At 40.7% G+C, this 72,089-nt stretch overlaps 2 protein-coding genes across 2 annotated transcripts; one reads left to right on the forward strand and one right to left on the reverse strand.

Moving 5' to 3' along the window:
- Window positions 1–16,365: 16,365 nt before the first annotated feature.
- On the forward strand, window positions 16,366–33,401 carry vwc2l (von Willebrand factor C domain containing 2 like; the record flags this gene model as incomplete). The annotated part of the gene is made up of 4 exons (XM_083996192.1): window positions 16,366–16,779; window positions 21,860–21,958; window positions 28,341–28,470; window positions 33,250–33,401. The coding sequence occupies 4 exons, from the start codon at window positions 16,366–16,368 to the stop codon at window positions 33,399–33,401; spliced, it is 795 nt and encodes a 264-aa protein (XP_083852318.1).
- A 5,592-nt stretch (window positions 33,402–38,993) lies between these two features.
- Window positions 38,994–60,540, reverse strand: bard1 (BRCA1 associated RING domain 1; the record flags this gene model as incomplete). Its single annotated transcript, XM_083996266.1, has 11 exons — window positions 38,994–39,341; window positions 41,156–41,253; window positions 45,491–45,583; window positions 47,383–47,515; window positions 47,615–47,741; window positions 53,662–53,834; window positions 55,915–55,995; window positions 56,583–57,637; window positions 58,233–58,381; window positions 59,080–59,136; window positions 60,449–60,540. 11 exons carry the CDS (start codon window positions 60,538–60,540, stop codon window positions 38,994–38,996), a joined length of 2,406 nt encoding a protein of 801 aa, XP_083852392.1.
- Window positions 60,541–72,089: the final 11,549 nt, after the last annotated feature.

Consider the following 72,089-nt stretch of genomic DNA (forward strand, 5'->3'; position numbering starts at 1 on the left):
CAGGGGATGCAGGCATCTGCACTAACAAACCAAGTCACTTTCATAGAGCAACACACCAGCCTCTCTTCTCTTTTCACAGACACAGACTAAACTACTGTAGGCAACAAAGCTGATTCTGAGGAATACTGCAAGGAAGTCATCTTAATGGACCTGTTATGGCACCAGTTTGGAAGATTTACAACAATGTAATTGATGAGTATCTTCATGAAGACAAAGCATTGTGTAAAATATAACACAGCTACACTACACACAAGTTTGCAGAGATTTCTATGAACAAATGATCTTGCCAATTGAAGAACATTCACACCAGCTGTATGTCACCCCCTCTTTGCTGTCATTGCACTTGTTCCCTCATCTACCACTCCACTGACACCAGTGGTAAAGCCATAACTACCTCCCAGGACTGTCTTAATTTCCTGCAGTTGATACAAGGAAATTGATTTCATGGATGAGATCATTGCCAAAGAGCTATTACAAGTTACTATAAAACATCTGCATTTTTCTATGCATTTGCCTTGGTCGGCTTCCATCAATACTCAGTTTCTGAAATCCTTCCAGCTGGGCACCTTTGCAACATGTGAAGTGGAAAGTCTCCATTCAGCAAGTTTCTCCTCAAATGAATTAAAGGAGCTTCTCCTCGCAGCCAGTCCACTATACTGTGACTGTTCTGCCTATATGAGGACATCAAATTTATATAACGAACAGCCCTTCAGCTGAACTGCAGAATGGGCTACGTTCCAAAGAAGGTTGTTGAGAATAAAAGCAGCAATAAACCAGCCGGTCTGTCATTAAGGGATTGTTCAGAAAAAGAGCCAATCTTCTCTCTGTGTTTGATGAGCCTGTTGCTGTTGCTTGTGTTATCAGCTCACTCTGTTCTGTGACTGCATCTTCTGTCAAACTGAGTTTTTATTTTCGACACCCCTATGTGTTTGATCTGTACATTTGTTCTTTGTGTTAATAAAAAACAGTGCCAAGCAATACCACTGGGATAGACGAAAAGAAATAAATCTGAAATAACAAGTCAGTATATGAAGAAGGTATATCATCTTTCTTTCCTTTTTTCACATTAATCACAAAAGTGACTGCCATGACACCTCACTCTACCCTATGCTTTCAAATGCCATATAAGGAATTATTAAACACAAAGAAGAAAATTGTTTATTATCAGCTAGGCTATTTGAATGCATTTTTACAAGAGGTTGTCCATCACTGGATGTTATGAAAGTATTCAACAATTATGGTAAAAGAGAAGTATTCTGACACCTTTCTATCAGAACCAGCATTGACTTCTGGCCAAACTGGATCAAACCCTTGTGCATTTCCTGCATCTAACACATCAACTTTGAGAACTTTGTTCACTTGCTGCCAAATATATCCCACCCACTAACAGGCGCCATGATGAAGTGTTAGTCATTCACTCCACTTGTCAGTGGTCGTAATATTATGCCTGATCAGTGTATAGGTTGTGCAGGTTTTTATTTCTAATATTTATGAATATATGTGGGCTCTTGTTATTGTTTCGGTAGAAAAATCCATTTAATTTCATTACTACTCTAGAGAAGGGGCACCAAGCACTTTATTTCATTAAGGTGATAAAGTTGTGAATAATTAAGAAGCCAGGCTGGCTTTTATAACATACAGGCTCATTTCAACCAACTTCAAAACATTAGACAAGCCCTATTCACAGGCAGACCTCATATTAGAACCCAGTTAATGGTTCAGCATCAGATTATTCAGAGCAAACACAAGAGCTGGGGAATGCCAAAATAGGAATTAAGAATTAATTTGTCGGGTAATTGTGATGCAAATTAAGGCAGATGTCTACCCCAAAACAAAATTCACATTTGCTATTCTTGTGATCTTGGGGCAGCATCCCAATTGCCCTGAGTGATAAAGTTTATGCCTGACAGAAACATAACACACTCTCTGACTCTCTGACAGTGCCAGGGGTGATTATTTTGGGGATATTTGTACATGTTTTGGGGGAGGAAATGCAGCTTTGACTGAGAGCTCAGAAAGTAAGATCAAATGTATTTTGAGGTAGACTCTCCAATTATAATATTCTCAATTTCAGGTTCGCTCTTTCTCACATGTAATTATTAGTATTCATGTCATGCATAAAGATACAACACAGGAAACAGCATTAAGAGCACATTGTACAGTCAAGTGATAAATTAAATTCTATGTCCAATCTATTAGCTTTTCTATTGATCGGTGCACATGCATTTATTATTGAAGAAACAACAACAATCAATGGTTTCTGTGTTTCTGAATGGTGTAGTAAGAAGCCTGGAACCTGAATTCTGTAAACTTTACATGGATGATTAAGCTGATGAATGAAAAGAACTGTGAATCTGGATTAACATCTTCTAAATGTGCAAATCAACAAGCAAAGTGTAAACCACTGAAAGCTACAACTCAGAGCCCTGTCTATGTGCCATCCATTAATATTAAGTAGCATAGCAGAAGGTCAGGAAGGTGAAGTGGTACAGTATACTGCAAACTGTAGTCATTTTACTCCAAAATACATACTAAGGGTGGGTAGGTGTATGGGTAGGTGAGGGTGTGTGAGTGTTATTAAAGGAGTTGCTATCATTTCACACAAACTTATATCTTACAAACATAGAGAATGTTGTTATAAGTATCTGCCTTCATCTGGGTTTACCTACACATGCTCTCTCTCTGTCTGTTGATGCCACCTTGAACATTGTATTCACTTGACAACCCTCCATCTAAATGCATAACCAACCACTTAATGCCCTGTATAGATTCAATAATGAATAAAAGATGCATTTATTCACAAACCCAATCAAGTAACAATAGGCCACACAAACTCTGTGTTATGTCCTAGGGACCACTGTAAGTTTGCATACTCATGTATTATTTAACACAAACAAAAACTCCACAGACACACTTACTAATGTTATTGGGTTAGTGGTTATCTCCTGTTCTTTAAATGCCAGTGACGGTTTAAACATGCTATGATTTGGTTGATGCGAGGCCAGAGGGCGGCTGGCTTCCCTTGGCATAGTCCTGAATAATCACAGTTTGGCAGTGGCATGATGGTAGCTTCATCTGATTGGTTAATCATTCATTTTTCATTAATTGGTGTCAACTTCGACCTGGCCTCCTTTGAGACGTGGAATTGATGTACAGAAGGTTTATAGCTCACAGCCACAAATTAGTCAGAGAATGTTGAGAATGTAGAAGAGGCGGGATGGCAGCTACAGCGCAGAATATTTATGGAGTCTGAATGTTTTTATTGTAATGATAACTAGAGTCTGTAAAACAGTAGAAGCCTGGTTTCCCTTGGCCTCCAGGAGAAAACACCACTGAGTATACACAGCCAAATCTTGGTTGATATTGGACAACCATACAAATAACTGAGAGACAGCGTTTTATGTTTGTTGTATTTCAACAATCAAAGTTTCTAGGGTCTTGTTACTGACCACAGCACTGTAGGCTACTAAAAACAGTGTGAGATCTGACTCAGCAGTCTGCTCATTCATCGGTTCCACACTGAGAGGTTGGAATGGTATTATTTTGTATCAGTTTATAGCACTTAAAAAGTGGTAAGTTATAATGTGGAAGCATTGCCTTTAAAAGTGATGAAAGTAATATGAAAATAACTAGAGTGGGCCTCCAATAAGCACAGTGGAATACACTCTTCTTACGTATGCCAACAGGAATAAAGGAATCTGCAGTATATGCTACGATGATGTACACTTTGCTGACACTATGCTTACTATCTATGTGCACTGGCACTGTTCCACAGCAGCAGGTTGTTCCATGTATAGTATGTAATAACATACAGCAGTGACCATTAACTCTACTTGTGTAATAACAGATAAATCAGGATGCCTGTTGACCTTGTTCATTATGTAAATAGCGTATGCTCTGCCTGGGGAAAATCTATTTGTCACAGTTTGCTCTCTAGTTCTTAACATCGCTCTACTCAGTGAACAATTAGTCAACAAGTCAGGAATCAGTGGGTGTGTATGTTTGGGAAGTACTTTCATAAGTGGATAAGGGCATGAATATTAATGGCATCCCAGATGCTGGGCTTGCTACACCCTACATGCACTTAACAGTTAAATGTGTTTGCATTTCATTTCCAGGCCCATTTAAAATGCTGTGTCTCTTGTGGTGGAACACCTGGTCTTATTAGTATAGTGCGCAAATCCACATTCTGCCATCTGCAGCAGTGATGTCAGCACCTCAGTGGGTAACTATTCCCACCTCTACATCTCCCCAGAATCAGTGATGTTAGATGGAAGAAAGAGAGCTGATGAAGAAGGGAATGAGTAGAATGAGAAATAGTGAAGATGAAACTCCCTGTGGTGAGGGGGGTTTGATTCTGCTGGAAGCCAGCGTTCCCATGAGAAACTGTCTCAGAGCAGCAGAGATGGGGAATATGGAAAGGGGCCATGTGCAGTAACTCTTCTGTATGCTGCTGGCTAATTATCAACCCAACGAGGAGCAGCCAGCTGTTCACATCCACCACACATCATTAGACTAATATTACACATTAGCATGAGGAAAATTTGCCTGCTGTCTTTAAAAAGAAGAATTCAAAACAACTGACTGAACTGATTACACACCTTGAAGCAGGGCTAAAGTGAGGTATCTTGTTTTAACAGAATGGATCACGGCTTCCAGTTCCAGTCAGAACGGTCAGAGCATTTCAGTGTCTCTCTAGAATGAATTTTATTTCACAAATGTGAGCCTTAAAGTGCTATTAATGAGATCTTCAACAATAATATAGCTACAGTGGCATGATTTTAAGATATAGTGGTGCATGGTATCCTGACAACAAACAACAAAGTCACACACCCCTGTATGTGCTGTGATCTGAGTTTCTCTGTTTGTATCCCGTCTGGCAGTGTGTACTATACAGTGTACATATGAGTATCAGCGCATGTGAGTCCCCCAGTGTTGGGCCCACCTTTGTGTTCAAAGTTCAGTATGCTGCGTTCAGGTGAAAAGAAAGTTCCAGAGTTTTCCTTCACTGGAGAAGCTGTTTTCATCTCAAAAGGCTTCAGATAATGAAAGAGATGGGAGAGAGCAGAGGGAGTACCTGCTCAAAATCTGGTCAGCCAACGAACCATCAAAACATCCATTACATTTTTAAAGTTTCACCTGTTCCATCAGTGTCATTCGTACTGATGATCCCAGTGGATAAGTCCAAGGCTGAATTTCTCCCTGTCTGACCATTGAGCTAATACTGCTCTAGACTTACAGATGTAGAACTCAACCAGCACGTCTCCACCTCAACTTCAGTTTTTCATCTACTTGCTATGAACTTATATAATGCTACATGTCTGTTTTTAATAGTGACCAGCTGCAGAAGGCATGATATGTTAGCTAACTTGTTGCAACCCATACTATGAATTTGTTCAGTAGCCTATGTTGCTAGTTGGGGGGCAACCACCTTTCCGACATCCCACCAGTCCAACGGTCTCTAATTGTCTAAATGGCAACACTTAATTTTCTATCAAATGTCCCAACATACCAACAATTCTTACCTCCTGGAATGACAGTATTTTTTTTCTTATTTTAAACATCCTGCCTTTCCGACAATTCCTTGAATAGCGTATTTTTTCCCAAAAAGATTTTTGCACTGGTTGGGTTTAGGCAATGATGAAAGGAGTTGGTTGAGTTTAGTAAAAAGACCAAGTAGAGGCTAGATAGGCCAGATAGATAGAGTCCAGAAGTAGAGAGTTCAGATAAGTAGGGAGTCACCTGTTGAGTAACGCACGTATATTGAAAGCCTTGTCGAAATGGTGGGACGATGGCATGTCGGAATAGCGGTATGTCTAAATGGTGCATCGGAATGGTGGGATGTCGGAATGACAGCATGTAACCTGCTAGTTGGCTAACTGTCATCTTTGCCGTGGTGAATATCACAGTAAAGCAGGTGCAACATCTATTGACAGCAACGTTCATTTACAAAACCTTTAACAACGCCCACTGTGGGTGCAAACATGCCGCTTTAATAGGCTAAAACTCTGGAACTGGAATAATTTACTCTGAATTGTGTCTAACCATGTCTGTAACTTTCCAAAACGGAATGATCTGACATTCACACCCACGTCATGTACTGACTGGTGAGCCTTGCAGAGGTGAGAAAGAAGCCAAGAATTGAACGTTTTTCATTTGCTCCACAGATAATTCTGTCACTTTTCATGTGAACAACTGAGAGCGACAAAGATGAATGTCTCCCAGGAGAGACAGGCTGAAAATGTGCACCGTTATCCCCATATTTAAACAATATATTATGACAGGCGGCTTTACACTCTGCCTCCGATTGCAGCTATTCAGGCCAGGTATAAGCATTTCTGATTTACACCGTAGTCACGTCTTAAGAACTATTTCTGATTGATTGTACTCCGACTCTTATAGAACATGGCCCCGAAACCCAAAAATGTTGAAATTGTGTTCACCTGTCTAATAGTATTTGGCTTACAATGAGAAATATACACACTGGATGTCATCAGTTCCCAAACCAACAGGTTATTTGCATGTCATCCCTGTCGGCACCGGTTTATTCCTGGAATTTCCAGATACACAGGGGGGTCTGGACAAGATGACCCGAACTTTAGCTAATGCTTTCCTATAAAAATGGAAAAACCAGTGAAATTTATGTTTCTTTCATAGAGGTCAGCAGACTGTTTTTTTAATGCAACATTCATTGATTAAAACAAGTCCCTGTTTTTCCAATCAATGCAGATGGCTTTTCAACCATAAACTGATGCCTCACAATAGATTGATTTTGTATTTACATTGCTTGGAAATAGTCTATATGTAGCCCCTGTGGCCAACCACTAACTGTTGTTTGTGCAGTATTGGTGCACTAACAGAAACCACATGTCTAATGCTGTCATCGTATTAGGAATTGATCAGATGTCAGTTCACTGGGAGGTTACTAACAGTCACACATGGTATATGTGATTTTTTTTTTTTTTTAAAGATCATTAAAGCATTACGCCTTTTATCTTAATGACATTTTTCTTTATTTATAATTACACAGAAAAAATGCATTTAATGTGGGTTGCTGCATCTTGAGAAAGATACTGTAATAAGACTTTCAAGGTCTTCACTGACATTCAGACTAAATTAAAAGTCAAAACACACGGAACAAATAAATGTCGAGATCACATTTAATATATTACATTTTGCATTCAATATATTCCGTTAATGAGTTTTGGTTTTTCTGCTGCTCTGTTGCCACAGCAGCAGCATGGTGTGCTTCACCTTGCTGAGATTAAAACATGACTATGATTGAAGTTTTCTCTCTTTAAACACAAAATTCCCAGATCACAGCTGCTCCTATATAGGAACATGAACAAAGGGTAGTGTTTCTATTGAATAAGCTCGCTGTTCTGTTGCAGTATATAGACATAACTGCAAAGGTTTAACAGACGTTTCTTCCTTTACTAGACATTAGTGACACATGACACATGCTAAGAAGAATGGACTTTTCTGTGGATCAGCTATTAAGGAAACAAGCTTGTGACAACATAATAATCCACAACTGCTACAGTTGTTCATGCCTTGATGTTGTAACTCATGACTATCCAGTTGTTGTATGACATCATCACATTACTAATCAGTGCTCATGGGTCTGAGCACATCTACAGGATCTTTGATTTCACCTTCATTCTGTCCTCATTCAGATGCCAGCTACAAAAAAGTAAAGTTTGGTAGCAGTTACCACACCGTCACAACAAAACCTTTCATTTTCCTCTTTCCTGCTAGAGTTAATGTATCCCCATTTTGCCATGATGACACACACACTCACAAACACCAACACATTGAATAGGTGAAAACAATACCACTCCTGCTGTCACGGCTGGTAAACATGCCTCAACAATAATAGTACAAGCTGGGTCTGGGATTAGTACTGTGAGATTACCATGACAACTGAATTACTTTTGGTTCTCTGAAGATCATGTTAAATTCTTGTATAATTACGGTCACAGATATTAAACGTACCCCATTCAAAGGAAATGAGTGTTCACCAATTTAATATAAAAACCGCTTCAGAGCATTTCATTCATAGGTTCTCTTCAAAGTTCAGGCACCAGCAATTAATGATTAATAATGCTGGCAGAAAATAAAATGTATTGTTTCTTCATTACAGTCATTACAGGATTTTAGAACAACAGTACGATTTCTGTCTGAGGCAGCCAAGGCTACAATTCAGCAGGTAAAATCCCCAGATAGATTTGTGTAATTGTAGATGATTACTGTTGAGTACATTCCACTCATGACACCCCTTGACAACCTTTCGAGGTTGTGTCAATCAATTTAATTGGCTGCCAAAAGCTGAGAAGCTCTACATCTCCCTCGAGCCTTGTGAGTATTGTGAAATCTAAGGGAGTTCATGCTGAAACACACCAAGTCACTGTGTAAGGGCAACTCTAGTAATTATCGTAACTTCCTGTGACTGGTGCTCCGGCTACACAGTCAGTGGTTATGGATGTCATCTGTAGAAAGCGATTTACAAGACAAATTGAAACGACTGTAAATTGAAATGATTGTCTCAAACGATTAGAATTATGCTACACCCACATGTAACTTAAGTATCATGAAGGTGCATAGAGTGATTATGAGAATTTGTGATATTACAATGAGTCTGCCAAAGGTTTTATCACATCAACTCTATAAAACACAGATACATTTTAGAACAATACAATTCAGTTTGAGTCCTGGAAGTTCGTTTCATAATGACAATGTTGGCTAAAAACATATTATTGATTTATTTTACATTGTGTTGAGCTGTTGAGCATACTCTGTTTTCATTTTTTACAATTTGGATTGCTTTAATATTAAGCAAAGATGAGTTAACACATCTGGACACTGTTCAAAGAAGCAACAATGGTTTTTCAAACAGAACAAGAGCTAAACAAAATCTAGTTGCTTATGTTACCAAGTGTTCTCCGATGACTCAAACAAATACATGTTCTAAAATAGCAACATGTAGGATAGAGCCTTGACACACATGTTTTTTTTTTGTTTTTTTTCACTCTGAATCCTGAATGCCCAAATACATAGTCAGTCATTTATACCCCAAGGAGGCTGATATCAGATGGCTGTCCAATAATTTGTTCCAGATCATCAAAACAATCAAAACAACCACTGCACTGACTGCCAGTATGTTTGGCTGAATAGTGGCCTTCAGTGACTGACTCCTTTTTTTCGCCTGTCTTTCGTGCTGCATCGTGATATGAAATGTGTTATCTTTAGTTGTCAGAGTGAACAAGAATCTATTCAGTATGTTTAGTCCTTCCTGTTTGTATTAAAGTAAGTCATGCAACATTTTAAAAAAGCACAGAGCCACATGTCAGGGTTTGCCTCCCAGATCTGGCATTCATCATTGCCTTCATAAGTCTTTGCTATTTGAACAAAGATGAACAATAATTACTTTATAATTTGGTTTAATCAACGAAAGATTATTTAAAAGATTGTTTTCAGTGATTCTATCTGCTGCTAGAATAACAGCTTTAACAGCATTCAGTCCTCTTTGTCACCCCTTTTGGATTGAGCTGTGACATTCAATCTGAATGGTCCGGAGATTATGATGGTTTTGTGATTTTCAATAATGTTTTCTAAGTAAGGACGCAGAAGTTCAGTTTTTTTTACTCACTTCCTATATCTCATCAACTTCACAACTTTCACAAAAAATGATAAGTGTATGTCCCAAAATGTCAAGGTCAGTTTTAAAAAGATTGGAAATAGAAATTCATAAAATTTGGACAAATTAATTTCATACCATGAAAAAAAAATGTAGATGAGTCAGTGGTGCACACTTTTTATTGGGAGTCAAAAATCTCTCATAATCACATCACTCTTGGTATTTTTCATTATCCAGATCATTCATTCATTCACTCGTTTATTCATACAACTTAATCACATATTACACAGTAATATCCAGTGTATTGCATTCGATTCATATGCCAAATTGTCCCTCCAGGCCCCCTCTCCACTTCAGCTCTATTTGCATGTCTAAAGCAGCAGAGTCATTAAGAGGCAACCAACCACAGCGACACAGTCTCAGAGCTCAGTTCCTCCCCGGAGCTGCTGAAGCATCGTCAGCCTTTGGAGGAAGCGAATCAGAGAGTCTCTACAGGTCCCCTATGGGAGGAGAAGAGAGCTCTTATTCTAACTCAGTGGAAAATGCCAGCACCCACAGGGGCACCGTTACATACAGCTGGGATAATAAGTATCACAGGGAAACCCACGATCCACCAGTAAACTGAGACCAGAGCACGGCTTTCTGCCCCCATTCACCATCGCCACCAAGCTGACTCATCCCGGAGCCAATGAATCTCTCTCCCCTTGCTTTAGAGGGGCTATTTGAATGTCTGAATCAGTGTGCCATGTAATACAGGATGTGGTTTATAGGACCACGGGGGAAAGTGGATGGGGTGAAACAGTGTGGGGGCTATGAGATGCACTCTCTTGAAGGCAGGCTTGAATTGAAACACTTATGCATACAATCCCTACAGCACACAGGCTCCAAAAAGCTGCCAGTTTGAAGTTAATATACTGTTTCATACTTTCCTTAACCATTTAACACACAGTTTGCCATTTTGTTTCCCTGTATGTGGCTCTAAAGTGGTTAAAGTCATCTTATCCTACACTGTGTGTGACAATATAATACTGTATATATATAATTGCACATGAGTAAAATGTTCCTGTAAAATGGGGAATATTCTAAGAGCATCTTTTTAGACACATTTATCTCGAATTCAGATGGACGTCTTAGAAATGTGGGTATCAAGATATCAAATAATATGAAGGCAGTGTTTGTATATTGATGCCATGTGTAGAACAATGTGGGAAGTGTCTATGAAATCAAGGTGATTTAAGTGCTGATACGATGATGAGTTTTAAGTATATTTTTGGGCATTTTTTGTCTTTATTGGATAGTATAGTATAGAGAGAGAGAAAATGGGGAGGCAGAGAGAGGGGGAATGACATGCAGGAGAAGGCCGTCCGATGCGGGATTCGAACCAGGGAAAACTCCAGCAAGGACAGTAGCCTCTGTATATGGGGCACCTGCTCTACCAACTGCGCCACACAACACCCCCATTGAAGCATTCTTGTTGACATAATATCTCATTAACATCTTGAGGAAACTTGGATTCAAAGATGGACTGATTAGCTTTTAGTGGTCAAGTGACAAGGTAATGGTGATCTCATAAAATGCAGTTGTGCCTTTGTGAATACAATAACGCCGACGAGAATTTCTTCAAATATGTTATAAAACAACCTTCACCTGGACTCAAGGACAATCTGATCAGGTGGTGAATGTCAAAGGTCAAGGTCATGCTGACCTTAAAAAAACCTGATTTTGGCCTTGTTCTTGCAATATCATTATATATAAATGAATTAATCATAACTTGTATGATTCTGGATAAACAGGGATGTATCCTGAAATGATAATTTCAGTCTTTTAAAGTTGTGTGTGGATCAGCCTGAGAGACATGAATTCACATTGTTACAGAGTCAAATCAGTAGGGGATTGCAGGAGCTCAAGCCAAGGATTAAATTTGTCACAGTAAAATTGTACTACTAGTGTTAATTTAAAGGCACAACCAGAATACTTAGCAAGTGCTGTGTTATTAAATGTGACATTCCCTCCCGATGACATTACCACAAAACTCTTATTAAGCCTATAGCCCTTATTTTCATGTAAGAGGGCAAAAATGCACGCCTCGCCTACACAAAAATCTTGATTCACCTGAGAGCCACACACTGCTCCTATGAGCTCTTCTCTTACTCCTCTCTCTCCTCTTACCAGTCTCTGCTTTCTCCCTCTCTAGCATTCAGCTTAATAAGTTCGCCTGAATGGCTGTGACCAAACATAATGCCAAAGACCTGCTAGCGGGCTATAAATGCACCCCTAATGGCCAAACCATTATAACAGTTGGTGCAGACTCTGCTGTTGTGAATGTATTGCTGCAGGAAAACGGAGGTGGTAGGCAGGGGTGGGTTGGAGTGGGGGAGTTGAGTGAAGAGCTCCCTTTCCATTAGCTGATTGAATTGGAACCCAGTCCTGTGGGCTGGGAATTGTTTGCCTGCCATTAAATACAACTGAAATGGAAACATCTCTGTTAGCAGGCTCAGGAAAGTGTCATGTGAGAGCACTGTCCCACCGACAAGACCGTTTCACCACCCAGCAGTAACACACAGGTCGCCTGTTAATAGAAGTGGTTGCTCCAGTACATTTCTCAGTACCGGTGTTGTTTTTGTATCATCCACCCCATGTTTTTCATGAGCCAGAGTGAAGGCCTAATGGACCATGGCGTGCTGAAGTAGCTGGCCGCCTGTCTTAGACAACACATCTCACATTAGGATCCAACATTTACTCAAGTGCAATGTCAGATTTAATAAATGATATACTTGTTCTGGCTCCATTGCAGAGGGTGGTGTGAGAAGAGGGAGGAATATGAGAGGCTTTACAAAGCGTAAGTGTTCCTTTTCTTTGTAACCAGGTCAACGGCCAAGATGTTTCCCTACAGAGAGTGGGGGGAAGGGATGTGTAAGGAATTTGTGGTGCATAGTTAAAGATAGAGCATCCTGGAAAATACATGGTTTTATCCTGGATAAGCTGCATGTTTTGGAGAAATACTTATATTTAGAAATGATGAGGGATTGTTTGGTTTTATCCACTTTCTTCTAATCTGACACAAAATACATGTGTTTGTGGAGGAGGGATAATTTGAAGGGAAACCAAAGTCAGAGTCTTGTTACAGTGACGTGGGGAAAAATGCAGCCAACCCATTAAATGAAATGTAAATTTGAAGTCATGCGACAAAGTCAATGTTGGAGGCGATTAAGAGGAAAGCAAACACCATATGAAAATATAATGAGAATGTGCTTCTCCAAGGAGAAAAGTTAACAGCGTGACCTCGGTGTGCCCTCCTGTTTGCCTGCTAAATGTTTAAATTGCAGCTTTGGCAGCATCTGCATTTCAAACACCTGCCATATAGATGACAACACCCCCCCAATCCACCAAACACACAATCCTGTCACACAATTTGAATGACTTGGCAATGCACTCAGATGCCACTTTATTTAGTCTTACATTACAGATCATATGATTCTGATTTGATAGCTGTGAGATTCTCTGAGGTAACTGATGAGGCTTAGCTGGCAGTAGCTGGATAGAGTGTTAGTTAGTTATGGAGGTTGAATGTCAAACCTGAGCTTGATGTTGAATTTACTTGACAAATGTTACCAGAGCTGCTGTTTGCAGCCCGGAATCGTACTCAGAGGAGAAGAGGCCTGACATATCCCCATGCATTAATGAACATAAACACTTGATATATTTAGAACATCTTCTTGATGTTAAGCTGCAGCCCCTTCTTAAACAATTCTCATCTTAGCTGTCTAAAACCTTTAAAGTCCTTGTTTAATGTGACAGTTTCTTAGTACATCTATCTCCTCCTCTATGATTAGCATAAGATAGAGATGGCAAATCCACATGGGATTGCAGGTTTTAAACCCATGCTTTTTAGCATTCTGTATATGTGGTAAGGTTTATTGCAGAGTTCATGCCCGAAACCATTCCAGAGCTGCAAGGATAATCTGAACATTTTTTCTGTGTGACTGTAAACAGCCATATAAATCTTTTTTTTTTTCTTTTTCCTGCAGCTGGTTTTCAGTCAGGTGGAAAGTAGAGGAGTAGATACATGCAAGAACATTTTGGTTGGATTTGACCTTCTGTGAAGGGTCAAGCATGCAGCAGATGCTCATGGGATGTATCATATGTAATACTGTGTGGAGGTGAGTTTTGGACTGAGCCACCCTGGGGGTTGACAGGTGTTTCAAGTGAAAGAACTCCTGCTAAATAGCAGGTTTAATCACTCAGATCGAGGCCATGAGTGCAGAGTTATATTTGAACAAAACAGCCCATAAGGTTGGCGTTGATAAGATGTGCATGATCCCTTGTGGGAATGACTAATTAAGTGAAGGTCTTTTGGGTGCCACTCAGTCAGCTGTGCTCAGACTGAATGTGGTCAGGCAGTGGCCCCTACGGGCTACCATCTGTAAAACAAAGCGGATGCTCTGCAAAGCCTACTGTATTTATTTCCATTATTGTTGTAGGGGCTGAGCAAGTCAGACTTCCCCCTTTTTTGCGTTGCACCACAGAATACAAATGAGTTTCTGTAAACTGTGCTGCAAATAATGAGTGACTCAGGGAAACATGCTGCGGGTCATGTGTGAAGACACTCTGCACACGCATGCATGCACACGCGTACACACACGCACACATAAACACAGACGGATGATGACACCGAACGTGCTCGCAGGGCGCACCCGTTTAAAAACACAAAAAGGCACTCAGACACATCTGACAGATCTAACCCACCTCCTCAATTTACCAGCCCCCCCCCCCTCCTCCTCCGGGTCCTTCTTGACCACTGACCACTTATCTCGTCGCCTGACTTTATTTTAGCCCGAAACTCTTCCAGGGAGCAGATTTCACCAATGCAGTCAGAGTTGTTGTGATGTGAGCATTGTTTTGTCTATGAGTGACAAATATAGAGAGATAGAGGGGGGTTGTGGTGGTGGTGGGGAGGTGTGGGTCTGGGGATAGGGAGGGGGGCGCTCTCCTCTCCTCTGCTCGGTGCAGGACTTGGGAGACAGTCGCTCTCCAAGGTGCTGAAAGTCGGAGCGCTCCCTCCTCCGTCTCGTCTGCTGCCGAATGCGTCCTCTGGCGAAAAGCAAAAAAACCACGCAACGACCTGCTTTGATGCCTGTAATGGGTTATTTCTTAACTTCTACCCATCGGGATCTTGTTTTTGTATTATCCCTTGGATGTACCGGCTACACACACGCACGTATGTGCAACAAGACTGACTGCTGCTTCTAATATCCACCTGCATCACTGGGAAATATTGAATTGACGGGTTCTCAGGAAAGGCTACAGAGGATTTTTTTTCTCCCTTTTATTTTTGCTGTTTCTCTTTTTCCGCACCGCATGCCTCTGGACGTGAACTGTGATATTGTCTCAAAAAGGTGAGTCCGATGAGGATAACCATGAAGCAGACCTACTTTTATGTGGATGTGGTTTTCTTTGCGCTGGAAAAGGGGGAACCGTATCTCCAACAGCTGTTTAATTGGTTTTAAACCTCATCATCACAGACCGAAGGGGGAGGATTATAGTATCTTGTGGAGCCTGGTAAATTCACCCTGTGGATAAAGTGAAGTTTCCAAGGGGCTAAATCGACTACAGCCCCTCTATGTGTCGGGCTCTCTGGCTTCACATTGAGTGGATATCCAGCTAATTCAACGCGGTGAGTTTTGCCATGTCGCCTAATTTGCATCCCTGGCATTTCAATTGATCTGTCAAGACGCACTGCACTTTGCTTTCATGCTAGGAGAAAAAATGTTTATTTCCATCCAGGCCTTAGATAATGCTTAACTGTTTGGGTTTTTCTCCCCTCCTCCGAATGGGGTAGGCAATGCTTTTTCTTTTTTTTTTTTTGGTTTAAATCGTTGCGCATTAAACAATGACTCGGGACATCTGCATGTCACACGGATGATTAAGTAAGAACAGGTTACTGTAAATCCAATGTTGAAGCAGTGATTTACACAAGTGCTGCCTTCAAGGGGAATCTGATAGAAGACTAATAGCTACCTGTTGTCTCCAGTCGCTCCCACAGAGTTTTAAAATGTCCAGAAATGGCTAATAGGCTGGGTTTGTTAATGAATATGGAGAGGAATAATGTGAAAAATAACCTACACTCCACCCTCTTCACATAATGGATGTTTTAACCTTTTCCCTCTGTTGTTGTACGTTAGGCTGTTGCTGAGATTTTTGCAGGAAGAAGATAATTTGTAGGCTGTCTGAGCATCCTTGCGCACCACACATACAGAAACAGCAGCAGCAGCAGCAGCAGCAGCACACATAAGACTAAATGCTTCATATGTTAATAAAGGTTTTTCAATTTTCCTTTCATGAGTGATGGCATTAGCCTGTTGAGTAAGCTGCACTAGGGAATCCCATTTGTCTCTAGAGATAGAAAAACAATGACATAAACTTGAATGATCCCCATAAAGACAACCGGCTGCAGCAGTAGGACACAGCGAATCTAATCTACATAGGCTTAAGCAAAAGGGAAAAGTGCTGGGAAGGTGAGGTTTAATTCTTTTTTTTTTTCTTTTTTTTTTTGAGGATGTGCAAAACAACAGCAGCACAGTCACCATCCATCACATCATCTCTTATTTGTTCCACTGCAGCCCATTTCCTCAAGTGATGGTGATGATGATGGTGATGATAATGAAGCGCAGGACGGATCCGGAGAGGATACCGGGAGCCTAAAGATGACATCCACTCAATCTTGTTGAATGTGGATATCGATGCTGCGGCGAAGGATGGGGCCTCTCCTCTCGCCCGCCGTCGTCCTCCTTCTTGCCCTGGGCACCGTGTCTGCCGCCACGGTGGGTAACCCCGAGGATTACGCCGCAGATGAGGCGGAGCGGACCGCCGGTGAAAACATCGTCTTCGATGACTACCGGGGGAAAGGATGCGTGGACGACAGTGGCTTCGTCTACAAACTCGGGGAGCGCTTCTACCCGGGACACTCGAACTGTCCGTGCGTGTGCACGGAGGACGGGCCTGTGTGCGACCAGCCTGAGTGCCCCAAACTGCATCCCAAGTGCACCAAAGTGGAGCACAATGGATGCTGCCCCGAGTGCAAGGAGGTTAAAAACTTTTGCGAGTATAGGGGGAAAACGTATAAAATCCTGGAAGAATTCAAGGTAAGACCTGACTTGCATCACAAGGTCCAGCATATATCAGGTTATAGGCTACCTTTAATTTCAATTTCCAATGTGCACTTTATCACAGGAGAAATATTTCTTATTTTCTAATGGCACAGTGGTGGTAAAATAGTTTGTAGGAACCTATCTGAACTGCTTTGGGGGTTCATATATGGAGTCCAACCAATGCTCATAACTTGGATTGATTTTGCCAAGTAGATTCAGTCACAATCAAAGCATCAATTTTATGAAAGTCTGGATGCCACTGAGGTAACCATCGTACGTGACAGTTTGTCTCTGCTGTTCATATACAGTCATATAATCACTCCCAACCAGGGCAAGTAGATGAATGGGTTCAAACACAATGCAAAGTCTATGATGTCTCATGGCAACAGAGGCCATGAATAGTGAAGTAGATCAAACAGACACCCTCACACTGCTTGTTGTCTTTGCCATATACCGTTTAGAGAGAACAAAACACAGAACAAGAGCAGTTGACCAGTGGTGGGCAGCTGTTAGGGTTTGAGTCAGCAAAGGCTTATGTGTGGTACATATTCAGGTAGTGTGTTATATCAGTTGTTGGTGTGCTGTAAAAGCTTCATGAAAATGTGTTTATTGGCCAAGGGCACTAAGATGGCAGCCTCCCAGAGTGATGCTATCCCCCTCCACCTTCAACTCCCTGCACCATCAACTGAACATTCACCCGGCATTACGAAACTAATGGATGCTACAGCGGTGTTTTAATGCTTTTGATTTGTGGACACTGAGTCATTGCCGGCAGATCCAGTGTGGCCCTGTGTCTCCTGCAAAGGGAGCGCTGCTTTTTACCCATCAGAGCAGTGTCTCTGCAGCTGTTACAGAGCATGACAACGCTGCCTGATTAGAAATGACACTATGAGCATGACAACTAAGGTCTGTGTTTAAACTGTTGCTGCCCATGAGGAAACCTCCCCATTCACATCCTGCACAAGTGGATTGGGGCTGTAAGTGTAATAATAACACAACACGACACAATGTGGCCTAAACAACAGTGTAGCTCTATGATTAACGGTGCCTTTTGTTCATGATTTAGCAAATATGTTCTGAATATTACACTGATTATAGCTGTGTCATCCAAATGCGGTAAAACACCAATTAAAAACCACATTTTTGGGTGTACTTTTAAAATAGCCATACAAAAGTTAGATTTTAAATGTATCCTGCCCTCGATTTAACAACTGAGGTTCAACATAGGACACTTAGTGTACCCAATATTTGTTGGTACTGTAGATACTTGCCACCAAACAGATTATATCACAACAACAGAGAATAGACAAAGACAATTTTCCATAGACAAACAGCCACCACATTTTTCCAATATGAGGTAAACTGGCAGAAAAAGCCAGTGGCCGCTCTGTGAGTAATGGCTTCTCCAAATCAGAGGTAGAACAGATTTATGCTGATAAGTGAGTATACAAAAGCATATTTGATTGTTGAAGTTGGCTAACTTGAAATGATACATGTTCCAAGCAAATACCTGTTAAGTGTTGCCACTTGCCAGACCACCACAGTGACTGAAGCAGCAATTGTTAGCTACTGTTTTAATGTGGTAATAAGTGCCCCAGCACTAGAACAATGCTGGAAACTAACCTTTCAAAAGCATCTCCAAGACTAATTAGCACGATCAGTAGCAGTGTTCAGCACCATTGTTAAGGGATATATTGACATAAATCAAATAAAAAACAGATTAAACAGATATGCAATGTTCCTATTTATTCAGGACCCCTCTCATACACAGCCTATAGTAAATAATTATTTCAGAGCTTTGACAAAACTTCTCAGAAAAAAAAGTTCTACAAAAGGGTCATCTCAAAACAACAGACAAAATTTGTTAGCAGTTTGTTAACTTTGTTCTCATTGGAGCTATCAATATTTTAAAGCAGAACAAGTCGGAGCATATTACTTCATCTAAGCTTTTTTCTGAACTGTTAACACAAGGACATTTTATGCTTTCAGATAAATAGGACTGAAAAATTCAACTATTCAGCACCAATATGCTCTGTGAAAATCTACTGGATTAACACAAAATCTCACAATATGAGACAAATGAGATGAATGTATAAAAGCACGATACATTCATTTTGTTTTTGGTGAGGCATAAAATCATGACCACCTGCCTCATATATTGTATAGGTCCCTTTTGCTGCCAAATGCCCACATGTATCAATGAGCCCTGGCCGGTTCACTGCTTCTTCCCTGGACCACATTTGATAGATACGTAGAACATCTGCAGACTGGGAACATCCCACAAGAGCTGCAGTTTTTTAGATGCTCTGACCTAGTCGTCTAGCCATCACAGTTTGGCCCATAATCAAACTCACTCAAATCCTTACACTTGACCATTTTTCCTGCTTACAACACATCAGCTTTGCAGACAAAATGTTCACTTGCTGCCTAATATATCCCACCCACTAACAGGTGCTATGTTCACTTGACCTGTCAGTGGTCATAATCTTATTCCTCATTGGTGTATACTGCATATGCACAGTGACTCATTGATTGACGCATTTATCGTTCGGCTACTTTAAGGTATAGCAGAACAAGCTCTTAACTCAAAACCAAGACAATGACTCATTTTATGAAGTCATTAGGGTAAATGACAAATAGTTGTCAATTTACACATCCAGCAGACACACAGCAACTTTAGTATTCATATATTCACTCTTCTTTTAGCTCTGTTTTTGGTCTCCACCAGGTCTTGGGGAAGTACTATATCTGGCTCTTAAATGCACCTCTGTATTCACTGACATTATCAGCCTGCCTTTTGGTGCTGTGAAGGCAGTCTAGGGTTGGTTTTTAAAAGGGGATTTTCACAGTGGCATCTTGAGATGGTGCTTGTGAGAGCATTGCTTTTCTGTATAGTTAGTTAGAATTACCATATTACCCATTTTTGACATAGAAATATTGATTGATGCAGCCTCAAAGATAGGGATAGATAATTATCATTTGATAATTTCAGTATTTAGTTGATTTATAAATATAAAATCTAAGGAGGAAGCTGAGGACTGTTTCTGTTGAAGGCAAATGTTGGTTTACAAATTTCATTAAAAATAATTTGATCTGCAATTTGACTTGAAATCTAATCAGTTACCACTAATTCCTTTTTTAAATTCAAATAATCTCATTGCTGTTTTGACTGCCATGAAAACATTTAATTTTGTGTTTAACTATTCCTCAATAACATCAGGGATCCCAAAGTAAACTGTGCTTCACATAAAAATCACAACCTGATGTAGGCATTCTTCAGTATTAGGAAACACTGTGTTTGTACTGTCTGTCTCCTGCAGAACGTCTTATTATTTGTCCTATGTTTGTTTCACTTTGCATTCACAATGACTTCAAGGTGAGGAAAAGACATCTCTGCAGGGAGATGTTAGAACATGTCACACCTGGGAATATTAGCATGTCATGTCACAGGAGCAAATTGGTGCAGGCAGGGGGCTACACAGTGAGTTACGCCAAATAAGATGTAGGCAAGCATTATTATTCCAGTTTATCTATGGAAAAAAAACAAAGGAACGAGACTAGAAAAAAACAGTGACAAGGAACTGTCCATCACCTTTTTTTAGTTGCTGCTCATTTTCATTGTCATACATTTAGTCAGATGAAGGGGGAGTCATAACATCCTGGTTTTCCAGTGTTAACATGGATTTTTATGCCTCAAGGGGCCATTATGCGTGTGCTGAAATAATTGGTTGATTAACTGATTAGTCAATCAGCATAAATGTGAATCAACAATTTAGAAATGCAATGAATTATTTCAGTCATTACTCAAGCATAAATATCAAATACAACTGGTTACAAAACAGGAAGTTTCTAGATGTTACCTTAGGCTTTTAAAATTTGTGATTAACATTTTGACATTTTTTTGAATCAAAATTATTTGTTCATTACTCAGTCGAATAACAAGCAAATGAGCAAAGATTTCTGATGAATAATAATTGTTTGTTGCTGTTCTGCATTACATCGGTGTGAGAATGAGGTAATGCTACTACTAACAATGGGTGTGTGGGCTGTACCTGTTCAAAACCCATGTACCTAATCTGTACTGACTGGTGTGTTTGCACGTTAGACAGCATCAAATTCAGTCCTGCATTGGGATGCGAGCCCACAGACTGCGTAAGGGCTGCTGTGTGTGCATAAGCCACACAGTTTAATGTGAGATCAAGTACATCAATACTCAACCTCACCATCATGCTAACCTTGACTAGCCGTTGAGAGGAAGGACGCTTCTTCATTTTTGAGGGAGAAAAAAAAGACATTCATTTGTTCCTACTGCTTGTCTTGGTGAAACTGACATGACAGAAATCAGGAGGAAGAAAATGTTTGGCGTAGGATTATCACCCTTCATATCTGAGCACCACACAAGTAACTCCAACGTCTTGGTAGATCCAGTGTGGAGGTAGTGGAGGTAGGGTCTTTTCAGAGAGGACATGAAAGCTTTTGGAACCCTGCAGTGTTCAAGGAAATCAAAGGCCGTCAGGATCTGGGATACAGACCCCTGTTTAGAGATGCCGACAGCTTAACCTTTGGTGCGGGCCTCATTGGCATTTCCATGTGTGCTGCGCTATGCAGACGTGTACATTTATATTCAGTAGCAGATGATAGAGAGGGAGTGCAGAGATGCAGCTTCCCAAAAAGATAACAAAGGAGATATGAGTTTAGAGCGTCTGGTTGTCTAGGTTTGAATGGCGGATTGATGTAGCTATTCATAGTTTGGCATCAGCTGACAGTTTCATTATAGGGAGAATCACATCTTGCAATTGGTCAGTCATTAAGTCTTATGTAAACAGAGTATACTGCCACTGTTATGCTATCTAATGCTGGTAATTTGTGTATCAGCAACCTGACAAATAAGTCTTATATTTCCCACAAGGATTTTGTCAACTCGAGTATTTACTTCTTAGCAGCTTAGTGTTTAATACTGATGTGGACTTTTCAGGTGCAGATTTCCTACCAGTGGGTGTATTTTCTATTAATTTGTTTTGTTGCCCTGTAAGAGAGACATGCCACTCAACCTTAGTAGGTGTTTCACCTACAGGGTTCCCCATCAGATGAGGAAGGGACCAGCCCGCCCAGCATGGCTGCCGGCGTGCCTCTGGCCTCAGCACAGCTACAATCAAGAACCAGGAGATATAGGGTGAGTTCAGATCCCAGATCGTCAGGCCAGGGCTGGGATGTGAACTCAAATGTGAACAATCCCGTCCGTGTTTCCTGCGATCCGCCCCCAGGAAGGGATACAGAGCTGAGAAAGGGGGGAGGGCTTCGGCATTCTCAGTGACAAAGGGACACAGTAAATGTCAACCATCAGACCATCATTTCCCATTTAGAAACAACTAATGCTAATTGATTAACTTGCAAGCACTGTATAACAGCTGAAACACGCAGCCTAGAGTTTATTTTTACTTACCTTCCTTAAATCCCCAAGAGACAGGTACTAATCTATCCAGCACAGTGCAGTTAAGAGGGAGCACTTTAAATGATAAGACAATTTCATTTTCAGAGAAAACCATGTTATGCACGTAATAGATGGAAATAATAGAAAACTACTGTTTTTTAAAATGTTTTTCTCTTGTTATATCTCTTTTTTTTCGTAACTTTAAATTTTTCTCTCAGTACAACAAAGACCCCTGCAGAATTTTGCGTACCATAATTACAACAATGCTCTGTAAAACACATGTGCAGACAATTAAAGTAATGGATTCAAAGCGGCATGTGCACTTAGTCCACACATTCAAACACAATAATTAGTCGCTGCTTTTCAGCACTGACACTTCTGAGAACAAAAATGGCATAAAATCAGAAATAATGATCGTTCAAATTGATTTTCCTGTTCAAATAATTAGGCCACAAAGAATTTTCAGACAAGTTTGAACTTGCACTGAAAGTACTACTTATATAAATATGACCAGTGTTTTTATCATCCAGCTCCCCCCATGCACGAGTCTTGCCTCCTCTCTCTCTCTGTATTCCCTGACCACTGGTAAAATATTGTTTTGACTTGGACAACAGCAGCATGCAGTTTGACTGTCAATCCATTGTCGTCACTCCTATTAACCGCATGGGTGAGTTCCCCATGACCCTGTTGTCCAGCCTCAAAGTATTTTACATTACCATTTGCCCCAGCTGAAGGTTATTTGACTATTCATTGCTTCCCTGCCCCGTCTCCATTTGTCTCAGGGTGGGAATGAAAGGCATGACAGCCAATTGACTCGAAAAGCCAGCCAATAAGATGAGGACAACAGGAGACTTTTCTTCACCAAAACATCTGGCAGCACGTCTAAATTCAGTGCTGGTGCTCCATTTTCTTTTGTGAGCCTGGGCTAAGGCGTGACTGATCCTCTTCACAGTAGACCTCACACAAAAGGATGCACTGAAAGCACCAGGCACCGCTGAGTACATTGACAAAACCTGCAATGTGACATAAGTACATGAAGTAGTTTCATTTTTCAAATCACAGTTTTAATTATCCTTCCCTCTATGAAGCATCTGGAATGATTGGCTTTTACCTGAGCTGCATCTCTGGTCAGTGTGGTAGATTTTATAATAAAATGGCATTTATTTTTGATATTATTCAATTTTAAATGCAAAGTGTGCGATGCCAATGTCTCTCATAGCCGATCCTGTTGTCTGTATACCCATGGTGGTTCCTGTGAGATCAAGAAAGACAGCTGAATGATTTTCAGTATTACATACATTAATGTGAAAGTCTTATTTCATATTACTTCTACAGAAAAAAAAGAAAAAAGAATATTAGTTGGGAAAAACAAAAAGAGACACAGTTCTGATGTTTCTGGCTCTGGCTTCAGTTGGAGCATTGACTACATTGCCTAAAACCAAATGAATAATATATGTTAATTCAGCTTAATTCCAGTTAACTCTTAATATCCACCACCAGCCACTATCTGAGACAATGACTTTGCTACAAAATCCAAATGGCAGGTTTAGCAGATTCAGCCATGCATCACTGATGTGTTCTTTAAGGACTTCTATATGTCTAATTATCTCCCTCTCGATCCACTACAATAGTAATACTGAATGTCTATCTGTACCAGATGCAGTCTCTCGTGAAACTGTGTCTAATTGTCCCCATTTTATGTTTTGGTGGAATTTCCTTGTTGGATGTTTGGCAGCTGACTCAAAATCTGTTATCTGGATCCTTACTTTCCACTTATCTAATTGTGCTGCTTCTACAGTGAATTCATGGTTGTGCTGAGCCTCAACTCATTATTAGACACGTCTAACAGGCATTTGCTCGGCCATCTAAGGCTGAGAAAAGCTTCTGTAAGGGAGAGGGATGTTATGTGTTATGCTGTGAGCCTGTTGCCATCATTACCAGGAGAAGCAGCAGTGAAATTGCATTAGGGTTAATTCTTAGTGCAAGTATGCTCATACACACAAACACAAACACAAACACTACCCCTGTCAGAAACATACTATTAGTGAGTATATAAATTTGGAAATATTTTAGATTTTGCCTTAAAGTCCTTACCTCGTTTTTATTATAATGTTGGTATTATGTATTGACAGAACATAAGACATTGTCATTTCTGTATTGTTTTATATATTATTTCACCAACATGTAGATTTCTGTTTTCTGCGTCAATGCAGGTCTGTCGCCTGACTCCTCCAGCCACTCTCATTTCAGCATAAAATGAGCTTTCAGCATTAAACACTGAGCCCATTTTTTGTTTCTGGCTGCCAGGGCTCTGCTGCATTCTGGTTTCAGTTTCTTCATCTTATCAGCAGTAACAAAGGACAAGAGCAGCAATCCAATTTATCCTGTGTATTCAGATTTTCTTGCAAGACTTTAATTCCCAATTTAGCATATTGTTTTGTTTTTCTGAATAACAAGTAAATACCTGAAGCTGAAGATGTGTTTTTGAAGGACAATATGTTGTCTATGTGTGACCTGTTTGTATTGCAGTACTCAAGCTACTATTTCTCAGACAAAAAAAGGATAAATGCTTCTCATGATTTTAAATTATATAGTTAATATGGCCAAAATTTTATTCAGGATTCATGCATTAACCAAGCTAATTTACATGTAAACACACTGAGCGAGTCTGAACCTTCATTTAAACACTGTGCATTTCATTATTGCAAACCAGTGTTGCTTCAATTCCCTGGTGACATTATTATTATTACCCAACACAACTGAGTGAACCTGGGATTTTGCTGCTGGCAGTGTCAATGTAAAGGGTGTAATTGCTTTTATATATTGTCCCTGGATTGGGTGCCTCATCTTCACTCAACCTGGAAAGCTAAGAGACAGCCGAGCTCAGCTTTACATTTGTAATTTCTGGCCCTACGACCAAACCAAATATCTCTATTGGAGAAACATGCAGAATCATAACCTAAAATGTAGTCATTATCACAAATGCACATCATATGTGGCAGGCAGAGCCCTATATGCTCCTCTACTGACCCTGAATCCCACCTTTTATGCCCCCGCAGGTTATGCCTGTCAGGCTGACAAAATGTAGTCTATCATCCATATGTATGAGACACTGTCTTTCGGTTTAATTGGTACATTTCTGTATGAGCCCTCAAACTGACAGAAGGACGGATACATGTAAGGGTGTTAAACTGTGTGAAAGAGATATATTTCTGCAGTGGTTTGTTTTTATGAGTAGACTTGTGTTGACTCCTTGTGTGGGTAAGATATGAGTGAGATTTCTGACAGGAATTTATAATGAGAGGTAGTTCAAGGTATAAGTTCTGATGTCATCTATATGGGTATTTCTTAAAAACCTTTATCATTTAAGTGCAGCTTCAACTAAAAAGGAAAAAGCCTTGAGACTGGTTCTTACATCAGAGGCTGGTGTATCTAAAATATGCAACAGACACATTGAATAAGAAGAAATCTCCCATCAACATCAGTTGGAGTGTGAATCTTTTAAAGCAGAGACACAGAACACGGCTTTTTATACCAAGACACAAACAAGTCACAGACACGTCCACACTTAAATGCAGTTGCTGCTCTTGCACTTATTAATTCCCTTGTAAGGGACGTGATCTTAAATCTGACTAACTTTTTGTTGTCCTCTATAAATATAATATCACAGAGATGGTTCCGCATCCTCGTTTTTTATCCCACTGGACAGTTGTCTGACATCAATTCAACTGTATCTAATAAACAGTTGAGGCAGGTTTCTACCTCAGGGATGGAAACTGATATATAAGGAAGGGAAGCTGTCTTAGTTTGCTCCTGATCTGATCCTCACAGGAGCTTTTGGACATCTCAATCTACCAAAAACATACTGGAGACTGCTCTAAGATCAAGCAGTATGACCACGATTAGAAAATAGGCGATGCGCTAATTTTCCTTTCTAGTGTTTACCAGTCTCCATCTCTAAATGTTGTTCACACCCAATTTGTGGCTGCAGTGCATCCAGACTGCATAAATCCTAATAAATATACATGTCTGACACTTTCCTTTTTGTACCACTTAATGCAGCGTGGCAAAATTGGCTGATGAAAGTCACAAGGAGGCCTCCAGGATTACCACAGTCACTTCACTTATCTCTAAACAAAACTGGATTGTGAACAGTAAAATTATTGCTGTCATTACTACAATTCAATTTGTCTCTACTAGATGGAAATGTAGGAAATGTTCTCGAACTAATGCATTTGGGACAGTTGATGGCATAATAAGAAAAACAAAATCATTAATTTCAAAGCAGAACGTCTAGCATTTAAAGCAGTAGTTCTTTATTTTGGTAAGGAAGGCTTCTTTTGTCATTGGAATTAGTTGAGAACTACTTTCATGTCTGTCCTTGAGCTGAGTGGCTGGTTAGCTTAGGAGCAGCACATCTAAAGCTCACAAATAAGCACATCATGTGTTTATAAAGAATGGAGAAAACAGACACATCTTCACAACACAGGTGACAATAGATCTTTTCATTTATCTCTTGGGAATGAGTAAGTCTTTTTTCCCCAAAATGCAAAGCTATCCTTTCACAGAAATGTATTGGTCTCTTCAAGGAGTCATTTTCAAATATTTGTTGACAAAAAGGTTGGTTTTAAATAGTCACCACCAATAAGGCATAACATTATGACCACCTGCCTAATATTGTGTGGGTCCCTTTTGCTGCCAAATGCAACAAACGATGTGATGCACTGTCTATTCTGACACCTTTGCTATTAGAACCAGTGTTGACTTCTTCAGCCTTTTGAGCAACAGTAGCTGGTCTGTTGGATCGGACCACAGGGACCAGCCTTCGCTCCCCACGTGTATCAATGAGCCTTGGCCACCAATGACCTTGTTGCCAGTTCATCACTTTTTCTTGGGCCACTTTTGATAGATACTGACCACTGCAGACCTGAAACACCCCACAAGAGCTGCAGTTAGATGCTCTGGTCCAGTCGTCTAGCCGTCACAATGGCCTGTCAAACAGGCTCTAATCCTTACACTTGACCTTGACCTAACAAATCAACTTTGAGAACAAAATGTTCACTCGCTGCCTAATATATCCCCCCAACTAACAGGGGCCGTGATGAAGTGTTATTCACTTGACCTGTCAGTGGTCATAATGTTATGCCTGATCACATCAGTGTATACCGCATATGCACAGTAACTCTTTGATTGCATTTTATGTTTTGGCCACTTTATGTGTGGACCTTTTAAAAGATGAACTTACCCACTGTAATTGTGACTCAGCTGAACTAATCTCTCCACATACATTATCTACCAAAAAAAGGGATCATGTAAGATTTGACTCTCTGAGGTTACCGGCTGAAAGAGCATGCTTGGTGCAGAGAGGTCCTCAAAAGAATGTTTACTGCACTGAACAGGGAGAAAATGTACTGTAAGACGATGAACAGTTGACCTTTCATGATTTGGAAACAGTTTGTATTTTTCCACTCCATATAATTGCATTACAGTTCATTTTCCGGTCAAGAGACATTGTACAGATAGACTTAAGAAAGTGGCGGAAGAGAAAAAGGGAGCTGCATTGCACTGATTTACATGTTGCAGAGGTGGTAAGATAAGTCTCTGAACTGTTTCCTGAGGCAGGCTGGAGCAGAATGCACCAAAATACTAAATATCATGAACAACACTTTATAAAACCCCTTATTAGTTATTTCCAGTGATTCTATTCAAAGTCAGCTACGCGCTTTGTTTATTAAGTATGCAAGTAGCCTAATAAAACTGGCTTTGTGAATAATTTATCAATTTGTTTCTTTGTTTGCCAAGACAGGATGAGCTGCATCTTATAATACAAGTATTTCTAATTGGAAAATATCAGCAAATATGCAGATAGGACCAGACTGTTTCTTCAGCTGATCAGTTGTTAGTCATGTAGAGAGCACACACACAACCACACACATTCAACCCACACACACACACACACACACACACACACACACACACACACACACACACACACACACACACACACACACACACACACACACACACACACACACACACACACACACACACACACACACACAGGTGAAACCTACTGAATCATCTAACCTCGATTCGCTGTTTTTCCTCCCCCTTCTGCCCACAGCCGTCACCCTGTGAATGGTGCCGCTGCGAACCAAATAATGAGGTGCACTGTGTGGTGTCCGACTGTGCCGTCCCAGAGTGTGTCAACCCTGTGTATGAGCCGGAGCAGTGCTGCCCCATCTGTAAAAACGGTAAACACTCATCTCGTCTGGAATTCAACACACATTAAATTTTCATTAAACCAATGATGGAAAGTTTATCTGTGGTATCGCCATTTGATGACCGCGCCTTCAGAGGATGAGGATGTAATTGATGTTTTATGAATTAAAATTATTACCTTGGGCCCGTTGTACACTAATGAGCAGTACTAGTTTTAATTATAAATGACACACTAAGCAGAGTAAACATTAGCCCATTGATTAAAGGCATGGTGGGACGGACTAATGGGTCCTCAGAGAGTCTTTTATCTCACGGTGCCCTGGTGCCCTTGTCACACACAGCCAATCCCTAAATTAGAATTATAGGATTCCTATGGTTCATTGGCTATTTACAAGGCAAGGTGGGCGATGTCCCTTTGCCAGCATCAATCCTGAGGGACAGGTCTTTATGACAAAAGTATACTGTAACTACTCGTCTGCAATGTGATCCCGACTGATCAACATCAAGTAGTAGTGCATGTGTGTCAATATTAAGGGCACAGACAAAACTGGCCGCTGCATTGCTCAAAATCAAAAGGTCTTTACTTTGTCATTTCATCACACCAACATCAAAGGCGCCTGGTAATTAGAGAGCTGGCAAAGGAAGTTTCCTTGAGCTCAAATGAAAACCTGATAAACAATAAGATGTACTCTGATGCCTTGTTTACTGCATTCAGTCTTCTCATTACGTGAAGTGCCACGCCTCAAATGGAGAAACAATTTAGTATCCCCTTTGAAAGCACTCAATATGTATTTCCTGAACTCTTTTTCCTATTTCAAGCAGAGGCTGGCTGATAAATAAAAAAAGGAGATTCAGGTTGAGGCAGATACTAAATGGCCATTTCACCACAACTACCCACTTTTTTCCCACACATTTTCTCTCATTCTCTCTTCATCCCCCTTGCGTTCTTTCTTTTATTTCAACACTCTCACACACACATAAAAAAACACCCACACTAACAAGGCTGCTGAAGCTGCTAGGAGAGAGCTAATCCAGGCTGACAGGACACAGTGACACCCTTGGCATTTCAGGGTAGGCCTGCCGTTTCCAGGCTCCCCAAGGGCGCCTGGTCAGGCTCTGGCAGCCAGATAAGTCTCTATGGGAGTGGATGACTGAGGACTGTGGGGAGACAATGGAGGAATACTGTTTAGTTCTCATTTTTGGCCAAGGGACAGGGAACTATGAAACGAAGACTTTTACTTATAATGTGCCCCATTTGTCTTTTACTTTATCTGCTGCAAGTGCTGGTGTCAAATAATTATATGAAATGAGAACAGTGCTTTTAAAATGCCAATGTGTTTTGTGCAGTAAATATATTTTATTTTAGCAGGGAAGAAAAGCAAGACTGGATAAATGTATTGTACAAATATAGCAACAGTTTGTGGTGGGTCTAACCACAGTCATTTAACCTTATGCCACAGGCTTTTATATTGTGACACATTTTTCAGTTATACTTTAGTTTTTTCTCATTTTACAACCATGCTCTGTGTGAATTTACTTTGAGCTAATACCACCATACTAACATGCAGGTTATAATATCAACATCCTCAAAATGTTAAATGTCTTGCACTAAATGCAAATTACAGCTGGAGCTGATATGGGTCATAGACCAGACTGTTGGGAAAATTAAAAGCTGGAAAAGCTTGTTAAATCGCTGACAGCTAAACATTTCAAAATACAATAGATGAAAGTCTTATGTCTACTGTCTCACACCCTCCTCTTATGGTGGAGAGAGATTTATCCAAAACCCAAAATGTGAGACTCAAGAGATGTGGATCTCACAAGATTTCATGCGACAGTCTAGTTCCAGAGGTAAAGAAGCATATTCTGTATGGATTACTGTACATCTGCTGGGTTACTCAGTGTCATGATTGACACGGCTGTTGCATCTGCAGACAATCTCTGCAGTGTAGGAGGTTCAGCTGCACTGCATTTGCACTGTTCCAGCGAGGGTGAAAGGTAGCTGAACCCACTCATTCTCATACTGTTGTTAAAGAAGAGTGTTTGGGTTGTTTAAATATCCAAAACCAGTCAGGATTTACAAGGGCTGAAATTAATTCTTATATTGTAGGTAACATTTGGGCTAAAATAGGGATAGATGTGGTTGTTAAGTCATGTGAGACAGGTCTTAACTACATTTCAATGTTTAAAAACTATTTTAGACAATACATTTCACTTATTATCTGTATATAATCTATATATAATATTATACAATTTTAACCTCGACTTTTTTGTCAAATCCCTCCATCATAGGAATGTAGCTTTTTAGTATGTCTGCTTCTTGGTGTTACTAAACAGCAACAGAGAGCAGAAGGCAACACAATGGAGCAGTCAGCCAGTGGGAGTGCTTATCTCTGAGCTTCACATTCAATGAGTCCGACTCCGACTGATTCAGCTGTAATCGTTATCATGAATTACATACTGTAAAAGCATCGGGGGATACATGTAATTATATAATTCTCATGATGAAAATGATAAGTAGTAGTCTGAAAATGGGCAGCGTCTTCTTAGCACAATCGGATTAAACTATTTATAGATCTGCCAGAGGAGGGCTGTCATTGAGATTTTTTTGATAGACATATCATTGAGTAGCTGTGCTATAGAGCTCGCTACGGTTGAATAACATATTCAGAATCAAATTTGGTGGGCAAGCTGAATTTTTTTTTTTTCCTGTGGATTGCAGGTTTTTGGCAGGTAAATTTGTATGAATCATTTCTTTCCTTCAGGCAAGAATCCTATTTGAGCCAAATAGACTGTAATGAGGCCTAATATGCATTTACTCCTTAATCAGTAGTCAGGGAGACTATGATGTGCTGGGACAGTTTTGACAGAGGACAAACATTTTCTGACTTCACTAAATTTTATTGGCCATGAATTGATCACAGGTTCGGATGAGTGACCGTGTATCCTTTGAGTGGTGACAGGTAGCTGAAACTGTGTCCTTGTGGCTCTGAATCTGTCTGGCTATAAACAATCACACTTGGCAGCAGCACCGGTCACCCCCTACCCCCATCAACCTCTACTGAGTTTGTCCTGTAACCTGTGCCAGCCATCCAGAGGCAGATCAATGAGAGTTAAGACTTGGCAAGCGCTCACAATGTCTCCTCTAAGCTCAAAGCTCAAAGGATTCATCAGGTCAGAACAAAGCATGGGACACTCATCTATGATGAGGCAAAAGATGGGGATACTAGGTAGCCAACAGCTTTGATTGTCAGGTTTGCACGGTTAGTCTAGGTCTCCTGCACCTTAATTGCAGTCATTGCCAACCCAGTTTGTCTATCCTCTGGTCTTGGTTAAATGACGGCATGCCTCGTCTCAAGCTTCTAGTCACTGTGGCTTTTTCCATATTTAGCTAAGATCGTGATTATTCAGCTTGCATTACCATAAACACGTTCACATGCTTTTTCCATGGCTGACATTTTGATATGCATTAGCAAAGCCAGCATGCACAATACCACATAGGCTTAATGGAGTTCAGCCATCATTTATTTTAGTAATTACACTTTTGCTTTTCTCACCCACTGTGACATGTCAAAATGTCTTCTGTGAAAAGGGGCTCTAGCGTGTACAAATGGAGTAGTGGAGTAGATTTGCATGCAACTGGCCTGTGGCCCAGGTGTATCGTGTGTATCTGGGCTGCTCAGATAGGCAACACATACCGTTTCACATTCACACTGATAGCATTAACTCAGCCCATACTAAATCAAATTCACTGGGCACTAAGATGTCCATGAATACTGGCTGTGAAAGCTACTGTGTCTTCAAGAGTTATGAGACATATGAGTTTTTTATGACTCCTCACAGAGGAGTTTTGAATCTGGCAGGTTTTTACAGAGCCGACTACTGAGAGCAATCCAAAGTCACCGTCACACCAATTGGGCGGCTGATTGCTTCATTTAAATGATTAAAACATGGGCAAAATTCCTGGCACCTTCTGGCTCCTATGTCTCAAGAGGCAGAGGAAAAGATACACAGCCTCAAATCACCCGCAGGCAGATAGTAACAAATTAGATGTAATAATATCAGGTGGTGTTTACCAATAATGAATGTGCTGCATTCTCTCAAAGGTAACCAAGTTTTCGGTTTCCTTGAGTACAGAACCTAAAATGTACCCTAGCTAATCTGTCTCTCCATCTGCCGTGTATTGGAGATGATCAAATAGATGACTGTGAGGTGTTCCAGCGGTGAACAATCAAACATTTCTCAGAATTAAAGGAATCTTATCAACAAAAAGGAATCCATGCAAGTAAATCCTACAGTGTTTTAAGGATAAATCAGATGTCAAAATTAATCTTCATTGTTTTGGAAGTCAGTACAGAGTGCGCGTGGAAAAAAAATTCTGTTAGGAATTGCTAAGGAGTTCTGTGGCCTTTTCATACAGACTGAAGTGATTAACACCATTCTCCCTACTGCCTCTCAAAGCAGCTTTCTCTCTCTCTTCCTCTGTCTCTCTCTCTCTGTACTCCAGCCTCTCTGTACTGCCAAGCCAGCGCCTGGCAGGCTTCTCTGCTCACGGTGCATTAGGATGCAAAGCGCTCCATGTCGAGGGAGAAGGGGAGACTAACAAAAGCGCTTTAGTGTTGCAAAAACAAGCCCATCGGTGCATGCCCGTGAAAAGATCTGTACGTCTGCTCTGACTCCCCTAACTCCCTGCAGCTCTCTGCATCACTCCACCACCCCTCCGAAAAGAGAGCTTCTCAGGAGAGCCACATCCATTTCTTGTCATTCTCATTCCTTCTTTCCCTGTCTTTCTCTCCCTTCCCATGCGGCAGGTCCAAATTGCTTTGCTGGAACAACGATCATCCCAGCCGGAATTGAAGTAAAGGTGGACGACTGCACCATCTGCCGCTGCCACAACGGAGACTGGTGGAAGCCGGCACAGTGCTTGCGGCGGGAGTGCCTCAACGGCCAGTCGTTGTCATAGAGAGACTCCACCGGGGATGGTGGAAAAGCTCAGGCAAGGCCCTGCCTACTGCACCATTTTGTATGATTGGCAGGGCAGGAGCACAATTCCTAAGTTACCTGAGACAGCGAAGTATCGAGGAGACGCTCTCACAAAGCTTCACACAAACACAGATTTAGCCACTGAGAAGACGATGGAACTTGTCTCGTGGCTGTTTCCACCCACCAGTTTTAATCGTCCTATATATTTTCAGAAGTTGACTTGCTTGACTTGCTGCTCTCACACAAGAAGTTTCTAAGCTCCTGGAACTCTTTCCTAACCAGTGGCAATATTGAATTGCTCATGTTGATTTCTGTATGTATGTCATCTGCTTGTCTGTCTGTCACAATCACGCAGGTGTTGTAAAAATCCAACAGCAGGAAAAACAAACCGTAAGCACACTTAACAGCGCTTTTTTTGTTTTGGTCATATGAGGTTTGACTCTGGTGAAAGCACTGTAAAGCTGTGTTTGAGTTTCACTATTTCACTCTTAAGAGCTTGTTTACAAAATGCACATCACACATAAATGTTTGTGTCTTCATAAGACTTTTTATCACTATGGCGGGAGATCACCTTTAACACTTAGATGACGCTACTCTGAATCATCTGGATATAACTGCAGCACAGGTAAGGTAAGTTGGTACTATGAGGAACAGGAGAGATGGCAGCCAACAAAAAAGGGAAGTACTTTTTCAAATACTTCAAGGGGTAAATGGAAAATTCTGCAACACTGAATCAAAACAACAAGTTCGTGCAGCCCCTTCCGGCTTAATTGTCATTATTGTTTTCTCTCAGAGGTCCATATCCTCCGAAATATTCCCACTAACTAACTGCTTGAACTTGTTATCAAAGCAATTAGCGAGCCAAGAGCAGCCCGCTTTAATTTCCCTTAATCAAGGAGTATTCTGTGATAAATTCTCCAGCTGGGTGCTTGGTGCTGCCGCAGCCTGCATGCTGGGCACACTCGACAACAAGGCAAACAAAAGGGGGGAATCTGCACATGTCTAAATGCTCTTAAGGAGCATTCACATGCACAGTGTCCACGTGGACATACGCAAGCACCCCATTCATCGGCAGTCTCATAGGCACAGTATGTTGGTCTACACCCAGCGAAGCACTCCAACCCAAAAGGCTCATTTAAGATACAAAGCTGTTAAATTATCCCACTGTTATAGATTATTTAATCAGTCTCCAGTTCCTCCCCTTCCTGATATGTAAGAACAGCTCATCCACTGTGGCGTGGCTAAAGGCCAGGGCTAAAAGATAGAGACAAGTTAATATATGGTTTTGATATTTTCCCAGACCACAGTGCTCGTCAAGTGGTCCAGTCTGGAAGAAAAAGCACCCAACCAAGGCCTAAAACATGATGTTTTGGGGATGATAAATACTGGTCATTAATTCAAAGGTGAATTCAAGTAAGCCCGTGCAATTCATCACTAGAATTTATTCCATTTCTAGAAAATCCGTAGCTGTTAACCTTTTAGACCCTATTTCTGGGCGGTGATGGATGGGCTGCTTAATAGCAGCTCCCGGCACTCTGTAATGAGACAGAAATGAGCATAGGATAAAGACCAATGACTAAAGAGCTATATTACTTTAAAAGGCACTAAAACTAATTTTTGGAAGAATTTCACACTCAACAAAGTGTGCTGCATGGTCTCAAACTGCAGCACCTGGGTAGTGAAGGAATCATAGGAGTGAAAGAATGTGGGTGGAGTCCAATCTTAGGTGCAACAATGGGAGCCCGAGTCATTTTCATCATTTAGCTACAGCGATTTAGTGTCTTTCAGTGTGAACAGACAGACCTCATCTATCTAGTTTGAGGTCTGCAGACTCATAAAACAAAACTGACATCTATGGTTTATCAATCACAGCCTCTCTGCTCCAGACATTTTGTGGGATAAATAAAAGAGCTTCATTCATCTTAATTACTTTAAATGTCACATAATATTCAGCCTATACATGTAAAACCCTGAAAAATATATTGGAATTATTTTACTGGGTACCAGACAAGACTGAAACAAGAGTGCCAGGTGACAGGGCTCAGAGGCATTGCTGCCACCACTGATGCCTTATTGCTACTGTCGCAGATAAAATTCACAAAGCATGGCCTTTGGCTTCATGCTGCATGGACAGCCCAGACTGCTTTAAGTGCTACTTTGTTTGCACTCCTCTGTGCAATGGTTTACTGCTCTGTATTAACTAAATTCAGCCATAGTGTTACAGCTGGGTGAATTAGTAGGAACTGTAGGACAAAGGCGGTTCAATCACAGCAACAAATACAGATTTGAATTCACAGATTGAGACAGTGATTTTTCTTTTTGTTTTTTTGGATGAAGAAGCAGCAAAAATGGCAGATAGAGAGAACGAGGCAAATTGATCTTTGTGACATTGCAACTCATTGTACTGTGAAATAGTTGTGATACAGCTTCTGTGGTACGCTGCTAACTTGGGGGAGCCATGGCTGCTTATCTCCTTAATTTTATAAGCTGCTTTCATCAACTGGATAAGGAGGTTGAGGTGGTGGGTGTCAACAGAAATTCAAACCATCCAGACCAAGATCAAGAATCACAGAGCTGTGATTCAGGCTGCTAGTGGGAAGAAGACGAAGAAAAAAAAAGAGAGAGATATATAAGATCAAATAATCAAATCATATATTCAGAGCAGGTAGTACGGTCAAAGAAAACCGTGGAAGAATCTTTTTCATTCCAGCAAATGAGATGCAGGCATGCAGCACGACCGTACTGGTGCATAGGCTGCTCTGCGCTGTAGGAAACTGCATTTATTGAACAGTTGTAATAAAAATGACCTCTATTGCTCTCATTGAGAACTAAAGAGGATCAGTCGGGATCCACCTGGTATAACAAACATTAGATGCCTGTGTTTGCCAAGTGAGGAAATGGGTTGTATTTCTAAAACACAGGAGGTGTTTATGTGGCCCACATGCATATGTGCTTCTCAGAGAGAGACTCTGCCTGGGCAGACCAGGGGAAATTACATTTCCCCTCGCAAATATGTGAAGCTGGACAGTTTCAAGGACAAATCAACAGCACAGTTTGTCTTTGTTCAATTTCTGCCAAGAAAGAGAGAGTCTTTACATATGTCTGTGAATGTCTATTCAGATGACCCCATCTGTTCACTCATCATCCAAAATGCAGGCTTGTACATGGGCATTTTGTAAAGGTAAAACGCTCGTTCTTTCCACGAGACACCAACTTACTGTAGCTGGAGACTATGAAAGATTGTTTTTTTTCCCTTCTTTATGTTTTTTGTTCAGCAACAATACTGTTACATAAAGTGTGCCTGAAAACCAACACAGAGTACTATCTGGAATAGAAAGAGAGAAACACTGTTATTATATACAATCAGTTGTATTCGTTTCTGGGGCACCAAGGGTCTGTTCATGCGACGCTCAGATGTGTTATGGTATCATTTCTATAACAAATTTGACATTTTTAAAATGAAAAGCATCTTTGGTTGTATATGAATATATGCTCGCACAGCTTGACCCTAAATTGTACAAGCGACAAAGGGTCCAAATTTCAAAAGTTACACAACCCTTGGTGCTCCTCATGTTGTTCATATGTAAATATCCTCAAACATATAATGTGTATTCTGAAATCTGAGGTGGAGTATAAAAAAAACAAAAAAACAACATTAATAAGAAATGTGTATTATTCATTGAGACAAAAACTATTTTGTTAAATAGACCTGAAAAAAAGTGTGATTCGGCAAAAGCAAGTGTGGATTTCTTTTTTTATTTTGTTGTTGTTCATCATCCGTGATCTTCTGATGTTTGATCACTTAGGATCACATGAAGCCACATAGCTATCAACCACTGAAAAATGTGCAATCCTAGAGTGTGAAAAAGAGCATTTCTTGGTGCCTGAATATGGTGGTGGCTGCATGCAGGGTGAAATTTAATTCAATCTCAGAGGATGCTGCTGTTGAGCAAATCCCCTTAAATTCTGCCATATTCTCTTTAGTAAAACTGCGCAAGAGACAACAAATAATACATGACGTAAAACCTTAGAGTTGACCTGGGACACAGCACATCTCCACACAATCTGAACTAGAAGGAGAACATATCCAAATAAATAGAATTACTGTATTCTGGCTCAAAGCTCTCTGGGAGAAAAAAAGAAGATACCAGTACTTAATGGTTTTGTAATGCTCAGTGAGTTCAAGGGCATTACTCACAGGTTCATTCCTCCTTTCTATTTCATTACAAGGCAGTCTGGGCTTCTATCTTGTCCACACTGCTAATTGCCTTCTCCCACCTCCCAGCGTGGACAAGAAAAGGGAAGCAATTTTATGCAGCACATAGCAATCAATAGCAATTAGGTGCATCCCCGACTAATCCCATTGAATCCCATCTTGGGGGATGGCCAGTGGAAGACCTCTTAAAGCACACATACCTGCAGACCAGGGTTGGTGGAGGGGAACATGGACGCACACACGCAGGTGCACACACACACACACACACACACACACACATACACATACACACACTACACCTAATGGACACAAAAGAAAAGTTTAGCTTCTTCCTTACAGCAAGTGCCAGGACTGTGACAGAACAATTAACTGCTTTGTTTTTCCTATGCTATACTTTATATCGAATGTCCATCGATCTTTTTCAGGAACACACTCCCTCCATTTGTATCAAACAGGCCTTCTCAATTAGATAATTAGATAATTATCTCTGCCTGGTAAACCCTTGCGCTGATTATGGAATGCAATTCTACTCTAAAACCACTCATTAGATGGACACAACACATTAATCTAAGTGGGAAGTCCAAATGACGCAAACGAAATGCTGAATTAACGCAACGTTTGTGTAATAACGTTAAGTGCTTTAAAAATGTTTAAAGACGCTATTTGTATTGTTTGTTTTTACAACACGCAATGTTAGCATAAGCACTTGTTTACTTTTCCGGGCAAGAAGAAACGTTGCAAGTTCATCCGTTTTGTCGTTTTCTGATAGTGACTAGCTGTAGTGTCCAGTCTGCCCTGAAGAAAACAGCACTGCTCAGATGGCCTATTAAAATTGCTTGTTCTGTAAACACAGCATTGGCCAAAGCTCTTGTCAAATGACCACCACCTGCTCCCGGCAAGAAACTGTGGCTCGACGGCAGAGAACACTTAAATACTGTAGCTCCTTTAATGACAGACAGAGAGGTTGCAGCTGCATGTGCAAAGATTCAGATGTTCAAGGGAGTAATTAAACATTCAATCTAATTTCTAACAGCCACCTATGGTCATGAGTTTCCGTCAGAGGGTGGCTGGGTTTAACCTTAGAGACAGGGTTAGAGGTTTGCAGCAGACAGCTGCTCTTTCACATTAAGTCAGAGTCAGTTCATAATATGAATGAGACAAAAGATGTCAAGAAAAGACAAGAGAATAAAGCATTTTGCTTTTAGTTTCGCTACAGCAGCATAATTGTTTTAATTGTTGTTTATGTGCATCATGTCATCTTAATGAAAATATAATTAAAAAGGCAAACACTCATTATGATTATGAAATAAGATAAGTGACAGTGCAGAATCACCATTCAGTGTGTAAAAAAAGTCCTCAGTCCAGTTTTTGAGGGTCTGGTACAGGAAGGAGCTGGAAGGCTGCAATGCAGTTGATAACCCAGGTGGAGGGAGCTGACCATACCTTGCCTCGTCTGACCACTGTGGGCTTGTGTGGCCCTTGGGGGTCAAAGATGATGTACTGGGTGCAGAGTGCCTGGTCAGAGTCTGGCAAGGCGTGGTAGGCAGCGGCGTTCAGGGTTTGTGTAACATCGCTGTCGGGCTTTGGCTGCCGGCTCAGGAGCTGACCCCCTCCCTCCCGAAGCAGCTTGGTGAGCTCATCCTTGGCAGGCCCCTTAAAGGATCCCAGAAGGAAGAAGAAACAGCCGTCGAAAAGCGGAGGAAGCTACAAAAGATGAATGATCAGAAAGAAGAAATTGAAACATTAGTGGAAATTTGATCATTTCGTCAACCTTGCTCGAAACTAATACCCTCTCATGCATCAAAAGCACAACTGAGAAGAGAAAAGCCCCGGTGTCTATTATCTTCCTCCATTAAAAATGTTAGTCACTGTGCCAACACGAGGATAAAACCTCGGTCCTTGTGAGAACAGTGGCAGTAGGATTAAAGTCGGCCCTATTGTTTATGATGAAGTTAAATGCTGAATAATTTCTTTGCCACTGAATCTAGGCTCTCATATTACCAATAGTCTGTGTGGACGCTTTGTATTTACTTCTTTACTGCAGAGCCAGAAGACATTTTTATCAGCGCCACTCTCCAGACAAACTCAGAACCACTTAGCATTGATGTTTAAAACAGCAGTGAATTAGGCCACTGGAGACTGTTCTATTCACAGCATCAATGAACTCAACTGTTTTGGGGTGTAAATTGGCTCTCTCAAGAGTTTCCAGTAAGACGGTTCTTTGACTACGCTTCGGTTTGATTTCACTTCTTTGTGATTAAGATTGATGTTGTTATTGTTTTTCTAGAACACTGCATAGTTGGACATTTTTATTTGGAAGGAAGAAAACAGAAGAAAACCAACAATGGGTACATCTTAAATCTACTGAAGACCATGACCAGAGGAGGTAAAACAAACTCTGTGTTCATCAGCTTCCTGTGCCTCTGAAAGGGGCTGCTACACTCCAGGGAACAAATAGGTGTTCACAATGTCACGTATTAATACAGAGCAATGCACATAGAAAATATTTATTACATTGGTCATGTTTTGCCACACTGAATCACAGTGAGTAACAACACAATTTATGTGCAAATGAACAGAAAAAAGAATCTGTAATAAAAGTTTCTACAGTTTTATCTAAACTACAATAGCTAAAGCAGCCATAGCAAAACAGTAAGCACCATCGTAACTCACTCACTCCAAGCCAATATTTGGTGGAGGCCCTTTTTCAGAAAACACAGCCTTCAATGTGTGCATCAGCTCTTCCATCTGAACAATGAAGTCTTACAAAAGTTTCATGGTGACTGGTGAGTGAGCAGCAATTTTCAAGCACTGCCACAATTTTCTTTGTCAAGACCAAAGTCATGATTTTGGCTTGGTTACTGCACAGCACTAATGTTGTTGGTTTGAAGCCATTCCTGTATCATTTTACATTCTGGTTTTTATCTTCCTAAAAAATAAATTATCTCCCAATTTGCACTTCCTGTACCAACTGCAGCAGGTTTTACCTCCAGGATTTTGCTGCACTCCATTTACTCGCTAGCTACCCTCACAAAGCTTACAGGTCCAGCTGAAGAGAATCATCCCCACTACATGATCCTTGATGGTGGCGTGATTCAGCGGATGCATGTTGTTTGGATAACGCCAAACACAACCTGCCTTCCCTAATTGGTGATTTCTCATTCCTCTTTCTGCATCTGTTTGTGAAAAGTTTTGAATCTTTGATTGCACAGTCAACCGTTTTAGACACTTTCCTATTTTGTTGTGTTGAAACCTAATGCTAAAGTCATTTAAATTAGTCAGTCTACATTCAATAAGCTATGATGGTGAAAAAACAGAATTCAGTATATATAAAAAACAATTACACCATGATTCATGGTTTCAAAACATAAAAAGTCCAAGTGTTTACTTGGCATATGTACTGCTGAAGAACAACCATGCACTGCTGCTTAGAAAAACAAATTACTTTCCCAAGGACAGAAGGTCTAGACAATCTATATGCATCTTTTCACATATTTGTTTGTTTGTGTCTCATTTACCAAGCTACATCTGTTGGCGCGACTGCGCTCGGGGCCTTCTCCTGCTTCGTGCTCAGTTTCGGGCATCCACGTGCCTGCCTGCAGACATGCCTCCACCCCTAGCATCAGACAGAGAGACAGAGACAGGGGGAGAGACAGAGAGAGACAGAGAGAGATAAATGAATAAAGCTACAGCTAATTATGTTGACTTGAAAGAGTGTGACACAGCAATTGCAAACAGAGGATGACAAAGCTTATGTCTGTTTTTATCTGAACGACTTGGAAGATTTCAAGTATTGGCAAAGCTGTGATTGTTGACAGCGAAAGATGCCCACAGCATGATGGAGTTAATGATGCAACCCTCGTTTTAAGCATCTCGGGTTTAAAGCGGAATTCGAGCATCATCTCTTTCTCTCGTCTCTAGAGGTTTTACAGAGTCAAATTGGAACTATGTGACAGCCAGCATCGTGGCACTTTTTGAGTTAGAAAAGAACTTTGTTCTAAATCCTGAAGAAAAGCATCTCTAAGGATAGAAAAGTTTTCTTAAAAAGTACAGGCAGATATGGAGGGGGTAGGAAAAAAATCACACATTTTAATGACCCTGTTACTGTCACAGATGAAAAAATGTCTCTGAACACACCACAGTGCCGCTTTTCTTAGTAAGCGTGTTATTACATGATGGGGGTATATTTAAAAAATCCAAGCTCACATTTTAGATTTTGCATGTCTAAACATGTTGAAACTAGATTTGGTTTGAGGGAAAAAAATGTATAAAGGATGTCACATAGACCTGAGCATCAGACTTGGTCTGAATACAGACTTGCAGTGCAGAGACTTCTCCCAACATTTCCAGCCGTGACAGATGCAAACACTCCCACAGGCTAATACTCATCTGCAAGGTATCTACATTTCGCCACACCCACACAACCTTGAAATTCATTACATCTTCAGTTGCAGTTTAGCGTTCCACACTGTTGCTTCCAGCTGCAAGATACCATTACAAGAATAGATTAGGGTAAAAGTGTGTGTGTGTGTGTGGGTCTGTGTGTATACCTTGTCATAATATAGTCCCTGCCATCAAACAGCAAATTACACACATACACATGCACACACACACACAGTCTCCAGAAGATGGGATGTTGGGCAATTACATTCCTTCATCCCCTTTAATTACAGCTTTCATTTATGGTGCATTTATGCTGCCAGAGACTTGGACAGAGAAGAGGAGAGATACTGGGGTTAATCGCTCCGGACGATGGTGCACAGCGCTGAAGAGGCATTAGCATGTTTGCTAATTACTTTCATATACACAGAAAGAAGCAGGAAAGGTCCTAAACTCTTTCCGCTCCTCTGAGGCCTGTGTACTTCCAAAAGGAGAGGGCACTTTCTGTCTAGTTGGAAAGAAACAGCTACAACTTTTATTGGGAGGAAGCCCCCTCCTTGAGCAAAAGTGCTGGGAAATACACCAAATCGGGAGGAAAAAGTGAGAGGAGGAGGAAAAATCGCACAAGAAGAACAATTTCAAGAGTGAGATGAAAATATCAATCTCATACATACATGTCTCTGCATTAAGTGTGGAGCTGCAGTTCAGATTTGGCTTGCCTAACTCAGCATAAAGACTGGAGGAGGAGGTGAAACAGTTTCCATGGCTCCAAAGTACATTTTTGTATGAACACCTCTAAAGCCAGATTATTTACACAATGTATCTTGTTTGTTCACCCTATAGCAGAGCAGGAATGTGTGTGCAGCATCCTGCTACAGTGCAGACTGCCAGAGACAGTTGGCGAGCACATGTCCATATTTGTGATTTCTGCACGGGCACAAACATTGTACCAAACTTGGCAACCTCACTGGAGAAAATCATGGTGACTGGTTATTGTGCTCAAAGAAATGCAACATGACTATCCTTTTTACACTTCCGATAAACTACAGAATGAGATTACCGGTAGATGAGACCTGCTGCTTATTTCCCTCTCTCTCTCTCGACTTCACACTAAGCTAGGGTAAACTAACCTACCTCCTGCATCTACCTCTGAGAAATAAAGCACATGTCCCAAAACGTTACCAAAAGGACTTCAACATCTGAAATCCAGTGAAATCTGAGTGGAGGTTTCTTGCCGAGGTGGAGCCTTGTTCACCAGGATGAAGCTGACTTTCACAATGGGTTTCAAATATACCACTGACCAGAGCAACTTTAACAAGGAAAACACGCTGCAATGAAATGTACAGTACTACGACTGATAAAGAGGTAAACCAGGGCTCGGCCTAGCCAACAATGATACGGCACAAAGGCAGGTGACAGTGAGAACTCGGCTGCTTATGTGTGCTCACACACATACACAAGCCAGGACAAAGACAGATAGGACGGCACAGTGATTGTCACGAGGGAGACAAGCTGTGTCAAGTGCTCAGCCTGCGTGGAGAAAAGAGAGGGGAGGGCAGAATACGGTCCAAACACACAAAATCTTTTACAGTGAAACAACCACATATCTTACCACACACATTCAAAGTTGAAATGCCTTACTGGCAGAGACAGAGACAAGTGTGGATGGCATTTTACTCTACACACGCTCGCACACAGTGAAGAGATCCCACTGACGGATACACCAGTCAAGAGCACACTAAGGTACCAGAACACTCTTTGACAGCGAGTCTCCTTTTACTTCCCCTGAAGCCGTCTTCCTCTGAATATGTGCTTGTTGATTTAGTTCAATAATGCCAGGGAGACTGGCTGAGAATAGCTAAATTTTTTCTAAGTTCTCATCTTGGCACAAATCAAACAGGAAAAGAGAGCTAGCCATCTTTTCATTGCTATTGATATTGAAGCCTGGCGGCGCATTGATTCCCAAATTCCTTCCCCGAGTAACCCACCTGCTCTGTTTGGCTGTCAGACATGTAAGATGGTGCGTGCTGTGCATACACACACACACAGCATCAGGCCCAAACAATTTACCTGAAAATTACCCGTGGCAAAATGTTCTTTTAATGTTTCCCAAGACATTTCATGTGTTGTAAAAAATAAAAAAGTGTTGTATTTAGAAGTTCCCACTCCAAACACAGCATCTGATTTCATCGGAAAGTTGCAGAGGAGAGGAAGCACGATCGAAAGCACACATCTTCCACTAGTTTAGCACTGAAGGGTAATTAACATTGAAGCTTTAATAGGCCTTTGTGATCATACAACAGCAGCAAATAAACTCCTTATCCCTCACTGCAGCCAGGTAAATGTTTAATTAATAAGCTTGTCATCACGTTTTGAGAAAGTCTGGATGTCAAAGTAACAAACTGCATATTAGCTAATACACCTCCACGGTAGAACACAAAACCCATAAAACTACTCCAAAAACCTTGTGCAGCACAATCGTCTCTGCACTGTGGTTTCAAGTCCAATATTTACCTCCCAGATTTTCATACTTGTCCTATACTACATTATGCCAAGAGCCACCTTACTGCAGCACATTTAAACTTCAAATGCAAATGGAAATACTCTTTTCTGTGGCTAGAGCACCCTTGAATCACTCAGTAAACTGATTTCATATGTGACCTTGAAGCAGACAAACACAATAGCTTCACCATATAAAAATGGACGATTAAGAAACACATTGCGAAGGTTTTCCTTTTGCCACTGCAGTAGCTGTGACTAGATTTTGGAAAAGGTCTGAGTAGATGTATCCATGATGAACAGAGTTTTACAATGTTCAGATGTAATTTACGAGTGTCTGAGGAGCCTGTTTCCAAGGCAGGCTTGGCAGGCAGATATGAGGGAATTACTGATTACTGAATTACTCTCATCTAATGCGTAGAAGAAAGCAAATAAGCATATTTTTTAAACTGATGAACTGTTCCTTTAAGGCAATAAATAACAGAGGCAGTCACACTTACTGCTTCACAGGGTGGATATGTCCCCACTGTTATTCGTACTATATTATAAATACGCCTTCACCATCTTCAAATGCACAAAGTACTCTCTGCTGCCAGCGCCACTGTCTCACTGAAAATAATCTCTGTATCTGGCCCAAATACTGGTGTATTCACAAATTTGCCTCATGTTATCCTAAGCTGCAGTGAGGGGAGAGAGTTAAAACCACTACACTAAATGAATTTTAAGACTGAAAAGAACAGAGTGCAATGAAACCAATCTAAACATAATTGTAAATCATTGCCATGGTGAACTCTTATCTCTGTTGCATGCCTTAAAATCTAGGAGATGATTCATTTAACATTCAGGATACTGTGGATTAAAGTGTCTCTGCAGAAGGTGGTTACCCAGGTTCCAACAGCAACATTGTCTAACATGACATCCAAAAATAGCATCTGCAGAGAACTGCTCCAGCCGACGGCTCACTCCATACTTACAGCTGTATCTGACAATCCAGCAGCCAGAAAGGAGACCCAGGAGGGTGGAATAGGTAGTGGGCATGTGTCCTTCTGGCACAACAATGTGGCTCACTGGAGGGATAAGACAGGCAAACAGACACACAAAAGCCAAATTGAAAAGGTGCAAATGAGTTGTGTTACACATGCACAGGGCTGCTGCCTGCTGATGTCCTCCTTGTGTGTCTGCCACCCTTCCCTGCTATACAGTGTGTTACTGCTGAACATGTAGACAGTCCAATTCTACAAGATAACATATTCAATAACTATTACTAAATTATTTCTTCTGCAAGTAATGCTGTATTTTAATCAAACATATAACTTGAAAATGTCTCTTCTGACACCTGTTGGGGCCCAGCTTATGTTGAGTTCTTGTAGTACAAAATAAAGTAGGGTCTGGTCATATGGTTAACATCAGTATCAAAATATAAAATATATGAACATATGGTGTAGGTGTGCATGCTACCATGCTGTTGTTTCACAGGTTTAAAAGTCATGTTATTTTAGCTTAGTGAGTTAGCATGCTAACATTTACTAATTGGTACTAACCACAAGGACAAGCTAAGGATAATGGTAGTGTATTTTTTGCTGATACTTGGTCAAATTCAAAAAGCTGATTTGAAAATACAAAAGAAAACAAAGATCAATTTCAACCTGAGGGGATGTGAGTGCTTGGTTCAGCAGACCATGTCCACATTCAACTGGGCAAAACAATTCTCCCCTAAAACATAAGCTTGAATATCTAATATGTGTTGAAACAGGATAACACAAGAAGCTATCCTCATAGTATCAAATTGTTGGTGTTATTGATCAATCAGTTCCAACCCAACTGCACAGTACATTTAAGACCTATGTTCAACTGTTGTGTTTTAATCCATGAATAAATTTAGTGCATGGCTCATGTTAAAATATACGTAATGTCCCTTATTTCACCTGGGCAAACAGGTCATCACTTGGTAAACCTGTCATACAGTTCATGGCAGCACATCAGAAGGAAAAGCAACTGCTTATTTCATATATTGCTCCAGACAAGGACACATGATTATTAGTTGATTAAAATTTAAATACAGTCTTATTGCCTCTTCATTCAACAAGTGAGCACACTTGACAAGTTCAAAATGAGCATAATATATCTACAGGGCAAAAACTTCTCACATTGTGCATTGACCGTGAATTTGTAGCTTTGAATTTAAAATGTTAAAATCATTCTCTGAAAGCAACTTTCACCCCTCTGGTCAGAGGAAGAAAAGTTGTGAATAACACTTGTGTTTTACATTAGTGCTTATTCATCACCCTGACACTACGTCCAAACATTTTATGAGGAATGATTTCAGTTACTTTCCTCTTTGACATAATTTCCTGTGAAGGATTATCTATCTATCTATCTATCTATCTATCTATCTATCTATCTATCTATCTATCTATCTATCTATCTATCTATCTAATTGACAGTAAGCATATATTTAGAATGTATAAAAGACCATTCAGATAACACTGCATCTAGATGGTGGTAAATATGCTGTATAACAAATATTATGATAAGAGCAAAAGACTACCATGATTACAAAACCCATTGGGTGGTTGAGCCTGAAATTTTCCCATCTACTCCACCTTTCAGTTGAACAGGGCATCCAAATGATTGTTGATTGCCTATCATAGTGTTTGGCAGGGAGATAGCTTACCAGCCATGGTCCCAATGTACCAGTAATTGGCTGGTAGCTGCTGTTAATTTGCAGTATTGCTGAGAGCCCATGTGTCACAAATAACAACATTAAAAAGCAATCATATGCAACTATAACCTAAGAGGCTTGGTTTGGAACATCGATGAAGTTTAAGCCCCCGAGAAGGTTGTGCCTGAATCGCATGAACACTACCTGAGCCAGAAAAGGTGTCAGCCATCTTCCCTCCAAGTAGCTGTCCCAGTTTGGCTAGTTGAAGCTGGGCAGGCTGAGACAGCTTGCTGGCAAGCAACACCACCATTTCATCCCTCCTCACACAGTCACTCACCTAAGAAAGGACATGAGTACAGTTTACAAATGTCTTGGTCAATAATGTAAGAAAATCAGCACTCTGGCCATTACAATTCTTGAGGACACGTAGACGTACCGCAGAGAGACTGGCTGAGGGGCTAAAAGAAGCATTAGCATATTGGGTTCCCTCTGAGGCTTCCTGGAAAATCTCCAGCATCTCCAGACTCACTGCATAATCTGCAGGCTGCTTTCCATGCAGATTACTGTGAAGAAGAACATTCAAAAGATAAAGTGTGTCAGTGTCTCACACATCAGTGCAGACCATCTGGTGGTCACAGGGGCAGTCAGACATGTCAAAACTGAAAAACTGACACAAACAGAATTATTTTTGGGATCAATCAAATTAGATTTGTTCAGCAAAAAATACATCAACATGGACAACAAGCAGTTTAGTTCTGTGTGGTGCAGTTGTACACATCATATATGTCAGTTATTTATGATTGGTCTGAGATATCCCAAGACACGTTTCTTCTTCAAGAAATCTATTTTCTAACATGAGTTTTTTTTTAGAACTGATGGATAAATAAGCAATAACTTAAGTGTCAGTTTTTAAAATGTAATTTTACATCAGACTAGTTAAACTTTCCCCCCCAAGCACTTCTGAAGAGACAAATTATTAAGTGCTGGAAATAAGGTGATCAACTGACAAAATGAAATGCCAAACAGAAGAACTCACACCTTGATTCAAGTAAAGTGGGGCAGTACAAATCATTCAAAAACATTAAAAACAAAGTAACATGAAGTAAACAGGTACATTTAGGGTCAGCTCCAGCAAAAGTAAACTGAGGAGAAGATTTCAGAGGGATCTGAATCTTTTTTCTTCCCTTTGGAAAAAGAAAGTAGCAAGAAAGAATAAAGCAAAAAGCCAGAAGCAAGCTTCCCTTTTCAAACCATACACACTTGTTCTTGTCTCTTGGCAGCTAATGAGCAACCTATTTTTATTATCGTACATCTACGGAGTTAATCACACCAGTTTTTTCAACTGTTGCTGACCTGGACGACAGCCAGTGACCAAGGTTCCTCACATGAAGGCCATGCTGCTATCACTACATTATGAATCCAAAGCATACTATTCTCCAATAAGGTGGTCATTCTTTCATATCTTTTCATCAGTCTCTGCAAATTTGGGTTGTTTTTTTCTTCTTCTTTTTATATGACTGGCCAAGCAGGACATTAAAAATCAATATTTGCCAGTCCAAAGCTCAGAGAAAAACAATTTGGCAATGTCACACCCCACTTGTTCTGTGAAACTGTGCATTCAAGTGTGTCATTCACTTGTTAGAGCATAATTGTTTGATATGAGGTTGAGCTGAAATCTGCTCTCTACTTCATTCATAGGTCATCATGTCCACATACAACACATCACACTGACCGCAAGAAAAAAAAATCTGATATCAAAAGTTTGAGTCACTACTGAGAAGCACCAACTTTTTAAGATTTCTCAATTAAATATCTGGTCAAAGAATCACTTACAGATTCTGTAAAGTCATTTAACTGTGATTCATAGTAGGTGTAATGGCAGTTTAGCATCATCTCAAAAGCAGCATTACACATACAGGCTCATAGAGATTAAATTGTGACTACACCTTTGAGACATTGACAAAATAGCTTCAAAGTATGTATCTATAAGTTTCAGAGAGCTGCAAGAGACACGACTATGGTCACCTTGAGGAAAGAGGGAGAGGAGACAAGAATGGAGAAAAGCGCAGGAGGAGGAGAGGAGACTGAGAGAAGAACCAAGCCCAGCAGGTTGTCACTAAAAGATTAGTCGTCAGCAAAGATAACACCTGGGGGACAATTAATAGGTCCACTGGTCCATAAAATATTTCATTTGGATTCATACCCCCAGCCCCATACAAATACAAACATAAAATGTCCCTGACACTTATACATATGCACACGCACACACACACACACACACACACACACACACACACACACACACACACACACACACACACACACACACACACACACACACACACACACACACACACACACACACACACACACACACACACACACACACACACACACACACACACACACACACACACACACACACACACACACACACACACACACACACACACACACACACACACACACACACACGTTCATCTATGCAGCTGCATGTGACAATAATATCTCAAGAAAAATAATAATGCATGGAAAATTGTGCAGAAGGAAAAGTCACAAACACTCTCCACAAGCCTCTGTTCAGGTACACAAGTGGGAGGATGGCGCTGGTGTTTCGAGTGGACACCCACTGTAACCATGTAACCTCTTACTCTAACTGGGGGGGGGGATCAAATATTTATTTCAAGCTCTGCACAGATACAGAGAGCTGTTCAATGGCTCCATCACACCTAAACAGCATCTCTTCCCTTTGTACATGACAGCCCTTCCTTCTTTACCGATACACAACATGACTACACACCTCAAATTCTGATTATCATCACAATAGCCTTTTTATATGCCCCATTATTCATATACACACCTTAGAGACCCTATTATCCTGGCTATGTGAAAATGAATGCAATTTTTAAATTCATCTTTTTAGAGAACCACATACTAACATCATGAAAGGTCAATTCAAAATTCAGAATTCGAACCAAGCTCAAGATCACCCACGAGCTGACAGAGCCTTTGAACTATGCAAGCCCCAAACTAAGTCTTAAAAAGGGAGTCATAAGTCTAATCATAGTAACACGTGACAAGCAATTGATGAGGCGGAGGGCAAGGCCTGAATGCATTTTTAATCAAAAGCTCCATTAGTTACATTTCCGTCTTAAACAGTTCACTTTGAATTTGCCCTGATATTTGGATCAACAGGGTGATGCAGCCTTTATTGATGACAGGGAACGTGACTCACCAAGCGCCTCCATTAACTTTGTGGAGGTACTGTGTACTGTACTGCTGTTGTTATGCAAATGCCCTTCTCTGGTGCCAAACTGTGCAAATAATGACTTGGCTTGATGCTCCTAAAAATAGCCTTATTCAAGCTAATAACTATGTTTCAAATGTCATGACTGAACAAAACGAACAGTCCAGTGAATAAAAATTTTGGCAGGGGGATGAAACTTTTAACACTGACAGCATTCATCAAGGAGTACATTTCAAAGACTGGAAGGAAAGAGAAAATAACATCCTTGCACTGAAAGGTGAAAGTATTGTCGTATTCATCTTAAATGCCCCGTGGAGTTTTCTGGTAAACAAGGGAAATGCAAGGTTTCCTTCTAGGACCCACAGTTCTAACAAACACTTTATTTCACCCCTATGGGCTCTATGCACAGCTCCACTACTTCCTGAATTTAAGGCAGCTCCTTTATTTCCTGTCTTACATTATTGGACAAACTGATTAATCCAGGTGTGTCTGAGTAGTCACAATGGTCAGACACAACTGGATTAATCAGTTTGTCCAATAATGTAAGACAGGAAATAAAGGAGCTGCCTTAAATTCAGGAAGTGGTGGAGCTGTGCATAGAGCCCATTAGGATCACATTACACTACATTGTTTATCCATGATTATTTGTTCACTTCCTTTGTTAGCGCATTGCTGTGTTTTCCTTCCTGTCATTGAAGCATGCTGCCGCTGAAAATCTTTGTGACAGTGGTTCTAACAATTGGCAGAAATATGTGTTGTGTCACCAGCATGGTTGTGCTTTTGATGCATCCTGGTGCACGTGCATGATAAGAAACGAAATGGTGGCGTTAGGACCCACACTGGTTTCAGTGCCAAAAATGCCGCAGGGTGCCTTTTATGATATGAGCTGAATTAATCCAGTTGAACAAAATATCTTGTGTAATGTCTGAATCTAAATGTTTCATCAGTGTATTTATGAATGTTCACGCTGTTTCCACTTCTAAGGACAATGCTGTGTTGGCGTTATAACCAACCGTGAACATTCAGCGAATGTAATTCCTTGTTCATTATATGACCTTGTGTGAACAATTAGTCCAGTGCTGCTAATATGGATTCAGCGTGAGGTATGCAGGGGGTTTTATATAATATGGATTTGCTTCAGACTTAGGGTCGTCATTAGGAGTTCACAGTTAATTCAAATGTATGAGGCATTTTGTTTCCATAAACACAATTTCACTGTCTTACTGCACTGACATTAACATAAACAGTGACTGAGGTATGAATAGGAAACTGATTGGAAATAAAATTTAGTATTCAAGGTATAAAATATACAAAGTATCACAATTGCCCCTTAATTTTTGAGAGCATAACATATGCTATCAAGTAGCACCTTGCATGCCTTATCCTGTTTGTCCAAATATGCTGCACCGGTATATATTTATGCTTACGGGGCTAAGACTTATAGTCAGGAGCCCAGCTGTGTATGCTGTGCAGCCTCTCGGAAAATGCTTAAACCTGTTGTTTTTGAGATAACAGAGAATGGTCGACCATATTAAACATATTAGTATTCACTTGTAAATTTCCTTCTCTTAGGAGACTTCCTTCAGTATTTCTGATACTACTCAGCAAAGTCAAAAACTTCAGCTGGATACAAAGTGGACTCACTGTCTCAGATTTAGATGACAAGGCCAATACAACAACAACAAAATGCAGTCCAATTGTTCAAACTTGAAGTGCAGAGAAAAACAGACAAACAATGAAAATCTGCAAAACGTGTATTTCCATACCCAGACCTGTGTGCCAGTCATTCCATTAGGGATTGTTTTGTGTCTTGTGTTTGTGTGTGTGTGTGTGTGTGTGTCTGTGGCTTTTGGCCACCAAGGTGAAGACTGCATTCGTCTTGCAGAGTCCTGACACACTGTCCCAATCACTGCCTGTTTTCTTTGGCTTGCAGACAAGTAATAAAGGTAAAAAGGAGAAAATGTACGACTCTGCAGTCAGAACCCATCAAAGCAAAGAGGCAAATCAAATGAAATGAAGACAAAAGAACCATTTGCTAACTGACCAAAACACTGACGCTGATCAACTTCTCTATTGAACACACTGATTAACCAGCATTCTCTCCCTCATTATGGACAGTGCTACATATCTGCCCTGCCTCCAATGGCCAGAAACGCTGATGCAGCATCAACTGATTGACCAACAACTAATCAGCATCGGTCGATTTTCTTACATCTATGCACCTCCATACTGCACTAACGCACACCCTGTTCTTAATTACAGAGGGCTGAATGCCTGGTACAATAAATGATAAACAGGCACTCAATATATATTGAAGTGGAAAATAAGTACCAGTCCAGAACAACAAAAAGTGCCTCTGTGCAATTAAATACAATGACTATGCAATATTAACTTATATACAATGTTCAGATACTGTTGCGGTTTCTACTCAAGTTGTCTTACTCAGTTGAAAGGTACATAATATTTTGTCTGCCTTCCTTACATATACAGAGAAGCAAAATAACAAAAGACTGGAGTCAAGGTCTTTTGTTTAGCTGTTACTCAGTAAAGTGCACACTAGGGATGAGGTAGAATCAAATTTCCATGCTTCATGATAACTGTGCCCAGAAATGTCACAGTAAACAAATTTGATCACTATATTACTCATATACAATGAAATTTGATTTTATAAAGGGCACAGACCCTTTTCCACAGTTTTAACATTAGGAGGAAACAGCATAGCAGCAGCATACTTGACAATGTCTCATGTTTTCATTTGTCTGGAGGCTGCTGCATCTCACACAATGGTGCTCAAAACTGCAGCTTGTGAGTGTTGTAATTTGCAATATGTGATGTTTTCTTTATTATTATTTTTCAAATTAATTCAGTTCTACATGGACTCAAGTTTTAAAGAGCAAAGTTCAAGAAGTGTTTTTCTATGTTTTTCAGGGTAAAAGTTCTGCTTCTGTTCTGACAATGAGTAGAACATTTTGAAGACCAGTGCCGAGCCAAACATGATATATACTGTCAGTTACTTTATGTATGCTAGGCCTTCTTCACGGTGACCCATATTCCTTGTATAGATCTGACCCTGATCTTGTGATGGGTCATTATGCAACTCCTTACAAAAGCCAAACTGCCTCTGCAGCAGTATACACACTTACAAGTTAAAAATAAAGCAGTTCAGTGTAGCACTTCACCTGCAAACCCATTAAAATGGAAGAATGGAAAAAAAAATAACACTTAAAGCAGCTTACAGCACATTCTTTGAGGCTCCATGCCGCAGCAGCAGTTTGACTATGGCTGTACGTCCGTTCCTCACAGCATCATGGAGTGGCGAGTCGTTTTCATAGCCAGGTGTATTCAGTAGGGCTCCACTTGAGACCAACACCTCCACAACTGCCATGTGACCTAGGTTGCACGCCTCGTGCTGAAAACAAAGAGCAACAACCTTCACAAGTTATCCTGCTCCGCTTTGATCTCGTTTTTCTCTCTCATGCTAAAAAAAATACCCTTATTTTTCTGTATGGATCCTAAATTCACATCTATTTTCAATCACTGTAATATCAGTTTTTTCCCTAGATGATGCCATTTTTCTAGAGGAGATGTTTCAAAGAGTTCAAAAGAATTTGATTATCTTGGATGGTAACGTTTTTGATCCCACATGTATCTTTGCCTTGAGGATGATGTAAAAAAGGTAGCCAAACAACCTCATGACTGGCAATCAGATATTTCAGTTCAATCGCACTTCATTAGTTATGTAGATAATAATTCAAACGGTCCCATTGTCAGAGGAGAATTCTCAAATGCTATCATGGTCTACTTTTCTTATTTTCTTGAATTTACGTGAATGGGAGAGTTTTATTCATTAGTTTAATAATAATAATAATAATAATAATAATACATTTTATTTGTAGGCGCCTTTCTAAACACTCAAGGACACCGCACATTCGTTAGATAATAATAATAATAATAATAATAATAATAATAATAATAATAATAATAATAATAATAATAATAATAATAATAATAAAGTGTATTCTCACTTTTTTCTCAAATCTGAGAGCTTCCTTTGGGAGAGAGATTAAGACACACTGTAGTCCTTTCAATTTGTTCCAATTCAGTTTAATTTAGCTCAAGTAGTCCAAGCAGCACACAACTTGCTTTGTAGAAGAAAAAATACATAAATAAGAATCAGCTAATATTAAGAAGAATGTGAAACTGTAATATATTGTCTTTATTTATCAAGAAATTCAAGATGTGTAATTTGCTCAGTTATCCATGCATCTTACTTTCAGTTTGATTTGAGTTGTCGCAGCTTTGGACTTGACACAGTAAATGTTAAACTCTATTGGCTCAACATCAGATGGGAAAATGAAATCTAAACGGGTAAAATGTTGCCTTAATGCTGTGTGTATGGGGGGAATATAATGCCAGGGAGCTCTAGATGATGGTAGTCTGTCAAGTCAGTTAGCTCCTCTGCCTTCCCTGATACATACAATCAGTCGAATAGGAATATCTCAGTCTCTAAGCCTAATGATAGCAATTTGAAAGATCAGTTGAAAACTGTCAGAACTCAAATTGAAAATTCAGGTTTGAGTGGATCATCATGACATCAAGCAGCCACATGACGTGCTGCAGCAGGATAGTGGCAAACACCTTCATATTTGCTATGTATAGAACTAAAATGTGCTCCGGCAGCAACGAAGGATTTTACAGTGTGTCATGTGGAGGTAATGTAAGACTACACCATTAAAAGAGCACAAACGGTGGGGATTAAACCAGCATGCATAAAAACAACTGATGCCTGCAGTATTTGACTCTCTGTGGTATAATGTGCTTTATCAATCACATAGGTACTGTATGTATGTATGTATGTATGTATGGTTAATTCCTGATAAACTAACTTTTTTCCAACCAGCTGATGCATTGTAAATTTTTACTTTAGATCATACTCTTGAACTGGTGTATTATTTTGAGACGGGACTTCTCATAGGCGGTGAAAATACGCAGATTAATTGTCCCTCATTCACAACAGTGTACTGCCTGTTTCTCAGTGCAGCGCCATGCGCCGGTGTTTCTCAGTGGGGGGGAGCAGAGACCTTTCTACTGCAGATATTATACTTATGGCCATTTGTACTTATTACAACCCCACTTCTTCAAGAAAGCTGAACTATCCCTTTAACTTGCATGCACACTCATAACAGCAGCAGAGCACAAACAGTGAGCATACATGTTGGTTTACCAGAAAAGACATACACACTAAATGGCTCACTGTAAATTTTGCATGGGTTTACTAGAGAAGAAAAACTGCTGTGAACATAAAGGCCTTTGTGTGACAAACCAGTGTGTGTATCAAAAATAAAACACCACAGCTCTTTCATCACAGGAAGAAAAGGAAACACCCTGACAGTGTAGACAAACTATTAACCTAACAATTGTTGTCACTGAGAGTTTCCTCAGACAACAAATAACGCTTTCAGATGCATCACTTGTTGTATTAGTCTTACCAGAGGTGTCCACCCAGCATTATCCTTCAGGTTAGGGTCAGCCCCCTGGTCCAGCAATTCCTTGACAGCCTCCACATCTCCCTGCAGGACCCAGAGAGAACAACAAACCTTGAGGTCAGAATTGCAGACCTGTAAACGCAACCCTTCAAACACAGCAGCTGATCCCAGTGTACCAAAGCCCCAGTGTTTATCAATCACACTCCACAGTGGGCCATTGATTACCTTGTCGGGGATCCAGAGGAGGATTACAGCTATGTTTACAAGGATTACTGTAAAACGGTTTATTCTCAACAGAGCAGAACATGACTGAAGACAAAAATGTTCAACGGGAAAGGAGAAACCAGATATTTAAGATACCTAAACCCGCAGATTTGTGCCAAATGCAACTTAAAAAGACTAGATAGAAACAAGGAATGTGACAGGCCAAGTTTGCACTTTGCACATTCAGCTGTTGAAAAATTCTCAGAAACTTCTTCTGCTGTTAAATAAATAAGCATTTATATAAAAGAAATAATAATTCTGAGAACATCATTTTATTTCATTCCATTTTGATTTAGCTAATTTAGATTTGTTAATAATTTAAATACCTAATTTATTTAGGACTTAGTTCTTGCAGAATCCAATAGAAAGAGTGAAGTAAACAACTTTAATTATTCAAAAAACTCTACCTTTATAGCAGCTAGGTGCAGAGGGGTCTCTCCTCTGTGGTTTCTCTTCATAACTGCAGGGCTTCCTGTGCTGGGCCGTCCAGGTGTGCCATGAGAACGAGGAGAGCTTCGACCAATGGTGTCAAGGACAGAGGGGGAGATCTTGCTGCCCCTTTTGCACACGGGGCTCGTCAAAAATGTGGGGTTAAGGACGACTGGAGACAACTGAGCTTGCGATTTTCTCCTCTGGCCTGGGGAAGTTTTAGGCCTTTTTGGTGTGGTCTCCAAGGTGCAAACTTTCTCCACAGCTCTGGATCTTTTTGAGGGAGGCTTTGGGGGTGAAATCTTCTTCTGTTTTTCAAGATCTTCGGTTGGGTTGAGGTCACTTACAGACAGTGAGCTTTGTTGAATGACACCATCTGACATGCTCTGAGCGTCTGAAGTGGAGCAATTGATTTCAGTGGTGCTACCTCCTGAGAGACTTTCCTTCATGGTGCTGCTGCCAGGGCTGGGTTCAACAGTGCCCCCGTTTGGCACTGCAGGCTTAGGATGGTCAGAGGTGACAGCAGGGTTTAGGAAGGAAACCCTTTTACTGGCCCTCCTTGGCGGCTCAGCACTAGGCTGTTCCTTTTCCTTTAAGGCATCTACATCCCCACTGATCCCCCACTGCTGATTTATAGCCTCCAGCCTGTTCTGCTTCATCATCTGGTGGGTCTGCATTCGTGTGGTCCGTGTAGCTCCCTGCACCAATTCCTTCCTGCCAGCTGCATTTTTCTTGGTTGGCCTCTTCTTTCTGTTTCTGTTTCCATTGTTGCATTTTTGAGAAGAAGAAGAAGAGTCTTGGGAGGACGAGGTGAAATTGAAAACTGACAGGTCCTGTCCTTGAGCAGTAATGGTATCTGGCTGTGCTGCAGCTGTTTCTCCAGAAGACCTGCTGTCCGGCGCTGTGACCTCTGAAGACTTCTCCACTGTGCAGCGTACCTTACGGCTGCGGGGGCTGAACCAGATCTTGAAGTTCTTCTTGTGTTTTAAGACAGGGCTCTGAGGCTGGCTCTGACTCTCAGCGACAGAGGAGTCTGCAATGAATCAACAAAGAAAAATGTTTAACAGAACAAAAAGCTTCCATCCTTTGTGTACTATAATTTTTTTCCCTGTGAATTGCTATCAAGAAGGCTCTTTGTGTTTGAAATAACCTCCCAGTACCGGCTGAGAGGGAAAAAAGAATAACATCAGACTTGAATTATGCATTGCCAGACACAAACACTGTCATTTGACAGAGGTATAGAAGTAACCAATCAACTTTTAACCTTTTATTTAAAACTGCCTAAATTTAGACTCCATAGCAACCTGTAGATTTGTTAACATTGTCACAACAAGGATCTGAAAGTTACTGTGTAGTTCTCTGTCAAAGCTGAGGTCTACGTGCAAACTAAACAGCACCATGGTTAATTGCACTCTATAATTACTGTCATTACCAGGATGCAAGATGATGGGCAATGAAGAAAATAGGCCACAGGAATGAACCACAGACAATGTTAAGCACTTCAGTCAGCAATTGATAAGGGGATGTGAGGGCAGATGAGCACGGAAGGAAACATAATATAAGACATGGATTTGCAAAGATAGCCCTGAATTATGTGTCCAATCTGTTATACAACTTCCACCATCTACCTGGTTGTTCAATGGGACTGAACAGGGACTCCAACCCACTGAAGAGTTGTATGACGCTGCTCAGCTGCCTGTTGATTTGAATGTCCTTCACCCATGCAGGGCTGTGACACACCACGCAGCCATCTCCCGCCCGGGGGCCAGCACAGGACCTGAGCAATAAATATTTCTTGAATTAGGCATCTACTTCACAGTCCAGTACAAAGAAATACAATCAGCTTATTGATTACCTTTTTAAGACCATTCAGTCAAGACGAGAAGGCACAAATGAGGACTAGTTTATGCCTACACACACACACACACTCAACTTTTAACACGGCAAACTACGTGCTGTAACTAACAATGACTTCCACAAATTCTGCTACTAAATTGCTGTATTTTCCATGTCCCGAAATATATATGTAATACTTATTACAATAGTGCTTTTATTGCCATCATTACTAATAAGAGACACTGACTCTAGTGCTTAAAAATATTGATTATCAGAATAAGATGATTGGTTGAAAAGAATATGAATCTGTAATCTGTAAGTGTTGGTCAATCTATTCTCTATTATACAAGGGGAAAATACAGCAAAAGATTATTCACATTTGGCATTTCAATTTGTCACAGCTTGGAAAACAGGTTCTAAATACATGAAATTTATTATGGCATTGTTCCATTCATTTTTTTTTGCCAGTGAACCAGCATGCATGATGCCAGAACCCTGTCATTTACAGCTCATCTGGATGTAATGGAGCCATCATTTAGATGATTAGTTACACCTGTTTGACAAATACGTTCCCCTTGTGACACAGGTCTGTTGTTAATGAGCATGTCAGTAAAACATGTGAAGCTGAGGTTACATTACCTGCACAGCATATGCTCACACATTCCCAGACACACAGGCTCCTTCATTAAATTCGAGCTGGGGAAAAAAAGAGAGAAATATATGTAAGGACAGTATTAGGAAAAGAAACAAGTATCTAACACCAGAACACACATGATGACCTGGTATTTGTAATTAATCAAAATATTATCGAAATTGCAATATGGGCAAGTGCAATATTTCAAATTGCAGGAGCTGGAACATCATATTCTCCAAATGAAAGGAAACATGTTTGCACAATGCAGACCAGCTGTATCGTTACCATTATAATTCTGATTTATATCATATTATGTATCATTCAGACCTACTTGCTAACTAGAACTAAATGTGTGCAGCTGAGGCTGACAGGATTATCTTTACAGCAGTGGTACAGACTCCTATAACAAAATACTGGACACAGTGAAAACCTGAGCTGTTGATGGTGCTAGAATAAAATGTTAGGAAATCAATCCTTCAATCAAAAACTCAAGAACTACTCGGGAGGTCATGGAGTGGCAAGTTTTATAAGGACACACACTGCAGGAAGAAGAGTTCATCAGAAACATGAATGCCTCCTCCCAAGCAAAGGACACAGTGGTATCTGCAGCCTCTGTAAGAGACCGGAAAGGACATGAGTACTGCTGGAGTTGTCAACTGCATGGGATAGTAGAGACAGCAGAGAGCTCCAATGAGATCTCGGACCCTGCACAGAGTACATTTACCATAATCTCTGCATCTGAAGCAACCAGCACTGTGTGGGACCCCTGCTCTGCTTCCTACTGACTCCTCAATCCTCGTGCCATCTGGCTGGATCAGGCTGGATGTTAAGCACTGTATCCAGACTGTGTAACATATAGCCTCTTCCCACAGTAGATCCAGTACGTTACATACGCATCTTGCCACCTTCAAACACTCTTCCTTCCTGACCACCTGAACCAAATCTGCGCTGCTGTAGGCTACAGTTTCTGTTGATCACCAGGCTTTTCCAGCTGTGTGTTTGTTATTCGATATAAGTGCAGTATCATGCACTGCAGCTGTAACGTTACTATCGTTGCACATCGGTTCTGGCAAACATACTTTTTACGAATGGGACGTCAATAACGAACTACTATTGTTGCGAGTTAGCAGAAGGATACAGTAAATTAGCTTTAGCTTGTAAAGTTAATGCTACTGACGAGGAGACAGTGCTGACGTTCCTCTTCGTGTTTACGTTACGTTTCTACGTAATTTTACCGAGCTAACTAACAGCACATAAATTGAAATAAACCAGGTTTAAACACGGCAGCAGTATAATTAGCGATAACGTTACACAACAAAGGCGTGTCGTCATTAACCAGCTACACTCAGTAACTACTGAGACTTTAAAACTTACCATTTGGAGCAGAGCAGCAGTTGTCGAAACTTCGCCACCGCCTCTTTAGTCCTGCTCCAGTCCTCTGTCTGCACGGAGCCGTCATTATTCATCCTGAGGAGAAGAAGTTTTATTATTTCAGCTCCCCGCTCTTCTGTTTTTATTTTTTCTTCAGGACCGACGATTACAAAACAAGACGAACTTACTTCCTGTTACTTGCATCTCCCGCCAAATAGCAGGAAGTGATGGTTGCCGACAACTACGTCGATGACGTAATTTCGGCCCTCCCACAAGTATGCGGTCAAGTTTTCTGTTTCTGCGTATTGTGTTCAATCAATGTGAAATAATGAATTATAACATTTATGTCTATTTACCATGGTGCGTATGTTACCTGACCTGAACATTTCAACACAATTCAACAGCAGCATTTGTTAATATAGTATCTGATTCTGCAAGTCATTAGCTCTGTTTCTTTATCAACTTGTAATTTAACATCAAACAGCCTATCAGTATCACTAATGTGATGATCTACAAAATCTGTCTACAACAAGTGGGCATTGTAAATAAAGATCAAAACTGGTTTACTGATCTCTGATGAGCTCTGTTTATTACTACATTGATAATAACAAGCATAGCTGTGTTATCCTTTAATGCATTAACCAAATGCCACTGTGGACTATTGAATATGAATGTGTGTGCAGGCAAATCATCAAATCTATCCTCTCTTTTAAATGTCAGAATGTGGCTTCCACTCTAGCTGAATATTCAAAACCTCTCAGTCTCAGAGGGTCGAGTCATCTGTGTAGCTCATGTGGTGATAATTTTCCCAAAAATACTTAATGTTTTGTGTTTACTCATTTGTTAGGTCATAGATTGTGTTTTAGCTTGACCTCTTGCTCTAGCTGTTTGGGTCTCAGTCCCACACTTTAACAATGAAAATGCAATAAGTCTGAAATAAGCTGGAAGGCTGGTGTTTTAGATATGTCATAGCAGCAAAATCAAAGACCCCTTATGCTCAGACATAGGAAGAAAAGACACACAATATGCAAATGAACAGCAGCTGCAATTGAAAAATAGCTTTATTAGAATTATAAAAAAGGCTTGATACATTCAAGACCATTTGGAACTGGTCCATAAGTGGGAAAGAGTACATTAAAAATTCAGTTTATGCATTTTTAAAAGTTAGATATGCCCTCAGAGGAAGTGTTAATGAGTAGGGGAAAAGTGCATATTGAGGATGTTCTTCTGTGTGTTAATAATTTTTGTTTTGTCAAATTTTATCCAGTGGGCACAATTACGTGTCCCTGAGATTAAAAAAAATACTTTGAGACATATTATATATTTAGTGGGTGAGTATTTTAAGATGAAGTAAAATCAAATGAAAATGATTCTAAACAGAGGAATAACATATACAGTTTTAGTGTAGCAGCTACAGAGAGAAATGAATGTCCTACATGATTAATTTCATCCTTCATATATCATAAAATCATGAGAAATGAGTAAACATATTGAGTGTCATTATGTGACCTCTAAAATAGGTGAAAAGTAAATAAACATAAGACTTCAATTAATCAACTTTTATAAATTGTGCATGTATGTAAATGTGCAGGTGCTTTTATGCCTCTCATTTAGAGTTCAATTTGTTCAGGACAGGGTTGTACGTTACCCTTCACGTCATTAGTCGAGGGACTTTCACAAAATAGTCAGGGAATGATTTAAACTAAAAAATATATACTGTATAAATGGATATCATATATATTATGGGGCAATTTACTATTAACATATACTGTGTTTCATTTCATTGGGGACATAAACATAATAACAGAGAAAAGACAGCAGTCAGTTCTATGTTTGTACTGCCTTAATGGAGTCCAGGTCATCAAACTCGTCCTCTTGGTCAATTGGTATGTTGTCCATGCCAACCTTTCCCATGGCAAAGTTGATGAAGACCTGTCGAGATACAGTAATAATGTAAGAGGAATGGCAGTATCAAAGACAATTACCCCTCACTGAGTGAGTGCCATACATTTCAGCTAATCTACTGGACGGCTCTCCTCTGCCCCCCCCCCCCCCCCCCCCCCCCCCCCCCTTTTTTTTTTTTTTTCTTCTGCTTATGGCTTCTTCCAATCCCAAAGCCCCAGAAGGGCAGAGTGGTTGAAGAATATCAGCACTGGCTGCATATAAAGCTCATGGATTTTCTCCCTAACTCATATTCCATTTATTTTCCCTCAGGCATACCCTCTGTCAGTTTCCCTCTGCCTCTTTTAAACTTTCTCTACTCAGTCTTTCACTCCCACTCAGCTTTCTTCTGTCCCTGCCTCCCCTCCCTCCCTTTCTCCTCTTCTCTCATCTCCTGTCCCTTTTTTCTGTCCCCCGCTACCATCTACCCACCCCTACAAAACCTCACACTAGTTCTCCCTCCCTCCCTCCCTCCCTCCCTCTCTCTCTCTCTCTCTCTCTCTCTCCCTCTGTTTGTGTCCTGTCTCCTTTTCTCACCTCATCCAGTGTGGTTTGGCTCACAGAGAAGTGTTTGATCTGCAGAGCATTCTTGTTTGACTCCAGCTGGTCGAAGATGTCAGCCACCCCTCCTGGAGCAACTGGTACGTGGTACTCCACCATAGTGGAGTGCTGGTCCTGTGTATTGGGAAAGAGTGCACAGGAAAGGGGTTACATTTTATATAAATCATTAAATACTGTAAAATAAAGTGAAAAGGTGTTCATAAAAATATATGTATGCAGTGGATCCAGCAGGTCTGAAACCGCTTCTTCATTCACTTCAATAGAAAAGTGGCACAGTGATACTATATATTCACGAAAATAGACATACTGTATATGTGGTATAGACCTTTTCAGAGAGTATAAACAAATACAGGTGTTACCAAGGATACGAATTAAGGCTCCATTCCATTTAGTGTAGCAGAGCTTTTTCTAATGAGCCAGCCATGGATGTATTATATTAGGAGCCAGCATGCCCAATAGCAGCACCCTGACTCTGTTTAGCCTGAATGGAATGGAGCCTTAATTCGTATCCTTGGTAACACCTGTCTTTGTTTATACTCTCTGAAAATTTTGCTTTTAGTTGAGGAAGTCAGACAATTTTCAAGAAGATGTTGGCTGTATGGGCAGTGAGGTATTAATATCAATACTTGGTAGTATTGGTAGATAGTTAATTTTGTAAGGACTCCCTATAGCTGCCTCACTCAGTATTGTCACACTGGATCAGTGTTTTAGCAGCAGCAGCAGCAGGCAGCTCATAGGTGAGCCCACAATACATACCACACCCCAGTTAAAGTTAGGGACTACCTTGGCAACTACCATGTAAACATGATGGAGCATTTAGCAGCTAATGGGCCGAATATTTCCCTCAGGAGTTGTTGCTGACAAAAACAGAGCTAATGCAAGAGCGAAAATTAGATTTATGTTTTATGTTATGTTGGTTGGACTGCAACGCCTCCAAAATTAATGATCATTTTAATCAAATTTGTAAATTAGAAGGGTAAATAGGCAACTGCTCGCTAACAGTTCACCTATATTAAGATAATAATATGTCAGTTTTGTGTTTCCATGTTGTTTTACTGCCTCCAAGAGGCCAAAAAATCTGTATCTGTCGATGGTACAGCCAGTTCATGTGAGGGTGCACTTGTTGGATTTGACATCTGGCTCTGTTGAGGTTTTACACAAATTACTCAGGCCCGTTGTTAATGAAATGGCCAAAACAAAAGCTAATTTTTGAAGCATATTGCTGTAGAATCTTTAACAAGAAACACTCACACATGTATGTACCTTTTTATATACAGTGTATGGTTTTTCAGTACACAATACATTCCACTAAATTCATTGCAACATTCCACTGCAATTTATACTTGTGGTTTTTTCCTTCTTCTCTACCGAGCACTCTTCGCATCTTCGTATAGCTGACAAAGCTCACCTTGAGATAAGTGCTGGGGAATCTGCGCTGCATGAAGCCAGTGATTGCCTCTGCATCACTGGAGGCCTCAGCCAAGTACATCTTCACTGTGAACCCACTGCCGAACCTGCACAAAGGAGATTTTACGAACAAAGCATAGTGTTATTACTTGTCTGAGGGGAGGGGGTGGGGGTGCACTGTTCTTAGAAGTAAAATTGAGCATTTAGTTGCACAAAGGACCATGGGGAAAAGAATAGGAGGGTATGGAGGCAGAGTGGGGAGAGCAGTAATAGCTGGATTGGAGGATGAGCAGAGGTCACTAACCTGTTCTTAATGTGCTGCAGGGAGCCCAGGCATTGGAACTGACCTTTCACCATGATGGCAAGACGGCTGCACAGTGCCTCACACTCCTCCATGCTGAGAAACAGAGGCAAAGAGAGAAAGCTAAAAGGTCAAACAAGGAGTCTTACATACAGCATACAGTAATTATTAATGGCAGCTGTCGCTAGTTATCCTAATTGTTATCTATAGTACTCTGTGGGAAAAAGCTGGAAACATAATGCTAGACTAAAATGCAACCTTACTTCTTACCCATGTGCAGCCCAGTGCCATTTTGTGTAACAGTGGAATTTAGAAGTGTGTGTATATATATATATATATATATATATATATATATATATATATTTATTAATGTTTCGAGATACACTCTTGCAGGTGTATGTCTGTGATATTCTTCTAACCTGTGAGAGGTGAGGACCACAGCACATTTTCCTTTCACCTCCTCGGAGATGATTTTCCACAGGTGACGCTTGGTGCGAGGGTCCATGCCAGAGCTCGGCTCATCCTGTGGAGAGATGGCAATGAGAAAGAGGGTAGCAGCGTGTCAAAGAAAGAGAGGGAGGTTGACAAACAAGATGCAAAAGGAGGAGCTCGCTCAGGAAGGAAGCGAGTTGCAAATAGCGTGCAGCACATACAGTTAGAGAAGGGAAAACCAATGGCAGGGTGAACAGAGGCAGAAATGCAAAATAGGAAGGGAGCAGTGTCACAGACAGATAGAGGGAGGTTATGGGAAAAATGAGGGAAAATGTAAGAGAGAATAGAAAATTAAGTCAACGCATGGTGGAACTTGAAGTGTAGAAAGATGTGAAGACAGAAAAAAGAGAGAAAGAGAAAAGAACATTTCATAGACACATAAGGTAGGAACAAAGTTGAAAGCTTTTGGGAATACTATACTATGCCCTGGGAATACCGAGCAAGCAGACTCATTAGCTATATGAGCTGTGTCAAGTCTAGTCTGTCTGTACCTACATCACGTCAAAGATCCTTTCTGGAGGAACAGTCGCATGCAGTTAATTAAATATTTGTTGTCTGGTTTCTAGTCAGGTACTTAAATGAGCAGCTACAGACACAGTAATGAGAGTGTCCTCACCAGGAGCAGGATTTGTGGGTGCCCGATGAGAGCCAGCGCTGTCGAGAGCTTCCTGCGGGTGCCACAGCTGTAACTGTCGGTAATGATGTTTCTGTGGTAGTTCAGCTCCAGCCTCTTCAGCAGGTAGTTCACCACCTGTAAGGAAACAACAAACACATTATCCAGGGGATAAATAAAATAAAGTTTTCAATGCACTTACCTCCACTAAAAGGTGGCTACATTACTGAGTCAAGTTGATAAGATTAGAAGTCATACACAGGTAGAGCAGCATGTCCCACCTTTTAATTTGAAACTACATACAACATAGAGGATAAGGTCAATATCAGGTGAATATTAACACAATAATACACAGGCACAAGTAGAGAGGAGTCCGTGGAATTATTCAATATTCAATTCAAGAGTGTTTTTTTCTTTCAAAATGAAGTGGTAGAACATTTATCACAGTTAAATGTGTGTTTTCAAGGCAAAATCAAATTGATTATTAATTGTAGCTGGACAGCCGACTCAAAACCGCTTGTTAAATCCTTCACATGCATGTTGATGAATACCAATGAAATGCTCAATACTTGCAGTAAAACTGACTTCAAAATCTGTTTAAAAAGATGATAATTTTATTTGCTCTTTCTTTCAAATAAGTCTCTATCTGCAGGGAGCCAGAGGAGAACTCCAGCATGTTTCTGCTTCAAACTGATAATCAATGAAGTAGATATGGAATGGATTAGCTGTCATCTACTGCGTGCCAATAGGTTTAATGATTGCCCTGCGTGGCTGCATGAGCATCGAGGAATATGAGACAATAATTTCCCCGAGCAGTTTGCAGCGTGCTGGTTCCATGAACATTAGGATGAAGTCAACCGCTCATCTGTTGGCTCCAGCTGATCTAAACAACACGGGGGCTTTACAGTACACTGATTGTCCATCCCTTTAATCCATCAACTAAAGGCCCCTCTCCCTGGAGGAAAAAAGTTCAATATTCCACAACACATACAACTCAGAACCTGACCACAGCAGGGAAGAGGTGGATTTACAGGAAAGATTATTCTGAGGGCAAAGTGCGGCCCTCCACCCTACTGGCTACTTGATATTCATTCTTTTGTGTTATTGCCTCCTATTCCTATTCTGTCCAGTACAGCGGCACAGCAAATAACCAGGGTATCTGTCTGTCCCACTCCCATGCATATTTAATTTTGTTTGAACAACAATGATGACTTTACTTGGCAACTTTACTCTATCTAAACTCCATCCTGTCCTGAGGCTGCAACTTTAGAGAACAGGGACTGACACAGCGTAATTTGTCGACTATCCGTTTATCCTGTGTTACACCACATTGGTAGCAGGAATGAAAAACCCCTAATGGCATGACAACCAAGTCTCTTAAAAGTCTCTACCCTTGCCCATTAATCACATGAAAGAGTGTGCTGTAAATACCAGTTCATTTTCCAATAGCTGGAGGTGATTTCCCATCGGTAAGCTTTAGCCTTTTCCGCCCTATCAGCTGGCAAGTTTTGAAACCGCGTCAATGAAGCAAGCCAATGCAATAGATCGCCTAGTTCACTTCAATTCTCTGCTTTCTCTCGGTAAGAGGATTAGATATTTCTGTATGATTCTGACTTATCACTGATCAAGGTTAACAGAGCACCGTGTGCAACATAACATGATTTAGACACATACACAGTTACAGCAGCTACATTTGAATGATTAGCAGTGGAAATATAGTGCAGCATCCTCCTGACTGGTTCAGATCACAATGTGTTGTTTTTTTATGTTCTCTCATAAAAGCCCCTTTCTATCACCTTTGATGTAACAGCTCATTAAGCCTGACAAAACCATGTCAATGTGAAATGACCCCATTAAGGCTTGTCTCATTATCCACAGCTAGGGGACTGCCAGTGAGAGACAACATAAGAGGAACTCTATATATAACCTCATCTTTGTGAATTAGCTCAACGTCGATGCTGTCGCCATTATAACCATTGTTGTCACTTCCCTGACCAGAGAGGAGAGGTTGCTCCGAAAGCAACGGATGATGATGATCAGAGCCAGGCGCATCCATTTCTGTGCCTCTCTGTTTGGATAACTACATGTGTGGCTATGTTCATACTGGATAATGCATGTGCAATCATGTTTCTAACACTCTGAGTGTGGCTGTCAGAAACAATCAATATTTATGCTCCTGCATCCTATGTTGCAAAAATGGGACATAGAGACACAGAGGATTGTTTTTCTGCATACAATTTAGAACTGGCGCATTTTCTACAAACTTTCACTCACTCCAAAGCTGTTTGCTGTTTTTACTCTTTCCTTTTGTGAAAAAAAAAAATTACAACAAGATGGAAAATTATATCATCTTTTGATTGGTTGCTCTGCAGATTCCACTCATGTCAGCAGCAGCGAAAGACAGGCACTCTCAGTAATCACCACAGAAACAAGATTGATTAGTTCTCAGAAAGATAAATGGGGAGAATGGGGCGAAAGTGACATGTCAAATGAGATCCTCTCATCATCAAAGTATCGTTTAAATGTAAATTGTCTGCACTGAAGCATACAGCATCAGCTTAATTCTGAAGTTTGGATTGCATGAACTGACAACAAAAGCGTTTCCATTTTGCCCCAGATAGTACAGCTTTCAGCACACATCACTCAACCCTTCACACCCTCTGATTCAGTATGCAAGGAAGCATCAACAGTTCAACGGTCCTGCAGAGGCAGTGCATCTTTGAATTTATATCTGATCGGTGTCATTTTGTGCACGGTGTTATCACCACCGAAAGCTTTGAATGGCAGCACAGAGCCTGCAGCACCTCCTTACCCCTTCTATCTGTCTCTTTGAGATGCCACGAACACGAGCGTAGAAGTACAAGTGCTCTTCTCCGGTGAGCAGATCGTCCAGTGCATCCACCTGGGGACAGTAGCCGATGTTAATTCCCTGGTTACGGCACTCCATGATGTCAACCAGGCGCCTGGGAGAAAAAAAGATACAAAGAAATACATCACATCAAAGATGTTTCAGAGGACCTGTTGTCTGTAGTGTGATGTGTTGGGAATGGCCACCAACGCAGAGCAGGAATTGGGAGCCAGGCTCATGAGAAAAGTGGCGCTTTATCCTTTTAAAGGAGAGCTTCAGATACAGGGATAAGATACAGCGTTGCTTGCTAAATCCCAAAGCATTTTGTTCAAATTCTGGCTGATGCAAAGCAATAACATCCCTCATTTGTGGATATTTGTGTTGCACAAATCTAATCAAGTCCAAAATCATTAGGCAGTGCAGCTTGGGTGCATGTAAAAAATTAAATCAAAGCAATGGTTTGCTCCTGTCCTATCCTCTGGTTCCCAGAATTATCTTTAATTTGCAGGAAAATGCATCAAGTGTTAGTATTTTTCTGACTGTAACAGTATTTTTACATTATGCTGACACCCCCACCTCTTAAGCGTGCATATTTATGTCGACAAAAATCTAGATAAAACACACACCTGTGTCCCTACACAATTCATTTTGAAAGCAATAAACAGCAATCAAATGCAAACACAACTCCTTTGTAACATTTGCGCGTTTTGTGAGGAAACAGATAAATAAGCGCTTACCCATCCCAGTCCCTGATCTGTGCTGTGCCATCGGTGGGGCTGACGTCTCCAGTCAGCATCTTGAAGGTGGTAGTTTTTCCTGCCCCATTGACTCCCAGCAGACCAAAGCACTGCAAACAATCACTCACTTCTTAGTGACCCTGAAGCCTTACACCACTATACAGTACTATGATACAATGATTAGACTGATGTTCAGGTCGATATTCTGATTTAAGATTTGTGAATCAAAGTGACGAGTGCCTATCTACAGTGCAAACTCTGTGGTTGGTTGATAGACAGCAAGAGCATCGTGAGATCGATTCATAAATTACATCTCCCTTTCCTTATCAATAGTAATCAATTTTCCTGCCCCTCCTTAGACTTACCTCTCCTGCGGGGATGCCCACAGAGACCCGCTTGACAGCATGGACCTTCCTCTTAAGGTGTTGATAGACCTTGGTGAGCTGGTTGACCTGCAGGATGTCTGAGCCGGCTGCTCCACTGGACACCCGTTGGTGCTCAGCTGCCACATCCTCATCTTCGTCCTCATGAGTCACGTGTGGCACTGCCTTCCTGCCACAGATCAGATGCCTGCAAAGAGGAAAGTAACAAGTGTTGAGGAGGAGTTGCTTTTATTCTATAAAAAGTAGATATTTGTTTATTTTGATTTTTTTTTTTTTAAGTGTAATTTAAGTTTTTAATGTTTTCTTTAATTACTCAAAGTGGCTCTGATGCATATTCAACCACTCATTTTCATATTTTCTGCATTTAGGTCTCACTTTTATATTCTGGGCTGCCAACGAGTCAATTCCACATTCTGTACATGCAGTATAATTTCAATCCAATTACAGGGCTGGATGTGTACACAGGACTTCATAATCGTTTCTCATTATCACGTCTCTGGCTTCAGTTTTTCTTACCTGACTTTGCGCATGAGAGACTTGTTGAGCAGGAGGCGCAAGGTGAAGAAGACCACACCCTGGATGAAGGAAGAGATGAACATCCAGCCCAGGGTTTCTGTGGAGAACGGGTTCTGATAGGCATCAATGTTGTAGCCACTGAGGATCTGGACTTCAATGTTCATCCTAGCCAGCTGCATGAGCCCATTCCCAAAGTTGAACTGGGGGAAGATTAGGAAGGCGTGGCTCAGCTTTTCAAAGACTACCTGGATGGCCTGGGGGAGCAAAAAGGACAAAACAGACGGCACTGAGAAGTTTGTAATGTAATTCTCACTTTCCTACTATTGGATATGTGACATACTGTATGTGACACATTTAAGTGAAATGCTAATCCAAATACTACAGAGCTATCCAGTTGACAAACTGTATCTCGACTCAGGCACTTTATTCTAACCTCAGGGTTCTGCATGGAAATTTGACTCAGGAAGTAGAGGATGGACGTGGATATGATTGTGTTGACACTGATGAAGAGGTTGATGCACACATAGGTGATGAAGGCCATTTCTGCATCCTTGAAGACGCCTGATAAGAGATACATCCAGGGGAAGGTAGCAAACCTGAGGGATTGACACAGAAGCGATACTTAGAACACAGCATCAAATAAAAATAACTCCACACATAGAACTTAAAATAGCTCTGCTGTGATCTGCCTGGGTTGGTTTCAAATACAGAAGATGCACAAAGACAAACACACAAAGTGGATATGGAAAATTTATACAGTCCTTCTCACAAATGCACTTTCTAAAATGACAGGATCTTGCATTTTTTAACTGGAGTGATTCGGGCCTTTAACAGGCTAAATAGAGCGACTGTGAGCTGAAAATAGGCACCAAAGAATAGTGGAAAGGGAAGAGGGGGAAAAAATACCACACCATGACAAGGGTAAACATTCAGTCATGGCGCCAAAAGAGAGGAAGATAAATTACTTCTCCCTTTATTCCCTTGCTGGCAGAACATCCTTTTCCTTCTTTTTGTTCTCTCCTTTCTCTCACATAATCTGCTTGTTCATTTGATTGGGGTGTCTGGGTCAGAGAGAAGAGAAAGAGGTAGAAAGAGATGAAAAAGAAGAAAGTGCAGTGGGGAAAGGGAGAGACAGACGCAAACAGACAGAGCCAGACAGAGACAAAGCATCTGCGTGCCATGCCCAAAAAGGTGCTTGGGTAGGCAGACTGTGGGTGCCAAGCCATGACAAGGAACAGAAGCAAAGAAGGCTGCAGACCAGACCAGGTGGGTGCAGCCTGACAGATGGAGCACTGTGATTATTCATTGCTTGGGAGGGAGACATCTGTCTGATAAATGAGGAGCAGAGTGCTGACTTGGCCTCCTAAGATCTAGGGCTCAGGACGAGGCGTGCGACAGCAACAGCAAACACAGGAGCCTAAACCTCTGCTACAGCTGGTAAATGATGTAAATAACCCCACTGATGCAGACACGGAGAACGTGGCGCTGCGTTGGTGTGATGCCTTCCCCCAAAATCTACATCTCACAATAAGATTGATTTTAAAATATAGGCACACAGCACTGTACTGATTGTACTCACAACCCTACTTACTACCGTGTAGGTGTGCAGCTCTCTGGCAAATTAGCATTTTAGCGAATCCTTTCAGGCATTAGAAAACTGAACCTCTTATAAGGAGACTTTGGCCAATCACAGGTATGTTCAGTCAAAGTGAACATTTCACCAGCTGTATATAATTTCAGTGATGTGTTTCAGAGATGGAGAGGACTTGCTGCAACAGGCTTTATGCACAGCTCCACTACTTCCTGAACTTAAACAAGCTCCTTTATTTCCTGTCTTACATTATT

This window comes from Trachurus trachurus (assembly GCF_905171665.1).
Source record: "Trachurus trachurus genome assembly, chromosome: 21".
In the NCBI taxonomy this organism is placed as follows: Eukaryota; Metazoa; Chordata; class Actinopteri; order Carangiformes; family Carangidae; genus Trachurus; species Trachurus trachurus.